Source organism: Falco rusticolus, chromosome 12, assembly GCF_015220075.1.
Source record: "Falco rusticolus isolate bFalRus1 chromosome 12, bFalRus1.pri, whole genome shotgun sequence".
NCBI classification, from domain to species: domain Eukaryota; kingdom Metazoa; phylum Chordata; class Aves; order Falconiformes; family Falconidae; genus Falco; species Falco rusticolus.
The window spans coordinates 7,020,335-7,092,423 of record NC_051198.1 but is presented as its reverse complement, the minus strand read 5'-3'; the positions used below and the strand labels follow the sequence as shown (position 1 = coordinate 7,092,423).

The following is a 72,089-nucleotide window of genomic DNA, read 5'->3' as shown; positions in this document are numbered from 1 at the left end:
CACACACAACATACACAAGATGGTGCCGAGAGAGAAAACCTATTTCTCACTAAGAGTAAATTCAGCAGGCTATGCTGTCCAAAGCACCAACCTTCAGTGATACAGAAGTAGGACATCTCTAAAAATAAGACTTCTTGTAAGGAAGATTAAAAAAAAAAAAAAAAGAACCAGAATCACATTTTCCATAAAGGCTTACTAAAGAAAAAAAATCCTCTGGGACTTAAAACAGAACCTTATAACGAGCCCCTTCTTACTTAAAGTCATGGCACTTTCCAAAGAAAGCTGTGGAAATAAAAGGAGTGTCACTATAGAAGAAGTAATTTTTTTAGTTCATTTATATAATTAGAGGTTTAAGCCATGAGGATCAGCCATGTTCTGGCTTGAAAGGCCAAACGTAAAATGCTCTTGAGTATTCAGATTTTAAGAATAAGGCCCAAAAAAGTTTCAAAATTAGAGGGTATTTTGACCTTAGTTTAAAGTCTTTTTCAAGTAAGTCTAAGTGAATTAAACATAATTTTTCATGACTGATTAGAGTGTACATTTAACCATCAGTTGCATCTCACATTCTGCTACCTACCAGCTGGAACATTGATGAGACTTTTTATAATTTTGTTATGGCTACCTTGTGGAACAATTTAATCATATAAAATCTTATAATACAGATGCACAAGTAAAACAATACCAGCTGCTGGCTTCTGGTTTTATCATGCTGCTTTACCCCTTTCCTTCTCCCCATGCCGTAGAGCACCCCCCCCTTCACAAGGACTGCCTTTGAAGGATGCTATCTGCAGGAACAAGCTGATTTTTTCATGCCTAACATCCAAGATGCGGAGTCCCTGAAGGAGCAGTAAAGACGCAGGGCTTCACAGGCCCAGATCTTACTGAGGGAACCTCCTGAGCAAAGAGATTATCTGATAATGCAGACACTTCTTTTTTTTTTCCCCCCACCCAAAAGAGAAGTTAACACTGAGAGGACAATGCCCACCTATTTAACTGCTTGAAATGATTCTCAAAGAAGAATTCTGCAAGGCTCTGGCACAGGGCTGCCCTATCTAGACAAAGAACAGGACAAGTCTTGTATAAATCAAGGATTTTGATTTTCAGGATAAAATTGCTTAAATGTCATCTTTGTCGTTGGCTTTACAGCAAAACAATGGAAGATGAAAAAGCGTTGCAAACAAGTAAGGTGACAGCTCATCAACATGCAGCACTTCCTACTATGCAGCACACTTAGAAGTGCATCACATTTGAATGGTACCATTTATCTTTATAACATTTTCTTGCTAAACTGTATTTCATTTCTTTCTTTGTCTGACCTCCAACTCCTCTGCCAGAGGTGGTACAGAAAATATGCAGTAGCAATGGGAAGGAGAGCAGAGGCAGAGAAGTATCAATTTATACCACAGACTTTGTGACTAATCGCTGAGTAGCATCTCTTCAGAATTAACATAATCTCTGAAAGGTTCCCATATGTTTGAGGCTGACTGTGTGCATTTATGCTAATCAGCTTCAAATTATAATCAAGATATTAGAACACAACTTGGCTAAGCAAACACCAGAGAAGATCAGCAAATATGCATCAGTGAGAAGAAAACAGAGCTTTGGAGGGGGGAATCTGATTCCTATCAGCTTCTGGCTGGTAAGCCCACAGCCCAGGGAGGCAAAGAGTCCTTGCAGAGGGACCACTGAGGGCGCTAGGCTGATGGGACCTCTCCCTCATGTCTGAGGAGTGTAGTAGCCAGGCTGCGTCTCTCCTGTTTCTTTCCAACAACTGCAAAAAATTACCTGCAACGCAGAATGGCTGTTATCTAGATAAAGTCCCCTTGCCACGACTGGTGAAAGGATTTTTTTTTTTTCTTCTTGCAAGCCCCCAGAATGAACCATACAAGTAGCCTCACACAGCAGCAACGTGCTGAGTGATTCAACTTTTCTGCACAGGAACAACAGGTCAGGGTGCTTCAGTCCTAACAGGCTGGCATCAATTTGTCTTCTCCTCCTCTATGCCTGAAGACTTCTCTTTCACAGGACTCCTCCAGCAACCCCGCTAAGTGCAGCCCATCCTGCCAAGGACATGCAACAACATAAATTGAGTGCACACTCTGCACGCTGTCTGGTCTCTGTTTGCAGCAGCACGTGTTTCTCACACGCACATATGCATACTTTACATGACGCAAACAGAGTTGGTAATTTAAACCTCATATTTTCTTCTTGCTCTCCACTTGGTCCCTTTCTTTGGTACATCCCAGAGGTCTCCACAGAGGAAAGAGCAGGTGTGGAAGTAGCTAACAAGATATTCAGTAAGACCAGATTTTGATAGACATGACAAGCCAAACCACCCCCAAACTTCTGTTTCTCAATGTCCAGCTTTAAGGATCACTTTATTTACAGCTAGAAAAATTACCTGCAGCAGTATTGTTGGGGAACTAAAGCCTACAGTAACATTTAACTTCCATTTCAGCTACTCTACATTGAATATTCCCTTTGGAAATTCAGAGTGCAGCTATGTTGTCTGTTACAGGTGTTACATAAAGAAAATCAGAATGAGGTATTTGGGCACTGACCTGCTTCATTCTATTTTTTGGCATTCTCTCCTTCCCACCCCCAACACATATTTGTGAAGCATGAAATACATTCACCCTTCCTGACTCGGTTCTATTCTTTTTCAATCCTGACAGAACACCTGAGGTTAGCAAGTGAACTGTGCTAGGCTGGGTCATGTTTTCAAATGAAGAAAAAAACCTGCAAGCCTGAGGTAGATTGATAAAATTTTGGTTTCATAGCTGACAATCATTTTTCATCATTGTTTCAAGCATGAAAGATTTAGCAATGGTTGCGTAAAACTTCAGTGGCACAAACCTTTGATGTTCTGTCAAGCAGCTTTGCTTTTCTCAGTCATACACACTGCAGCCACAAATTACTCCCTGGCAATCCTAGGTGAGGATTATGAAGATTATTAGAAAAACCTGAGGTTTAAAAAGTTATTAAAAGTACCTTTGCATTTCAGCAACACGCGAACAAGCAATTGTGTTCTTCACAAAAAGCCTGACTTATTTTAATGTGCTGCTGATTTTTCTCTCTCAACTGATCTCTTTGGCTGGGCATTTTCACCTCAAGTTCCAAGTAATCAAACTGTCATGAGCATTGCCTACTAAGAGAAAGCACTGAAACAAAACAATAAAAGAGCATTAGCAATCTGCTTGTGAGCTGCAAGCACACGCACAGAAGCTGAGCAGAGCACATGTTATTCTGAAAGGCCAGTTGTGCTACTTAGAGTGTGAACTCCGCAGGAAAAAGCTACACAGCAATATAGAATTAGAATACAGAATTCTGTTTTATTTTCAACTTCCACCTTCAGGAATGATGGATGTACCATCTATTTCACTATTAATAGAACAAAGCAAAGCTATACACTCTGAATTCAGGACAATTTTTTGCTCTGGCTTGAGCTCCATGGAGCTGTCCAGAGGTTTCTTGGTTTTAAATTCAATTAAATTAAATTAAACAAGTAAAATGCAACTGGCCCATCACCACCAAAGCTGGTGCTTAAAAATCCACATCTTGTCCAGTAAAGTCTTTCACCTAAATAATGTGTACTCTTACCTTTTTTTTTGTTTAGGTTTTTTTTTTTTACTTGCAGTTTTACTTTATCAACAGCATCTGAGGATCACTGTGTTCTGTATTTTGCTGTGATACTGCACCTGTGGAATGGAGGTACTGTAGACACTTGGCACATGCATTCTCCTAACTACTATTGCAGATTTGGGGATGCAGGTCCCTCAGATTTTTGCTTCATGACCACAAGTGTTTTTTACCATCCAAAGAGGCTTTAGCTGTAAGATAGGGAAAATAGCACTTTTCTAAACAATTAATCTGCCCAAGGTAAAGTATCTGTGTAAAGGTTACACAAGGAGGGAAGGTTAAAGAATATCAGCATCTTCCTCAGAGCCTTGGAAGTTAGTACTAATAATCATTATTAAGATCTTTAAATTTGAGAATGATGCTTAGGTTCTATTGCACACATTTTACAAGAAACTGCCCTTTTTGAAGAAGCTTTACTGCAATCGAGGAGGAGCACAGCAGTTTAATGAAGGGATAGGAGGGAAGTAAGAGTAACAGCAGTAATAAGTCAAAGAAATAGGCTTTGTTGCCTGTACAAGATTTGCACGAAGTCATGTCCAGGCAGATAGGTATTCAGATCCCCAAATGCTGGGTTTATCCAGTGATGGTAGGACTGGGTAATTCAATCCAAATACCTCAAACTTCATTGCTCTCAAGATTTAAAGTGACCTCTTCAGAGACTAGACAGTGAGGAAAGATCAAATCAAACAAACATTATCTCACACCTTAAGAAGTCGATGAGACTATACATGCATCAATTATGTGATTACTTCTTGGTGTGCTAGTACTCTTGCTTCTTTCTCAGTATTTAATTATCAAATACCCAAATGAACTCCTTAGGATAAAGCTATAACTCAAAAATTATTCACTGAAAAGAGCTGTTGCATAACATGTGACACACACACAAATCCATTTGTAGATAATCCCCAATCAGCAAAATTCATTGACTAAATTATGTCTTTAATTATTCACTCATCTCTCACCACACAACTTTCCCCCTCTCCCCCTTGACAAATTTCTAAAATGATCAAAATGCTGATTACAGCCCAACAGTTTATACAGCCTCTCGCCTTTATGTCTCCCTTTGAGTTTCTTCCCTCCAGTCCTTTAGTAAGCAAACCCTTCTGGTTCAGTAATTTGGCGAACCAGTAAAATTTTTACTTGCAATTATATAACTGCTGCAAGGCACTCCAGTCAGCAGGAATGCCATCCAGGAGATTCACAGCCATAAAAATGCATAAACAGCCATCGTTCCCTACCATAGGACTTTTATTGGGTATGCAGTCCATAGTTCTGAATGCTTTGATTTATTGGAGTGAGAAGCAATGTGAAAACACTGCCAGGCTTCCAGAGCCACTGAGATATTAGGCTGCTCCATTCACATACATCATGCTCACAAAAAGCAGAGGAATCTGGTAGGCTATAAATTAGAAGATCCTGGAGGTATGGGGTGGAGGAGGAATCATGAGGGTAAACTTAGCTTGTGATTAGCTTTAAATCCTGAGAAACATTAAACAAATTCTGGGAGTTTCATGACTTACACCTTCCCTTTACTACTGTTCCTTTATTTATTTCCAGCAGAAGTGCAGACCCACACTGGCTTGCAGCCGCTTGTGCCAGCAGTATCTGCCTGTTCTGTTGAGCTCTTTCTGTCACAGGTCTTATTTGGAAATAACTTATTAAAGTCTTAGACGTGATGCATTTTTAATTCTGCTGTGAAGGCCTTAGAGAAGATGCTGCTTTGGCTAACAAGGCTTTCCACCCAGCTATGGCCCTGTACTGCTCTCCTTTCTTCCCTTCACAGCCACTGTAATCCCTCACTTTTTGAGGGATCCCTTTTGCACAAGAGATAGGAGCTCTTTTTTCCCACCCAGTCTGCACAGTGCCTGGCTTATACTATTAATGTAACAGCTCTCTAACTATTAAAGGGCAAACTGCAGCTACAAAATTAATTCTGCACAGATTTCTAAACCTGAATTAGCCTTCAGTTGCTCGTGACAATTTGTGTTAGATCCCATGCATGTTTCAAGGTTTTGTAGACCATTTTCAGAGCTAACCAGCCCTATAAATTACATCACAACTGATACCCTATTTCTGGAGTATAAGATTCTGTATGATATGTATCCTCCTCAACCCTAATCCTGTTTGCAGGTGATCTCCCACTGCATTGATTCATTGCAATCAGCCTGAAAAAACAGCCAGCCCTCATTTTTGCTCACATCCTGCACACAAGCATGGAACAACTGAAATTCCCTGCTTTCTGGTCCCCATCCTTGTAAGCTTCACAGCCAGGTGTGAAATTTCCTTTTAGCTTACCAGTAACTGAATGGACCAGAACAGCTGGTCCCCTTGCAGTAGCACTGAAAGCTAATGGTACCAGAGATGCCAAACCAAAGTCAGAGTTTAGAGCCAGGATGCTCTACTATACCAGCTGCTTACACAAGCTTGTACAGCAAGGCAGGCTTTAAGAAAAAAAGATCAAAATCCCTACCAGTAAAGCATCATTTTACCTCATTTGCTTCTGATTTGTTTTAAGGTTTCTCCAGCAAACATTATAGACTATTTAATCCTGGGTTTTTTTCAGCTACAGAATATTCTTACAGCATTTCTTTTCTGACTGTAATTTTTTACAGAAATATCACCATTCTTTCAGCTCCTCAGACAAAAGGGACCTTTTAAAGAGTACATTGGACTAGACCTCCATACTGCAAAGTTGTTCTTTTAAGGTACTTCTTGGGGCTCGCTCCTGGGTTGATGAGGGAAGGGAAGGCAGGTGAGCCTGCATTTTTGGAAGGGGCAATTGACTGCAGCCTTTAACTAGTCATTTTGCAGCTAACCCTCTGTAAGGCAGCTCTCTTCCACATGGTAAACAGGCTTATTTATTTTTCTCACATCTCATGCGTAATGCTTTCAATGTAGCCTAAGTAGACGAGCAACCAGCTTCTGTCCTTGGATACCAGCCCAGTTCTCCTTGACTTCACCAGCATGTGTGGACTATCTGAAGAAAGAATCCAGCTCAGTATGGTATTTACACTACAAGCTAGTCATCAAAACAGCCACCAGCTCCTGTTTCATGAGCAAAGATATAAATTCCAGGTCATTACATAAACTGACTTTATGGTGCTTTTGCAGAGGCCATTAACTCAGCTACAGCCTTCTGCTCACCCTTCAGAGGAGGAACAGGGATGATATCTTCTGAAACAGCAACACCCTACTCTCCTTTCCTGTAGAGGTGCTGGTACAAACCAGGAGAAACATTGCACATCTCACTTACTGCGTGGTCCCCAGTGGGAACTTGACCTAAATTCTGTGGCACACCAGGAAAACCAATTTGAGATCTTGCAGCTAATCCAAAAAACATGAAAAGGTTGGAGAGTGCCTCCTTGTGAGTAAGACTGTGCTACGTAGCAGAGTCATTTCCAGGACTGTCTCAGATGTCCTGTGCCTCATTTCTCCATCTGTAAAATAGGGCTAAGAGTTCTCCCTCACACACAGGTGATAATGTGATGAAAGATGCTCAAAGATCAAGTATAGTCTATAAAACTTTGTCAAGTTTAATTTGGTATAAACTGGCAGCAACTTTAAAGTTTCAAAGGCAATTCAATTCAGTTTTTTAGTGCTGTTTCGAAACGTTAACGTCTACTCTGCTACTGCAGTTTGTTTTGCAAATCCACAGCTGTCAAACAGAAGTCATTAGAGGAAGGGGGAAGAAGCTGGTTTTGTAAAAAATTATTAGGAGCAAATTAATCCATGTTGGCTATGAATTTTGCATCAGTAGATTTCAGTGCAAATCCAATTGTAGTAAACAGTGTATATTCCCTCTAGCTCTAGCTGTTGTTTTGAGCTGTCTTCAGATGCACTGACCTCCCTGAATTGCTTTATAGGCCATCCACATTGCAGAGATTTTCTTTGCAGTTGATACCCCAAGGCTGGTATCTTCAGGCTAGAAGCTGACAGGGTGTAGAGCTTATGCATACCACCTCAGTGGAGCTGTGCTGATTGACAGCTGAGGGTCTGATTTATAATTAAAGAGTAGAAAAATTGGCTTCTGAAAAAAAGTTCCAGGATGAAGGTGGAGTCTCCTATGAGCTCGATGGCTCTGGGTTTCAGAAAACAGCTTTTAAAATTTTCTGTGCAGGGAAATAGCCTGTGCCTGTGAGAGGTACCTGCTTCCATCACCTAACCAGTCACAACTCATTGCCTACACAGCTGTACCAACAAACTGATCTCAGGGTGATCCTACACATGAAATCAGTAAAATATTCCAAGCTGAAATTAATTCTAGGTCATTTACCTAATCCAGTTAAAGAACAGCTCCAGAAACAATTTCATGAGTGCAGCCAAGGGAGCAGGAGTGTGTGAACATCCCTAAAACTATAGAGACTGCCTTTTAGGAAAATAGACACTTTTGGTGGCTTTCCCAGCAACCAGCCCTCACTGAAATCATCCTCACCTGCTACCACCAAAAAGCAATCGATAACAACCCTTAGCCTAGTAGTCATCTGTTCAAAAGGAGAAAAAAAAAAAAAAAAAAGAGGCATAATAGAGGTCCTCCTCATGACACTCAGTCTTCAGGGCTTCATGTCCATTGCTAATAGCCAATAAAACATTTATTCCTAAAAGTCATTGTGCCATTTCCACTGTCCCTCATACTGCTGGTTGGTGGAATGCTGAAGACCTCTTCTTGCCAGAGCTTTAAACAGTGCACAGGCATTGCATTGTTTAAATGCAATTACTCCAACTTAGTAACTCTCAGTTACTAAGTTACTTAGTAAATCACTCCAACTTAGATTTGATGCTTTTCCTCAAGATTAAATGGGCTACTCGCAGACAGACTACTCACTAACTTCAAAGCTCCCTGTCTTAGCGAGCAAGAAACAAATTGCTTCCCCAGTGACTCCTCTCAAGGGAGTAACGCAGGACGAACCTGTGGTATTTGCATTAATTCATCTTTAAACATAAAGCAGAATAGATTCTGTTTCTTTAATATATTTTCACATTATTTAAATGGAATTGTTTTAAAAGCCAGTAACGTGCTTGCTTTGGGGATATTTTGCATTTATATTTACCTTTTGGTTGGCAGTTCATCTTATGGGAAGATCTGTTGGAACTAAAGCAGTTAAGGCTTACAAAGATTTTAGAAAGGATTTACATCTGAGGCCACTTTCATCCTGATTTTCAGTAATGTAACTTTTCTCAGTTTAGTGACATTTAAGGATATTGGAAATCTTTCAGTGACAGAGCGCACCAGCGATCTCAGCTGCCTGAGGAAAGGGAAAGCAGGGCTTTACTGCGCTTGTCCTGATAACTGCTGCCTATAAAGTGGTTTTATCAGCAGATATCAAAGCACTTCGCAGAGGTGATCAATTTCATCCTCCCATTTTTGCAGTGGGGGAAAGAAATATGCAGGAGTGAACAGTATTGTTTGAAGGCCAGCAGAAGAAGGGTTAATATTTTTTCTTGTTTGCTCACAACAAAAACTATAGATTACCAGATGCTGCTTGCTCTGTCCTCTCCAGTTACATCAAAGTACTTTGAGACCATTATTAGGGCATTCCTGCGCTACCTAGTCTTGTTTTAGGATTCACTGTCCAGTTACCTTCACTTCCCTCTGCTGCTGCGGGAACTCTGCAGCAGGGCAGGTATAAAAAGGGACCACATATAACTCAGTGCTCAGTCAGCATCTTTTACTTCAATCTGACAGTAAAGGTGGACTTTAGTAAAACGCTGTCAATGGAAGGACCTGAAGCACGATTCAATTCTGATTGGAAGAGCGCATGTATGACCGAATCTGTAAGGTTGTGTAAGTTCAGACATCCATCAAAGTGAAGAAAAACCTTTCTGGGGCTCAGCCGCCAGCTTTTCTTCAGCCCAAAGAGCTTCCAGGCTCTAGGCACTCTCTAACAGGATTGCTGTCCTGAGAAAACGGAGCTGTTGTGCTTTCATTGCTGACCTAATCCACAGCAGCAACACTGACACACAGTGCCAGCAATGACACCCCATTGCCTGAACAGCTGCATCACTCCTAGCCTTTGTTTTATCTTCTGATTAGCTGCAAGAAATTAGCTGTCACACAGAAATCAGACTGACTCACATTGCATTGTCTGGGAACAGTATCTGTGCAAAGATACTCTTAAGGCAAACAGGAGGTTCGGTATTTTTTTTAATAACAGTTCACAGCTGAATATTATGAAGTGCTGGGGGGAAACATCAACACCTTGATCATTAGGTAAATGCTTTTGAGCTCTTTACTGGCTTTAAGATTTACTGTTTAGCCACTCTAATTCCTATCATGTGCAAATGTTTCCTATATTAACAGGAGAAGAGTGATTTGTGGCCAGTGAATGGGAAACAGAACATCAATTTAACGGGGCCATTTGGGGTTAGCACAAAATGACAGAACAGCAGGAAGCAGTTAAAAGCTTCCCCCTCAGCAATCAAAGCTCTGCAATTTTGAGTCTTTTCCTCCAATCAAGTAGTGTATTGATGAGAAACCAGTTCTGATAATGACCTTTGAAAGACCTCATTCTGGCCTTCGGGGGTAATGCATTTCTCTAACTATGGTGTCCTAACAGGAGCTCAGCAAAAGCACATCATCTACACAATCACTTGAGCAGCATGACAAATGGCAGAAACCAAGGATAGGAGGCTTCTTTGCCCTTAACTTGGCTGACTTTTTTTTTTTTGAAAGGTCCTGATCTCACTCTGACTATGCTGGTTTTGCTCTTTCTATACACATCGTCCTCTCTCCTTACCTGCCTGTCTGAGCTCATTGAAATTACGGATAGACTATCCTTACTAATTCATCAGTCCTACTGTAACCCAACGTGCTAGTTCTTTCCTGTGTTGCATATTTTTAAATTTCATTCTATAAGCCTGACTCCCAGATCAAGTCACACTCACATTTTGTTCCAAGCTTTAGTTCAATTAATTTCACTTTTTTTGGCAGTGCTGAAAAGAAACTCTCCCTCTGAATGCCAGCTTTCCTAGGTGGGAAACAGTAGGTGTTTGCTCTCAGCCCTGCTAACATTGGGAGTCATATTTCATTACATCAAAATACACCTTCAAACAGCGACAAGCCTGCCAGTGCAGACTGCATTACAGCAAAATGCTAGGAAGGAATCAGAACACCACAGTATCTTTCAGCTGATTTTAGTGACCATTCCACAACTCGCCTTTAAAGCTGTAGTTTTCAGATTTAAGCCTCTGCCTTTTCCCAGTACCCCAGAGCTAGTGATACCCATGATCACAGTGACTGCCTTGTTGGGGAGTTCTGCTTGTAAAATGGGAACAAAAGTGGCTGCCATAAGCTGGTAGAACCTTTTAAGTATCTCATGTTGCACTTCAGTAATTTTTATAACTCCTAATACCAGCTCAGAAATGCTGTGAAATGCTGACCCAGTGTGAACTCACTCTGTCAGTTCATATTTGTTTGAAATATTAGCAGGCTTTATGCCAGATCTGGGATCATCCACCCCCATCCCCCCACAGCTGGCAGAAAAGGGACACAGAAATCACAGAACTTGCCAAGGCCATCCTGCGTGCCCCAGCTAATTCACCAGAAAGGCATCAGGTTGAGCCCATGCCCAATTCACATCACATCAGTATATCTGAGAAGAGAACATAGCACCCTGCTACTGCCAACCTTGGAAACAACAGTGGGGGTGCAGGGAAAGCTTCTACTCCCAACTCTGTCTCGGGACTCCTGCTCCTTGCCATCTTATTACGAGCCAACAAAGACTGTGTGCAGATGGGTAAAGGAGATTGCTTGATATGGCAGTTACAGGTTATATTTGAAAATCATTTTCCTAAGCCAGTTTAGCCACCCTGCTCATGCCCTGGCAGAGGGGAGGAAAACCAGCTTATGTAGCATATATTGTAAAGAAATTACTATATGAAGTATGGAGGACAAAGGCAAAAACATGTATGGGCTTTATTCTAAGGTAGTAAAACAACCTAACCCTTTGGAGTTTCTAGGAAAGTCTTAAGCGTAAGCAACTTTTAAAAATCATTTAAATAGTTGTCTTGACTGTATTCTTACCTTATGCTGGTTGATTTGGCTCCAACGATGCCTGAAGAGTTCTCCTGAAGCCAGTTTACTGTCTATTGTCTGTGCCTTATGAGAGTTGGTATTTCTGATTATATGCTTTTCCTCTGTATCCTACATCTCTGACCTTCATTTCTTTCCCTCAGCATCGCTTCTCCCTAAGCACTAATGGTGTCTGATGCCAGTACTACTACTAGCATGCCCTCATCAATAAGAAAAAGCACAAACATGTCACACCTTAGTTTAAGAGTGCAACTAAAAGACAACTGCCTCAACAGCTGGATGTGTCTTTATATTTTGTTACCCCCATGTTCTGGAAGTTCTGCAGGATTTAGTATTTCTAAGCTAAATACTGTTCCTTGGTTATTTAGTTCATAAGAAGTCCTACTAGAGAAACAAGCCAGACAATGCCAAGCTCCAGCTCTCTATGATTTTATTACATCACAACTTCCTAAGAAAAGGCATTAGAGAAGAAAGCAGATGTTTCCATGTATGCTTTTAAGGTAGGTGTGAGTCCTGTCCCCCACCACCTCTCCTGAGCCCACTGGGACTGTCGACTTTGTAAATACAGAAGCATGAATTAGCCTTTGCAGAATCACAATTCTCACACCCTACAATAAAGCAAACCAATGCTCATCTTCCCTTTTAAACAAAACCAGCAATTGCCTGGAGAAAGTGGTGCTAGGAAACACTGAAAAACATGCACTCACATGCACACACAGAGAAGATTTACCCTGCCCTCTCCTGCCATGCTACGTCAGTGTTCAGCTCGCCGGGATGTCCCACTATCACTCAGCCACTCCTTTCCACCAGGCCCTCCCAGCCCCCTCAGTCTCAGCACACAGGGCATCGATGGGCTTCAATCACATGGAAGCCTGTGGCACAGAGCAGGAATAGGCAGCTCAGGGCAAAGGAGAGCTGGAGACTCTTCCAGAATAATACACTGCAAAATGGGATTCACAGCTGTGAAAAATCACAATCATGTGCCATTCAGTGGCTCAGCTATAACATTCTGTCACTGAGACCATTATGATACAGGATCCCAGTTCTTTGGCTCATGAAATCAGCTTCTTTACAACAGCCTTGCATCCAGAAGCTTCCACTGCTGCCTTCATGCAGTGGTCCCTCATTGCATTTTATGCCTTCCAATTCCACATGGCTGCTGAATTATTAGACATGATGTTCAGCATCTGATTGCTGTCAGCATAAGGCTGCACAAGGTGTTTCCCCCTCAGGGAAATGGAAACTTTTCCTCTGTACTTAACCACAGCATCACCACTGAAGGCATCTTCCCATGTAAGCCCTTGTCTGTTGTTAGGCTAAAACCAGCCACAGCTATTCTTGAAATGCTGATGCTCCCCAAGTAGCACTTAATGCGACTGTAAAGCTTTAAAATTAGGTCTAGAAAATTGCATCTGCTAGGATCTGTTCAAATGTAAACCCCATTGGACCAGGATGGAGGATCCCTGAAGGCCAACTATATTATCTTTGTGTATAGAAAACAATTAGAAAGCTAACTTTAAAATGCTGCAATTAGAGGCTTAATATAAATACATTTCTGATGCTATCAACAAGCTTGCAGATTTCAAGAAGCTCTTTCAAAAGGGCCTTCAAGCAGAATAGCTGGTTTTGTTTTTCCTTCATGCTGAACATACTATGGGCAATTTACACACACTTTCTAATCTTAAAAATACTTTATCCATACTATGCATCTTATTTGCTATGAATTCCATACAGACTGTAAAAATCTACATAAAGCCTTATACAGATTTACTGCTCTGCCTTTAGATTCATGGCTGAAGATAAAGCATACTAGTAGAAAACCTCGGGGGCAGGCACATAAAATCTGATGAGCAGGAGTTTTGTAAGATTTAATAGAAAGGTTTCTACCTATATTTTAGATAATCAGATTACAGTAGGATTTCAAAATTAATTTCCCTTTCTTGGGCAGTTTTATGTTTTGTTTTGGAAATAATCACACAAATTGAACACTGCAAATGAAAATCTTTGGTTTATTAAGGTCACTAGGGCAACTCCTACAGATTTCAATCGGGCTAGGGCCTCACTTTATGGGGAATTCTTGGGAAGAAAATAAAATCAGACTTCTGCAAATGGAGCAGCATGCCAAAAAGCTTTTTTAAATTTTATTTTGATTATGGTCATACTGCCATGTGAGAAAGCAGCTCCTTTCATTGCCTTCAGGAAATCATCAGGTATTCCTGCTCCCACTGATTGCTTGCAAGCATGGTAGAATAGGCTGGCTTAAAAGCCGCTGCTTTTTCACAGTGGCCAAATACTGCTGGTGAGCTGAAGATCCCATCTCACTCTTGTTCCAGGATCTCAGCTTCCACTGAGTACGGAGCTTAGGAGGTCCAAAAAGACCCTCCTGTTTACAGCAGTACCAGTCAGCTTCCTCAAGGAGATACAGGGTTGTCCTGGACTGTAGGATAAATAGGCTTGCCTACTACAGGCTAAGAAATCTTGGGTTCCTGCTCCTGAGAGTCGAGCACTCAGAAGTGTTTTAGATGGGACCCTGCTTTCATGACAGGCAGTGGCTGTCAGCTCTGGAGGAATTTCCAACTAAGTGGGAACCGAGTCCTCCATCAAGCAGAGTTTTACCTGTGAGATGAACAACTGAATTCAGCTCTTGGCGTCTTCTTCCTCCCAAACCTAGAAACATCCTATCACGTTTTTCTTTCCACTTCAAACTCCTTTTTTTATCTGGTGTGAACACACACATGCTTCTCTGCCATCACTGAACACAGTGCAAGGGACTGACACAGCTCTACTTATGTTGTTATCAACCATTTCCAAAGCAAGTGTCCTGGTACTTCTGACAGACTTCAGCCAGAAACAGAGATGAACATCCCTTCCTGCACCAAATCACACTGACACCTACTGCACATTTAAGAGCTGGTATCACTAGTACAGAGCAAGGCATAGGGCAGTTCCTGTATGAAGCCAGTTCCAAACTAATGAGAAGCACTGGACATGGAAAAGAATTTGGATTAAAAAAGTAGCAGTGTGGTACCAAGTATTGCAGTAAGAATTCTAGAAAAACAACTTACCAAAAGTGACAAGTTTGATGCCTGTAAACATGCTTTAATCAGTATTTTGGATGAAGTCTTAAGGCACTGTCTTTACTGGGGAACACTTCCTCAATTTTCCATGTCTTTGTATCACAGTGTGGAGTATTTATTAGCTAGTAATATCTGAAAGGTCTCGGAGATAGGCATGACAGAAGTGGGGCTTCAGCTTCACTGACCACAGAAGTATTTAAAATGACGTTTCAAATCTACTGGAAGAAAACTGTTGAGTAAGAAAATAGTCAGAATTCTGGATAATATTACATATTTAACTTTTCAGCAGAGAACAACCTCTTGGCACTAACCATGTCCTTTATTCTGATAGATCAGAGACTGAAAACCATGGCCTTTCCTGTGTCAACTGTCTTTCAGAATTAACACGAGGCCCTCCTCCTTCATCTCCACATGCTTAATAATATTAATAGAACATTAAAATATTAATACTAGTAGACAAGGTCTTTCATAAAGCACATAAATGAATTCATTCACTCTAGCTCATTAGCTTAATCGTCAACCTTTTTACAATGTAACTGATTAACATTTTCATTGTTCTTGTTTTATCCTTAGACTTTTACTTCTTCATGGATCAAAAGATCTCTGAATACATAAGCTCAACAACTATCTGTGCACATCTGTACCACAATAGACGTCACTGAAAGAGATAACTAAGCAAAGGCTCATGCTTCAAAGATACTGCAGGAAACAACCATTTAAGAACCATTTTTATTTGTATGTTTAATGTGATTATACACATTCATGAGTCCAACAAGATCTGCACTGTGACATTAAAGATACAGTACAATAACATTCAACATGAGGTACTTCATATTTATATATATCTGTCCTTTATAAATAATGCTGTAAGCCTGCTAAGGTCAAACACTGCTCCAGCACAAATGGGTGCTGGGACCTGAAGTTAGCTGTTTGTCACAACAAATTAAAAAAAAAAAATCCCAAACCAGTTCAGTGCAATATGTATGTAGAAATTAAAATGTTTACTTAAATACTATTTTAGATATGCAGAAAGTATATTACATTATACTCTCTTATCACATATTCTCCCCACCAGGAAAATCAAAATACAAGTAGCAAGGATGGCCGGGTACAGTTTAAGACAGAATCTATGAACGGATCTCTATTGACATTATGCTTACATTCCAGGTTGATATGGCTGATGCTTGCAAAACTTCAATCAATGTATTCCAGCTTGGATGCTACTGCTAAACCAACCAAGTCGACATTTAGACACCTATTTAAGTGCCCTGATGTCCTAAGGTGACTGATCCTTGCCACCTTCTCACACACCAATACCAGTTAGCATCAAGCTGTGCTGAGACTGAAGTCGCACTGTCAGCATCAAAATGTGTTTTGGGGTGCTTACGTTTGTTCATCCATACTGAAAAACTTTACATGCACCAGCTTGTAAAGCGTGGAATGGACTCAGAGGAATTAGGTTGCTTTCATCCTACCTCGTCAAGAAGATTTCATAAAAGTAGCAAATAAAAACAATAATTAAGTAACAGCTCATTTTCTACATATTACAACTACACAGTATTATGATCTCCTAACTTCCTTTCTAGCCACTGAATGTAGTAGATACCTCATCATTATTTGCAGATAAATAAAAATAAAAAAATAAAGTGAGAACCCAAGTCTAGTTATACCAATGCAGTAATGATCTGTCCCACCAGCTGACACACCTGATTTTTTTCCAAACAACTCAGAATGCAGCTTGCTACTGCAAGCAACTTGTCAATCTGATCATCACTCAAGAGTAATTACATCTACATCAACTGCTTGCTGTAAGAAAACTTAATCAGCTGATTAGCATCTTTCTCTGCTTTCAAATGTATTTAAATAAATAGAACTGCTGCTCAGCTGTCTAAAAGTAGATGACCATTACCTCATCACCATCTTAGATTCCTTTTTGCAGTCTCTTCAGCAACTCTTCCTCCAGTCCATACAATTTATACTCTTGTCTATTTTAGGCTGGAGATCTAAATATAATTAACTGCAGGTTCTTTAAATCACTCTTTGGGAGTTTTCCATGGAGCATTCTGCTTAGATTTCACTAACAGTTGGATTATGTATATCTGTTAGAAAAAAATCAAAACATATTTCTACATATTTTGAGGGTATTTACATTTCAGACAGAACACTGCTTACACACACACACGTATGTATGTATGTATACAGAATGTTAAACACTAAGATGGGTGAAAAGCATTGATCTTGCAGGGGCAGTCTTTTACCCGGCTCTCCTTTTATTACCTAGAGAGATCTGGGTTTTGGCCATATACTGTTTGATGTCTACACTCCAGTTTTACTTACTTCAGATGGTACTTTGGACACTGTAAAGATGTATTGGCACTTTACAATGGCCAGATGCCAAGATTCCAACCGTCAAGAAACACTTAGAGTAATAGTATTAAACTGGTAAGAAATCATATGGCAAAAACATTTTTATTACAAAACTGACAAGTGAATTCAGGGTTGTGCTACATTAATGTGCTGATATACCGTAACATTAATCTTCAGTCTGCCTAAAGAATCATTTGGTCCTCTCATTTCCGTAAAACATATGCAACAAACAGAACCCACTTCACAGGTGGAATAAGAATAAGATGCTTTACAATAGGTAGTGTGTCTCTGAGAAGCAACTGTCCCAATGCAATAGTGAAGGATTTTCTTATGTTCAAATAGTACCTGTATTTCTTTCTTATACTGGTTTCCTTCCCTGATAAAAGGAGTTATGATCCCTAACGGTTTTCCAAAAATGATACTGACATATAACAGGAAGTTTGGGAAAAAAAATTAGACAAGGAAAAGGTCTGTACCACAAAATCCTCTGAGTGATGTGTAATCATAAGCAGTTCAAGAGATCCAACATTAATACATTAGAGAAGACTTCCTCCTCCTCATTATCATCTGATGATATACACCAAGTGTAATATGACCACAGTTGGGAATCTTGTGCCTTTGTCTAAACTTCCACTGATAATGTATGGTAATAAAAGAAGAAATCTCGTATTACAGGAAAAAGCCCAAGTCAGGATTGGTACGTTCCTTTGCTCCTCTATAATCTGCCTCTACCATGTTTAGGAGGAAGAAAAAAAAAAAACCCACCCAAAACAAACGAAAAAATATCCTGCATTGGATGACAGGTACTAATTCCCACTTATTTAGCAAGGGTTCAAAGAAAAGCCATTTAAATAGCAAATGAACTTCAATGTAGCAAAAACTAGGTCACGGGAGTAGAGTTTCAAGAGCTGTGTATACAAATGGAACACGTGCAAGTACTTTCTTGCCTTCATGGTGGGATTCCTAGGAAATAGACCTCTGAGGGTAACCTGCCACGCCCATATCCCCTCCTCACTGTGAACATGTCCACGCACTGGGGACATGGTCAGCACGCTGTATAGCTTCCTGAAAGCTGCTTCCTTCTCTCCATCTTCCCCTGTAGCTATCCCCAACAGCTGGCCACAGGAGAATCTCACAGGATGAAGGCTTAAACCCATGCTTTTTCTGCTTACATCTGAAACACTTCTTTCAGCCCCCATTATCAAAAGCAGCTCAGTTTACTGTAATCTCTTAAGTCTGAAGAACACACAGAAGACACAGCTATAAAATAAGGCTCTTCGTTTTCTACCCCTACCTCCCCAAATAACTACAAGCAGAAAGCAAGAAATGGAGAAAATGAAGACAGCATCAGACAAGAAGAGGGGACATCCTCTGGTGATTCACAGGTGCATCAAAGAAAGGGTCAGCACCACCAGCAAACAGGCACCCCTTTAACAAAGCCTGTAAAACTTGCTTGTTCCTAAGAGCTTCCAGTTTAAACATTACACTTAAACTTTATCACCAACGATGCTACAAGTACAGCAAGCCAGTAACTTGCCCACAGCATTTAGTTACATATTACCTGTACTGGTCACATATCTGTAGATAAAAAGCTAAGCGGCAGTAGGCCTGAGCCAGACAGGTTCTTCATAGCAAAATGCTTCATCTCCACACACTTCTATTCAAGCATAAAATATGAGTTCAGGAATTTGCCCTCCCTGTACCCCAGTGCCATTTGTACTGTCCGAAGAGCACTGAAACTGAACAGTCACCTTCCCACACTGAACTTCTGTCATTCCTTCTTGTCCAAAATAGCTGAGTTCGTTACCATCCAGAATCACACTAGCTGTGTAGAAGGTGTCGGGCTCAATCTGCACCGGATATTCAAACCACACAGGAAAAGTGTTACTAGAACCATCTGAGAAATATTTACTCAAGTTCTGGCCTAAGATAACTCCTTGTCGTTTGAGTTCAATCTTGGCACTGTACTCTGCTGATCCACAGCTGGAGCCGTACAGCCCAAAGCCAGCAATAAACACTCTCTTATCTACAGCAAACTGGATGCTGTCACAGCGGCCCCTGTAGCGCCACTGGTTGCTGCGGTAAGCACAGGACTGGAAACGGTGGCATCGCTGAGGAACGAGCCCTTTCCGGGGCTTGCTTACAAACTGTAACTCTGGCTTTTTGGCAGCCGTATACCAGAGGAAGATATCATTGGTTTCGTTCAGAGTCAGAATCCCAGACTGAGCAGCACCATTTGCGAAGTCGTCGAGTGCCATGGTAGGGATGCGTATCAAGTACAGAGCCTTCCCGAGGACTTTGCGCTTGTTCTCTATGGTAGCTGTTAGCTCTTGTCGCTGACATTCCACTTCGGCCCAGTTCAGAGCTGCTTCGAAAACAACAATTTCTTTGGCATTCAGAGTCTCCCTTCGGAGAATGCTTTCAAGTGTCTGAAAATCAATGTCACAGAATCCCTCAGACTTCAAAGCTAGCTCAGCTTGGGCATCAATCACTTCCCAACAGCGCTGGGTCAGGTCAGGTTCCTCAAATAAGCAGCTCTGGGAAAGCAGCACACAGGCATTCTTTGCGCTTAGGCTTGTCTCTAGAAAGTTGACGCAGGCGCGGGCAAGATGAGGGACGATATACTTCTTGGCAGCATAAAGAGTGGCCAGTACGGTATCTGCAGCCAAATCAATTTCATCGCAATATATGTATCTGAAATAAAACACATGCATGTAACATTGCTGCTTAACGCAAAAACGTGATTTGTTAACTACATCTGAAAATTATAAACAAAGAATATTTAAATGGCTCTACATTAAAACTAAGCACTGCTTTTGGGGAACATTGATTAAATCCAGAATGAAAAGCATAAACTAAATTCATTACTCATGTAAGACCACGGAAGAGAACAGGCTTAAATCCAAGCAAAACTTTGCATTTGGGGTACACACTATGCAGAGAAAGGTTACATTTACAACTATGGCCCCTCCAGCTCTGCATTCCCTCCATACATGCTTTGGCTAATGAGAGGCTACCTGCCCCAGGCAGTAGCTCCTCAAGGGCTAACAGAACAGTCTGGAACATGTCTTACAAAGAGCACTTGGACTGGATACTCCGTGAAGGTGAATGGTGATTTGACACGTATATACAAATACAGGAATGAAAACAAGTTTATTGGGAATAACTTAGTCTAAGAGGACAAATTCTTTCAAAGTATATCAGGTGCTATCCATTTTCGTAACTACTGGGGTGTGGTTTTTTTGGGGGGTGTGACTTTTTTGGTGTGTCATCATCGCGTCCCGTCCCGTCCCCCCCGCTTTTTAACAGGCTGATGAAGCATATAGAAAAAGTTAAAAGCACAATTTAATTCTCAGGTTTCTTAATGCTTACAGCATTCTAGCTTCACTAGCACGGTGTTTTTTCTCAGTCTCATTGCATAAGGAGGAAAAAAGCTTTACTGCTATGCTGGTGCGGTGGAAGAGATGAAGGTGAAATTCTGTTTATGTGACAAAACTGCTGGGATTCACTGCTCAGAGAAATGAAGCATTGTACAGTTTGTTCTTTTTAATATCTCATGCTTCAGGGCCCCATTTGCAGCTGGTGAATGCAATGTGCTAAAACCATGCCAAATGCAATTTTACTCTTCATAGGGATAAGCAAGTCTTGATGGTTATGGTTGATAAAAGTATCTTCCTCCAGTAAAGATGAAGTTGTATGTGACCCTGTACTAATTAAAAAATTCTAGTTAGCAGGTTTCCCAACACAATGAATTTTTTGCAGAACAGATGTGCTTGTAAAGTGGAATTAGTACCTAGACTGGTCTGATTATAGTTCAAAATATGTTTATTTGTATTTTGCAGGTGTATGGTACTATCTTCCAAATCACACTTTAAAAAGATGTCCTGAGCAGATACTGCTCAAGCAATATAATAAAATCTAGGAGGTTACAGAGAAAAAGAACACTTACACAGACCCCAAACCTTTTTTTTTTTTTTTTTTTTACCTTTATTACTTTGTTTCAGCTGGTCTATTTATAACAACAAAAAGCAGATCTATGTATCACTGGTTACAGGCTTAGCTCCTTTACTGTCCAAAAAATTTTCAATGTATCAATTCATTCGTTTTTATGATTCTGTTCATTGCTCTCCAACTCTTTTCTCCCTTCGATTACTTCTATTTGCCTGCTAGTACAGCAGAGAATGATGACATCTGTTTTAAATTGAAATAGTACAAAAGTCGCTAGTTTAATATTCATGAAAGTGAAGAACTAATATCACTGATTTACAACAGACACAGCACAGATCGGCTGCCAGCAATATTCCACACTTCTCACTCTGCCAATGCACTTCAACTCTGGTCTGCAATTACTGATATTCCAGTTTCACCCTGTTCTTGAACAGAGAATTCTGCTAGACCAGAGGGTTTGATGTTTGGTAAAACATTCATCCTGGGATGAGACCAGAGTTCTGACTTGAACTGTTGAGATTAAGATAAGATACAATACATTAAAGATACCAATTCAGTGTGTCAGCTAGGCTATTAATTTAACCCTATTTTTAAAACTGTAGATAACAGCCAAAGCAATTTTACCGAGAGAGTAATTAGTATCTACCATTCAAGGTATTCTTTTCTGTGTTACACCTGGCAATACCTTGTCTGATGTTTGTTGCCAGAATGCCCATTACATAGCAAAAGATAAGAAATATTTAGCTGTAAGAATTCACTGTCCAGGGGAAAACCAAAAACAACCCTACCACCCTCTTCTAAAAACCAAACGCACCGCTCCCTCCCCCCCAAAAAAACCCCAAAAAACCCCAACCAAACAAAAAAACCAACCGCAAGAAACTACAAAACCAAACTCAATCTATTTTCTGACAAAGCTTTGATGCGTCCGTCCTGACTGCAGAAAGTAGTGTACGAAGGGATATGAAAAGGAGCTGCTTTGGGATAGGTAAAGTCTTTTCCTTCTGAAGCAACAGCATCATGAACCTTCTGCCATCCACTGCTCACCAGCTGCAAGCAACACTCATGGGGATGATTTCCTACTGGGAGAGGAGTGAAGGGGACCGTGGCTCCCCCCATGCTCCACCCAGTGCAGCACATGCACTGGATCCTGCGATAAGGGGAATGCTGCACTGCTGAGCAACATCCCTTTCCCTTCCCTGCACTGTCATGGCTGCAGTCCCGGTGTTCGCAGACACAGGAGCACTTTGCACGTTCAAGCCCATTGCACCAGTGGAAGTTAGCACTGGCAAGGTTAGCTCAAGATCCACACAAAAAAAGTTTGTGGTCTTTTGATTCTTTACATAAAAGCTGAGAAGGTGAAGAATCCCACGGTCCTGGCCATGCTCTCAAAGATAGTCTCCTAAATTGCCATGGGCTAAACAATATGCCAAGACCTAGATGCCAGTATTAATACTCTCTTTTCTAGGTTTGCTCTCAGAACACATTTCTTAATGATAAATTAAGAAAGCATTCAGTTTTTATATGGCAAAACATGTTTAGCCACAGTGAAATAGATTTGCTGTTCAAAAAGAAAGGGCAGCCAGGGGAATCCAAGTATCTTGTATTTATGCCTTGTAAAATTCTGCGTGAAAGTAAAGCACAAGTCTGAGCTCTGCAGAAAACACAAAACCATAAAGCCCCAAAGCAAGGATCCACAATGCCTACATAATGTCTTATCTTAACTTTACATTCCAGGTCTATAGAACATCTGTGTGACTACAGCTTCTCCTGGCAGTTACTGATATTTGCACAGAACATTTCTGATGTTCATGATAACCTATAAAAACTCTACATACAACTTTGAATGTTCATCTACAGTGCCACTGTAATGTAAAAGAAAGAAGGAATTCATTCTGTCGTCACAAGCTAGTCAAAACAATCTATGAAATACAATAAATTGCTAGCTAGTGATTACACCATTACATGTAAGAAAATCTGCAGCATATTAAAAGGTTCACTATCAGGTACTAATGTATATTATCAGAAAGCAACAGCAGTTACTAACGCTGAAGGGAAAAAACCCTCAAAGCCATAGCATTTCCATAATAGGGCATTTCTCTAATAATCAGAGCTTATGGATACATTCAAGGACAATTCAGCAGCAGAGCTGCTTCATTATGCTCCTTCAGGAAAAGCTAGCATTTCTTACACAGTTTGCAAGAAGAAAAGTAATGATCATGTAAACTGACTGTTTTTCCTCCGTTAGGATAAAAAAACCCTATCCATGTAATCAGCCTTTTTATCACTTTCCAAATGCATCCATATGATAGATGAGGAGAAATTTCATTTTCAGAGGCTGTATTCAATGACTTAGGGTTTTTTCTAACACAAGACCTGCATATTGCAAGTTTATAAAAGAGCTGGAACGATACCAATATACAAATGCAGCAATGCTGGGTTTGGGGGGTTTTGTGTGCGTGTTTTTAACTTTTCACTATGCTTGCAAAGAAGAACAGGGTTTTTTTGTTACAGCTGACAATTCTTTTTAGTAACTCCATTCCTTTGTGTAACTTGTAGTGACAAATCAGATCAATAGGCATTACAGTATACAATGTACCCAAAGATCCCCTGTCAAAGTCATTATTTATAACTGCCTACATTAGTCTAACATATGCGTGCCCAGGAAGTAGAGGGGGAGAGCAAAATGAGGTAAAAGTTTAAAATACTTGAAACACAAAAAGAGGAATATTTTAAGCAACTGCTTTCTTTCTGTTTATACAGAAGTTTAATACTTTAACTACGACATTACCAGTGTATGTATACATCAGAAAGGAAAACATATCCAGCAGATGAATGATGCTTACTTCAGCATTGCGAGAAAAGCAGCAGGCTCAACATCTGGTATACGGATTTCATCTTTGTCCTCAGCAAGCTCTCCGTAAAACATCGCGTGGAATACAGAGCTCCCAACAGCCAGGACATACTGTTGAGAAAGGGAAATCTTATTTCATGCTTCAAACTGAAAGCACTGCCAACAAAAACAATGTGGGAGAGTGGGCTTCACTGACAGACTCTATAGACACACTTCAGTAAGAAATGAAGTCAAAGTTAAGAACAGACTTACACATTTTCCCTGCATTTTACTCTCATGGGCATACATGCATTAGCTACTGGAAAATGTTCATATCCATCACAGAAGTTAACTATTTCTAGAAAATCTCAAGAGTAATATTAATCAACAGCACAAAGCAGTATTCCTAACTTTACGATTGCCTTAGCACAAGTGTACTGTTTAACTGAAAACACAAAGAAAAGCAAGGGACAGACTATTCCACTGCATGTAGCCTTTTAAAATACAGAATTATGCCTGTCCCAGAAGAGCCAAGTCTCCCATGCTACGTCCTGGTATAACCATGTTCGCTCTCTGGCTATCCCCACCCCAGCTGATAATGCAGCTGTTGCTTACTTTGTGTCCTGGCAGCCGCTGGGTCCCACCTGGTGGCCCGACCACAAAATGAACATCCGCCATCAAGTCATTGTTGAACATCACTGCATTTCTACAAACAGAGGTAATGTGTTAATTTACGGCGCCTAGGAACTCTCTGCTTGCCCCACACCCAAGAAATCTAATTTCTTAACAACTTAAAGTTGCATGTTAGTAAAGAGAAGCGTGTCACGCTTTGTTTTAAGCTACTTTACAAATCATCACACGAATATACCAGAGCATAAACTAAGGGTGTGTGCGTGTGCAATAAAAGAAACCCCAAACTTACGAGAAGTTTTCAAGAAGTAGAAATTAAAGTCGAGAGTATGTATCACTGAAAATCCTCACTAAGGTCCAAAAGCAAATCTTTACGAGCATGCTACAGCTTCCAGCAACAATTTTATTTACTCAAGACAAACAGCTGCACTGTCTGGAAAAAGATACTAAAATTTCCATTACCATAACACTTGTTCCACAGGGAAGGGGGGCGGGGAGGTGGGAGTTTAAGAAAAAAAGAGAGAACTGTGTTTCCTTCAATAAATAAATTAAAAACTAAACATATGCACTACAAACACTTTGCTACTTTTCATCACTCATTCAAACAGCAAAAATAAACTGCCCTGAACCTACCTCTCTCTGATGGTTGGATAAAGTCCTTGCCAATTAGGTGCCGGAATAGTGTTGTTGTTATTGAGATTTTGCTGGTGGTACTGCTGGACAGCAGTTGTATTAGTGTTGGCTGGTTTCTTTCGGGGAAAAATATCAGCAGCCATCTTCTTCTTCTTTTTGGTCTTCAAGGTAATGATTTCATAGCAAACTGGAGGCAATTTGCTGTTGCTACTGCTGCTGTTATTCCCCTTCTTAGAGCTCTTCTTGGACCTGTTCTTGACCGTCTCTGGAAGCATCAAGAAGAAGGTGAGACATTTCATGTTCTTTCCTTTCTCATCTACCATGAGTATACTTGTCTGTAAAGCTAGATAGCCTAACTCGCTAGGAACATTAAGAAATGCACGTGGAAGCTGTTAACAGAGCAGCAGAGCTCAGAGTTTGCTTCTTTTCCAGCAAGGCAAGGTGACCTTTCCAGTGCACCGAGTAAGAAACTGGCTTTAAGTTTGATCCAGTACTTGAATCGTTAAAAACATCCCCATCATTCCTGCCAGTTTTATTTCTTTCCCGATTTCCCGATAAGGAATTGCCAGAAAGCACTGCAGCCTGCGAAGAGGGTACGTGTGTGGCTGCAGCACCGGCTTTCTGAAGGGGGCTAGCAAGATGCGCTCGGTAGCCCTGCTCGCCTGCTCCGCAAGCTGAACTTGTGCGTTGAAGGGAAGGGAACTGAGTAGGTATTGCAGCCCTGCAGATGGAGTCAGCCGGCGTTCGGAGCCAATAGCTGAAGTCACCGATAACGATTGGACTCAGCCGCACAGTGACACCTATTGTAACGTACGCCGCTCTGACATTAAAGCGACAGCAGTCACACTCCTCATTCCATACGCAGAGCTAAGTAATAAAGTAATAAATGGCATGCACAGTTGCGTAAGCACACGACTGGCCAGAAGCATGTGTGTTTTAGCTCTCCTTGATGCTGCTTGAATTTTCACCGGGGAAGCAATAAAAAGTTGCAATCGAGTAGAAAGACGTATTTGAGCCTAAATATTTCCGTGGGAGCTATTTCCACACGCAGTCGGTATTCGCATGACTTCATCTGCCTCGAGTATTCCCACAAATCCCTACCGTAACAGTTGTTCAGCAAAAGCACACTGTAGATACCAGAAACAAATTAAAGCAATCAACTAGCAGCAGCAAAGACAGCGATGCAGTTAAACAATCCCTTTCAGCTCGGCTTCTACTCCAGTGTAACATGAATAGAGATGAGGTCACAGCTTTAGCTTTAACTCCTTGTGTTTCTAGATAATGTAATAGCCTTTGACAGGGGTTCCAAATCACTAAGCAGTGCTAATTAAGCCAGCTTACACCAGACATGGTAGCACCACATCAGAAGAAAACTTCTAGATGTGCAATCAGATTAAAGCAATCAGAGTGAATATACTTAATCAATATTTCAAAGCATTAAATGAAAAAGTCTGAATGATTTACAACAGTCTCAGGCAGAAATCACTCCTTGAGATGCAAACACACTGATTTTATTCACAAATACTTCCTGAAATAAACAGGATATAAACTATGCCAACCAAACCATTTAAATAGGAAAGATGACTAGTTTTCAGGCATTAGTTTACTTAGAACTTAAATTTAGATCAGATTTCCTTAACGGTAGGTCAAAAGTATTAAAAAACCCATGCAAGTATAGCCACTTAGAAACAAAAGCAGGGAAATAAAAAATGTAAGATATTAGGTATCAACATTACACACCTTCAAATAATGGGGATATAATTAAACACAATTTCATAATTATTTTCAAGTTTTAAAGAAAAACATCCCCTGCTTTCAAAGCAGATTTAGATCTTTTTAGTCTTAATTAGTTTTGCTGGACAAAAGTACAACAGTGAAATTAAAGTGATCAAGGAATGGTGGAGAAAAGGCTGACCTTGCTGAAATCCCTGACAGAAATCTGCCACTGACTTGAACCTGAAGCACAGAAATATTACTCAGGCTATTTATTGAAACAGCATCACAAGTGCTTGAATCACAGTTATGGCTTTGTAACACAATCTCAGAACGTCTTTAAACCTGAAACTGTGCAGGTAATTTAAAAAATTATCTGGTCTCCTTGGGAGACAGTCCATATTAAGCACCAACTAAACACCCTGGCAGTTGGCCATCTAGAGACTTTGCTGCAGTGGTTTGGGATGATACCATTTCCAGACACACGTCTGTCCTCTCTGAAGTCACTACTCACAGAAGGGGGAAAAAGAAGAAAATGTGTCCATGCCTCAATGCTACACTGCACGACCCAACATCTTAGTGCAAAATCTCCTTCACCAGTAATTTAAAAGATGGTATGTTACACCTACTGTGGCTGAAAGGCAGAGATACACTCCTAAATACAGTGAGAGGCAGGGTTATGTAATTTAAAAAAAAAAATCTAGCAAGCTCTTCTTTCTCTTCTCCACCCCCTTCCCCCATTTTTTTTTTTTTAGTTTTTATCTGCAGCAGATTGTTTTGGAAGGGAAGCTAACAACCTCAGCCATACTGAACTGCAGAGAGGTAAAAGAACGGGTAAAGGAGAAGAAACTCATCTCACAGATACAATGTTTGTTAACTGCTCACAGCTGAGAGTTTCTAACAGACACAGGAGGTATTCTCAGCACAAAATTTGAGTTTGTTGAGTTTTCATGTTTTTTTCCCCTCTTTATATAATTTTCCAGCCCTCCTAGTTACAAAAATAACCCTTTTGTCACTGCACAGGGCAGACATTTAAAAAGAAAGAAGTTTTAAAAAACCTCTTAAAGATAAAGAAAAACCATGCACCCTTCAGAAAATCTGGTTCTCAGCACTGCAGTTGGCAGAAGGTAAAAGATAACAAGGGTTTGGAGATTCATATGAGAGATTTGATTTTCATCCCATAAATCTATTTTATAGACTACCAAAACACATAAAAATCAAGGTCCTCGCACATTTTTTCAAACCGCTTGACCAGTACAAATCCAAAGATTACACACATGCACCCCAGATAAGGTCACTGGGAGGATACAGAAGAGAAAGAGAATGACAAACAGACTGGCTGGTCAACTCACTGTGGGAAAGACAGATTGTAAACATGAACCTGTAGAAGTCCACCATACCTCTGACTTGTGTAGAACACAATGCACGTATAGCATGATGTGCTTTCCTGCGAAAGGAAGGGAGGGAGAAGCTACAGCTGAAGCATGTTCTGCCTGAATCCAGCTCCAGCAGCCAGACAGACACACACACCCCAGTAGACAAGAAGTATCTACGTGACAGGCTAAAAGTCCACCCCAGTAAATAAAAAGCCTAATTGCCATATTGCTTGTTCTTAGGCCATCCACAAAATCTACTCTGCTGTAACTGGAAAATAGTGCCCATTCCAAAACAGACTCCAAAAGTTCCTACGAAAAACTACAAACCTATTACAGCTTTATAACACCTTCCATTGCTCAGAAACTGTCTCATTAGATGCATGTGAAATGGAAAAAAATCACCCAAAGAATTAGTGCTAGTTGCACTCACTCCATTTAGGCAACCACTTCCATTTATTATCCTATGGTTTTCTTCTCTTACCGTACACACACTGTTAATGAACTTACAAATCAATGAGTTAGCAGTCAGGAAAAGCAACCTATGAACTGCCCCCCCGCTGAAAGACTAGTGAAAACCCCAAGTTCAAATCAGTCTGTCTCAGGAAAAGGATCAAGGAAATCAACCTTCTCTCACCCAAAGATCAATCCATTTCTGAAAGCTTATTACGTGTTCCTCACCTTCTTTGGCAATTCTCATTTTTCTTCATTAATTATACATTAGCAGAACCAAACTTGATATATACAACTTAGAAAAGGGAAATACAGTTCTTCAAAGGCACATTAATCTTTATTTGATAAGCAAAGCAGTCAAACCAGAAATATTTTAACTTAAAGGGTATAGGAAATTCCACGCTCAAATCTGAACACTGGCCTAACAAAAATCTAAAATGCCAAAGATGAAGAATTAAGCAAAGGACTATATTCTGAGGCTAGATACCATACATCAAGTTACATGCCCCTTTTAAATTTCTAGGAGTAAGTTACAGGCCCTTGGAAATCAGCTCCTGGCTAAGTATTGTGAAAAAATGAAGCATCAATTTTGCTGTTGAAATCCAAATGTGTGCAATATACCTGCAATCAGTTTGATTTATCCCTTAAGACAGTAATATACCTTGACGCTATTATGAGGGTTGGAACAAGAGTTGTACCAACTCTTGGTACAACGTTTAATACTATGTTACTACTATAATTATGCCTTTGTAAAGGTAACTTCCAATTGGAAATGAAATGATTTCTCGGGGTTGATGAGCATACTCTTCCTCATATTACATCAGTCTCTCCTGCTGCAATAGCAAGTATAACCATGTTTTCCTATTTACTTTTTTTCTTCTTCTTCTAATAAGTTGTGGGTTTCTGTATCTCTTCTTTACAGGTCCATTCTTCATGCAGTAACATGAACTGGACAATTATATAAAAACCCAGCTTTCATCAAAATCTCCAGTGTTCTATTACAACCAGATACTGAATAAAGGCATGAATTCCAAGCAGGCAATGAGAAAATACATGTATTTTGTTTTGTAAAGTTGCGAAGCCTCTCACTTGACAGATATTATGCCTATGTATTATTAACATTCTTTGTTTAGATTCTGAAATTCCTCTTACATGGAAACAAATTTCATAACATGTATCATAATTAACCAAAATAAACACACAACGCTACTTGTTCAACAGCTCTACCTGTCCACTGCTAATTTCCATTGCATTTAAGTTGACTTTAGGCACTCATTTAAAAATTTAAAAAAAGTTCAAAGAACAAATAAACAAAACAAAACACTCAAGAACCCCAACCCACACACCTGAGGAGCCTAGTTCTGTTTACCTATCTATGAATTGTTTAGTCATTGGGAAGAATCCTTCCCAATGACCATTCCAACCCTTCTGGTTTGTAAAAACGCTCATTTGGAAAGGGGACTGACAGCTCTACTCTTGCTTTCCTCAAATAAAAAATGCATTACAGTTGACAAAATCTTCCAACCTCCTCTCTCCTAAGTTTCTGATTGGCAGCACTGAAAGTAATCAAGATTGCATCCACTTCTGTCTGTTGCATGGACAACTTGGGCCTGAAGTCTTACTAAGTAAGGTCTTCTACTGGGGGGGGAGCGGTGCGGGGAAGGGGACAACAAAAAGCAGGAAGAAGGATGGGCAAAATTGTAAAGACTCTCAGAGAAACCAGTATACAGGGTAAAAAAATAGAGAGCATTTATTTCCCAGAATAGCCAAGAGCTGGGTAAGAGCAGAACAGCATCAAAGTAGAACTGCATTTTGAACCAACACTAGAAGCTTTCAACCAAAGCCCAAAATAGCTGAACTGTATTTTGCTATAGGTCTTACACTACACTAGCAACTTAGTTGTTGGCAAATCCTCTTCTCAACTGCTTAAGTTTTTAAAGTATGAGGATTTAAACACTTCGCATAATAATATCCACTGAGATAGTTTTTGCTTTTTTTTTCCTAAATGCCCTTAACTCTTTAAAACAAAAGCAGAAAGCCCTGAACAGCCCAGTCAACAGGTAAATACAAACTTACACAAATTAGAAGCTTAAAGAATGATTATTCAGATACATTTTACTCTTTCATTATTTTATTATTTGCCAGCATATACGCTGCGTCTCTGCATGGCACTTCTTTTTGGTATCCCTACCAAAGCAGCCTTAATCTTTTTAATATGTCCTTTTTGTATCTGCAATCATTTTCATTTTGGGGTTTTTTTGGTTGGTTTTTGGTTTTTTTTACAGCAATATCTTTTTTGAGACAAAGTAATCAAAACAAAACATCATATTTAAGAATAACATTTAGCCTTATGTTTACTTGCGAATAAACATCCACTTTCCTTCTGTGTGGATTTCAATTGGCTCTCCACCACGCTATTCCTACACGAAGTGCAACGTCTCCCACTGTCAGTTTTTTCCTATTTCCTTCTTGCTTGGCTGCTTGAAGTCCGCATTTTAACCCCAAACACAATGTATCACAAAAAAACTTCTCTAGGCTGTTGGAGTTTTGTTTCTAAAGGTTCTGTTCCCAGCTGGGTCAAAACAAATACAGCTAGTGTATTAAAGTAAGAAAGAAAAAAAAAGTTTAGAATTCTTTGTTTTTCGTTATGATTTCAATACTATGCTTGCTGCATGAATGACAGTCCATATAAACCATAACTGCATTAAGAAAGGTTTATATTTACACAACCTACAGTGAACATATTTGATCCAGTTACAGTGAATTATCACCCAAACCTTCTGTTCTGAGCACATGGAAAGAAATAATGTGAAATGCTTCACTATAACACAAAATATATGATTTTACCAGCCTGCTGAGACATATTGCCCAATATCATAGTTCAGGAACTGCAGGTAGAAAATATCCCAGAGCAGAATTTGCAATTTATTCAATAAACATTAATTTGCTACTTGATAGTTCAAAGTAAAACCAAGAATTATAAATGAGCTGAGATGAGAAAACCTGCAACTGCAAAATGAGAATGCAATTCAAGGTTACAGGAGATAAAATTTTTTCTACAAATTTTAAACTGACAAATTATGCATTTCTTCCCCATCACTACTACCCTAGCTTGTTCATTTCACTTCATGTTGAGTCTTGCTCTTGACAGCCTGTGGGGTTAAAAAATAAGGTCTTGCTTTTTTTATTTATTTCTAAAGATGATATTGCAAAGCCGAAAGCATTCAACCCTTTTCCTAAGACAGAGGTCAACTTTGACTCTACTCCACCTCTTACCAAAACTGACTTACAAAGGAAAGATCAGATAGCTCAGGAAATTGGTAATGAGATACAGTGGTTTTCATCTCTAGGTCACTAATTCTAAATTGACCAAGGTCAACAGTAATCAAAAGTCATTAGCATTTAATGATCATTCAGTGCCCTGTGAGAAAGAAGCTAGTGATCTTAGTGCACTTCAGAAAAACCACCACTACAATTAGTACTCACATGCTGCCTATTTCAAGGGAGAGATCAGGATCGGATGACTACAGGCAGAACTTCCTATCTTACAGACAGATCTTGCCTATATAGACAAACCTTTATACAAATTTTAACTCAGCTCAGAAACTATTCCTTTTAAATTGAATAGCTAAATTAATATAGGGTCTATAAAGGGCAGATTGTAAGGTGACTGGGCCTGCTCCTTTACATCAGTGGTTCCCAAACGTCCTTGTCCCCCTACACACAATAGGTCTGCAAAAAGCCAATGCTAACGCAGATAAAAGACACTTCCTCAGCAAGCCATCACTTGTGAGAACTGATGGCACTATAAGAGTAACTACTCCATGAGTATCCACAAGGGGACTGCATTAGTTGATTATATTGGCATATAATTGTTCAAGGACTACATTTTTCATGTGCACATAACCTACATTCACCACGTCAAACCACAGCATTGAAGGACCCTGGGGACAAAAAAAGGGGCAAGGATATTGCTGTGACCCACAATATACTTGTTCTGGGGCCTGCAAACTCCTGGGACTGCCAAGCTACAGCACCTTCCAACAAGGCTGCGAAAAACAGAAGGGACTTTTGAAAAGCTTGGTTAGCTGTTTGTAATGTCAATGTCATTAGGGTCAGTCATGGGAAAACTACATCATGCCAATCCGTAGTTTTACACCTAGTGAAGTTTAGGGAACATGTGGCTTAAAAACCCAGAGCCCATCAGCAACTCAGCATATGTGTTTACAGCGGAAAAACATACATGGAACCAGTCAGTATTAAAAATGGGGAACAACTGGTACAGCTTCTTATTCCCACTGCATTTTAGCTGAAGAAGATTACTTCAGTTACTGAAAGAGAAACAGGTCAGTACATTGGCAAACCAAGCATTCGATAAGAAACGCTTTGTCAAACACGGTGGCTCACTTCTCAGAAGTGAGAATCAAAACCCATGAGTAACAACTCTTGCAGTGTTTTGACAACTGTTTAATAACCCCAGTTTTTAGATATGAGAGACTGATGAATGCTAACCTGAGCTGCATCCAAATAGTTCAAGGAACGGAACCAAACGTTATATGCATTAAACTGCACTGAATTAATCTGCCTTTGCCACACATCAGAAGCCGTGGATCTTGTTACTTGCCCTTAACTTTGTTTCCAGACTCTCACAGCACAGGCAGCCTCTGTTTGAAAGGCGGTTCCACAGGGGTATAAAGATGTCAAATTTTCATCTTATCAACTGTTTTAGAAAATCAGATCTACTTTCCTTTGCAGCAAATATTTCAGTGACACTTGCCTATCAGATATTACACTTTAGAATTTCGATCTGTTTCTCTTCCTCTTTACAAGTGAATGGCAGCTACTTTACAGTAATGACTTTTCAAGACTAACATACACATACTACTCAAATTCTGGTTTCAGAATATATTTTTAAGCATCAAGATGTATTTGTCTAGTGATGTTAGGATATCCTAAATGCCTGTTCTCCTTCACAATAACTGTTTCAGAGACCCCATGACATGTCAGAACTGCAGTAGAAAAGAAGAAATCAAGGAAGGAGCAAGTGAATAAACATCGGAGCATAATTAAGGGGCTGTGCAAGGTAAACATACATACGCATTAGCTTTCTGTATTACAAAGTTTTGTATAGTATGAAAACCCTCACTTCTTCTTGGTAGACAGAGTAGTATCACCTTGGTCTGACAGGAGAGCATCACCAAAACAAAAATCAAATTGCACTATGAAATCGAATGCACCTAGCTGCACTTTCTACATGTTTATGTGTATATTATTACCCTACCATCACATAGTATTCCTTTGAGCTACATTCCTTGACAGAAACTGAGCAAGCTGTCAAACAGGACAGAGATTTCTTTCATCTCTGAGTTGAACTGTATGCTTAGGACACCAAAGGCAGGCAAAACACTGCAACAAAGGGATAGTGTAAGCCACTGCACACATTTCCATTGTAAATAACACACAAGGTGACATGCTGTTACATAGCATGTGGCATATTATGTATTTCAAAGGGGTTGTGTTCTATCAACTATGGCAAGCCTACATACAAAATCTCACACCTATCAGGCACAAGCAAACACGCAACCTGACTGAAGAGTTGCTTTCTTTTCCAACTCTCAGAAAACCCTTGCAACCAAGCAAACTTTGAGCAAACACAGAGGCAGCAAAGCTGTATTTCCAGAGAACGTAGTTTTTTGAAGAAAATTACTCCTTTAAATTGCTTTGGATGGATGTGAAGAGGAGAACCTGCAGCTAGGGTGGATACAGAATGTAACCTGGTACACAAATACCCTGTTCACAGGAGGGTGTCATCAACAAGTCACTCAGCCCTGTACTAAAGTGGTACGTGACCCTCTAGTGAAATATTTATTCAGGATATCAGATAATCTCAGGATACAGGTAACAGGGCTGGACAAGGTGATGTCTCAAGATGCCTCCCAAATCTGTTTTCTGCAATTCTACACCCTACTTACCCAGGACAGCCAGCAGACATTCACAGTTCACCAGTGTTTTAAAATGCAAGCACTTTCAGACTCACTTGCTTCTTTTTAGCTTTCCGAGTTATCAACTCAGACAGGGCAGCAGGATCAGAAAACAGACAAACCAGGCTCAGAAAAGAGCAAGTTTGCAAATCTGAATTAAGTGACCTTTTACTTAAGCTTTCCCACCCCTCTCTGTTTTCTGACATACATACATACATATAACGTGGTTATGTAATTAAGGCACAGGACTGGAATCCAACTTCATGGCAGAAAACAGAATTGAAGACAACTTCCACCACACAAAGCTTTTAATCTTTTCTTTCCAAGATTCCCATCTCTTATTTCCTTCTTTTGCTTTATCTATCAGCTCTTTGAAACTGTTGCTTATCACTTATTTGTATAGTGCTTCACAAAATAGGGCTTCCACGCCAGCTGAGGTACCTAAACACTCGCCAACAAGGCCAGCAAGGTTCAAGTAGTTAGTAGAGAGTGCTATATAGGAGAACTCTTATCAAAGAAAACCAATGCATGGGGCTGAACTACATTCTGCTGCAAAACTAGCATCAATTGCGCAAGTTCACCCAACAGATGAAGACCTAAATTTCTTCTGACAACATAACACACAGCCTATCATTATCTGACCTCTGTTTTAATTGAGCTAGCACTGATACTTTCATCATAAGCATAACAACTGTTTGGTAACTGCAAAAAAAAAAAAAAATTTGCTCAGAAGCTCTAACAAGCAAGTGTCCAAATAATCAAAACTACTGTTGCAACTTCCATCTTTTTTTCTCAGCTTTAAAGGGTGGCCTAAAGAAATTGCATACTGATTCTGAAGGGTGCTTCCTTCAGGGCAGAGCTGAGGATCACTGGAGGGGAAACACAAGGAAAGTTATTGTGCAGTTAGCTGCACAGTGTACTTACCATGGGGGATTTAAAAACAAAACAAAAAAACCCCAAAACCCCATCAAACCCTGCACTCTACATTCAACTTTGTCAATCCTGCAGAATTTATTCAAATTAATAAGGCTCTAAGAGATTTTATTTGGAAAGTTAAATTACCCAATAAACCCAAAATACTACGCGTTGTGACACACTGCACATACTTTCTGTAGGAAACTGTGAGACCGGTACTTTCCCATCAATGAAAGTTATTTTGAGCCTAACTAGCAGAAAACTTAAAGTAGCTCTAACATAATATTGTATACCTATAACCCAACATCACCTCTCTCTAGAAAAAACATTCAAAAAGCCCAGGACACCAATTGAAGTCTGACAGATTAGACACTGAAAACAAAGACTAACAACAATGCAGAAAACCCGCACCAGCACTCCTCAGATGAGACACGGTCAGTCTGGTTTAATTAGGTATGTTAGTAACCATCATTTCAGGAACATATAAATACCGTAACTTCAATTCCAGCTTTTTTTCATTTTAAGTGAGAACAACCCGCTAGTCCCTCCTGGGTTTAAATGCGTGACCACTCAGGAAACAGTATAGGAAAATGGACTGATAAACCTGAAGGTTGCTACAGGTGGACTTCCTCGAAACAAACAGGGAAAAAGTAAACGGTAAAGGTGTGGGCCCTTAACTACTCAGCCTTCAGATACACGAGGAAGTTCGCCCAGGAACACGGGGAAGGGCAGTTGGTATTTACGTCAAACCGCGTACAATTATTAATTGTTCCTCTAGGAAGTTTATTGAATCGATAATTAAAGTACTTCTTTAAAAGAAGCACTGCTTTAAGCAGAAAAACAAAAACTCACACCAAAGCCCAACTTTCAGGTCTACCCAGGTCTGATTTTCGCCCAGCGCCAGCGCTGCCCCACGCAGCCCCGGCCCGGGGCTCAGCACAGCCGGGTCCGCGCCCGGTGCCCCCGCCCCGCCCGGCGCCTCCCGCCGCCCCGCTCCGGCACAAAAGGCAGCTGCACAGGCGCGGGGTGCACGGCCGCAACACGCCAAACGGCCGCGGGCACAACGGATGACTTGTAGCCGGCAAAGCCCGTTCCCCGAAGGGCTCTTTGTGCCGGGCGCCGGGGCGGCGGCAGCCAGGCCGGCCGCGGGGGGACCGCTCCCCCGCCTCGCTCTTCCCAAGTTTGGCGGCGGCAGCGCCCGGCGGTGCCGGCGCTCAGGTGCGGCCGCTCCGCCCCGTCCCTCGGGCAGGCGTCCCCGCAGGACGGCCAGGGACCAACGGCCGCCCGCCCGCGGCTCCCCCGCTGCCGCCGCCCCAGCCCGGCCCGCCCGCCGCCCCAACGCGCCCCTTCGCCCGGCGCCGCGGCAGCTCCCTCACCCGCCGCAGGACGGCCCCGGCCCCGCAACGCCTGGGGCCCAGCGGGGCCACCCGCCGCCGCCTCAGCGCCGCGCCCGCCCCGAGCGCCCGGTACCGGCCGCCGCGCGCCCGCGGCCCCGCCCGCGCCCCGCACTGACCTGAGGGCGCCCCCGCTCCCGGGGCGGCGCGGCCCCTCGCATCGGCACGCGCAGCCCCGCCTCGCACGACGCGCCCGCTCGCCCCGCGCGCACGCGCACGGCCCCGCGCTGCTTTCCCCGCGGGCGCGAGCGCGCAGCCCGGGCGGGCGGGGCGGCGGGCACGCGCGTGGGCTGATCCCGCCGCGCCGCGGCCTCGGCTCGGGCCCGCACCTGAGGGGCGGCGGGGCCCGCGCTGTCCCGGCCGCCGCGCGGCGTTGGCTGCCCCTCAGGAGCGGGGCCGCGCCGTGCGGGCGGGCAGCGCGGGCCCTCGCCCCGGGGAGGCCGGTCAGGGCCTGGCCCCGCGGCCCACGCAGGTGCCGGGGTGCAGCCGGCGCCCGCCCGCAGCAAAGGGTTCAGTTTTCACCACCAGAAGTGGGGCTTTGGCAGGGGACACACTACCAGCGCCTTTTTTTTAAATTAAAAATCGCATTAATGCCTGAAATAGAAGCACGTGCTTGGCGGGTAACATCCAACCTGCCTGAGGCGGCACCTCAGAAAAAGCGATTTCTGTGAAGGAAGAGCGCACTGTTCCCTATAGACAACAGCTTTTTTGACTTGCAGTTACAACGACTATCATTTTCCCACATAAAACATTGCTTTTGTTCATCTGCTCTCCCTCCACCTCTAAGCAAAGAAAGAAAATAAAAATAAACCCTACGGCAACATCTCTGGCCGTAGCGTCTGTGTCTTATCCCAGGGCGAGCAACAGGCAGCCTGAGGGATGAACCACACTTCCCTCTCACAATTTTTAGGGTTTTTTTTTCTCCAAATAAACCCAATCGTAAATAAGAAATTAATGCCACACATCCTTCCTTGCATGAGCTGTTCCTGTCCACTGCTCCTAAGGTTGCCAGGTTCAAAAAAAAAGCGCAAAATACTTTTTATTTTTGAGCTGCTAAAGAAATAATCGACAGGAATAGAGGTATTTCCAGGATCAGCGCCCAGTTTATCAGGAGCTTCATAAATAAGGGATTTCTCATAATGTACCCTGTGTATCTAACCACGTGGGAAATTAAAATGCATTGCTATCATTTATTTTTAAAAGCGTAGCAAAAGGCTTTATTTGAAGCTTTAGGGTGGGTTGTTTTTTTTATTTCCCCTGAAGAAACAATTATTTCTGGAATCACTGTGGTGTTACAGCTTCAGTCTCCCATGAACATTCATTTATCTATATTATATATATATGTTACTTTAGCAGATACCTTCACAATGTGAAATTAGGCATATCTGTGGATAATCAGTACTTTGCTTTTCCCATTTTAATGTTTTAACTATTAAAATAGATAAGAAACTAAATAGCAATAATAATGACTGTATACAAGCACGCACACTTTATATAGCTCCTACGGATTTTACCAGCAGAGTACATGCCTTAAATTATAGTGTTTAAATGATGATTTAATTGGGACTTGGGAAGCCAACAAGATATTCTTGTCTGAAGTAAACTTAAACACACTGTAGATAACCACTGTAATTTCCATCTGAAGGTAAAAAGCTCTTTTGCAGCTGGGCTAATTTGGGTGGGCAAGCAGTGAGGAGAATCCCTTTCCTCCAATTTAGAGGAGGTTATTTTGCAACCTGAATTTGAAATCCCACAGGGGGAAAACATTTTCTGGCCATAACCCCAGCACATCCAGGGGTTAGAAGATCAAGTCCTGCGATATTCTCCACATGTGCACTCCTGATTGAGAGGCAACAGGGGCTGCCCAAATTAGGGCCACCACTAAATAACATTTGCTTTGCTTTTTTTTTTTTTTTTTTTGGCTCCTTGCAGCTTTCCTGCATTTCCAGCTGAGCTTGTTCAGCTGTGCACAGGGGCTTGGCCCATGACTATCTAGGATCCCCCAAAGAGCTCCACACTCTGATTTAATACAATTATCAACACCAGATTAAACTGAAGCCATCACCACCACCACCACCCTGCAGCAGGCTTTGCATACCCAGCTGAAGCTGCTCCATTACAGCCAGTAGCACAGGAGGCTGTACACAGTACTGGAGCACCAGTCCCACCCCACCCTCAGCTCTCTTCACTCGTAGGGACCTACAAACATGGGATGACAGATTATACCTTGTGTGCATGGTCCAGCTCAAACACATGCTCACAGCACTGCTTCTTGGCACCAAAGCGCTGATGTTCAGAGCTACAGTCTCTCCTCTTGCTCCTGCAATTGCACACCCGGTATTTGTTACCTGCTTTGAAGCATACAGACATGCTGTTACCGGTCTGAGTTAAACAGACCTCCGTGTAGCTCGCTGTGTTTCTTGGGGATGTGTTTAGTCACATAGCACTGCCGTTTACTGACAAGTCTCAGCTCAACTCCAGAGCAAACAAGCCTCCAGATAAGCCAGACCTGGCCAGAGCTGCAGTTACAGCCGATATTTTTTTAGGAAAGATTTCTTCACTGAAAGGGTGGTCAAGCATTAGAAGCATTAGGCTGCCCAGGCAGGTGGTGGAGTCACTGTCCCTGGAGGTGTTTAAAAAAAACACATAGTTGTGGTGCTTAGGGATGCTGTTTAGTGGTGGGCTTGGAGTCCTGGGTTAACAGCTGGACTTCATGATCTCAAAGGTCTTTTCCCAACCTAAGTGATTCTATGATTCTCTACTGGGACACCAAAACCATCTTGCAACAGGCAACAAAAAGGGCAAAGCTTCTGCTGAGTGTTGATTGCTGTCACTCACCCTCCAGGGTGACTATATAGGTATAAAATGTGTAAAAAAGCTCATAAGGAAGAGGAGCCATAGCCCAACAGCAGCTTCAGAGAGGGCTTTGGGGTCTTGCCTGCTCCCAGCCCAGGTTTCTGGGCCAGCTCCAGCATTGCCTATTACAAACCAAGGGCTGTGCTACTGGGGATGGTAAAGCTGAACTGGCCACGTGTTGGGGAGAGCTGATCAGAGTATTTTAGTTGGTGTCTGCAAAGGCATTTAATTGGGATAGGTTCTGCTCTGTGGCGGTGGTAAAATAAAGCCAGATATGAGTCACATTCAGACTTATCTGTTCTCACATCACAGGCATATTTTCCAGGTATTGAGCAGCACTTTCCCAAAGACTTACTAACTTGAAAAGCCATTTAAATATTAATTTTCCAGTTCAACTTGCATGCTGGGTAGGTTCTTCCAAGTGCTCCAGGGTATAATTAGTTTCTCCAAAAGCATCTTCCCACCAGGCATTTTGCTAGTGCTGACCACATTTTCCCTTCCACATCTCCCCTCCTCCCCAACCTCTTAAAGCTTCGCTGAATTTCTATGCACTGCCTCCCGCAAAGGTTATCATCTTATGTTTAATAGGGGGGAAAAAGACAGTGCAAGAGATTTACTGCAAATGGAAGCCATTACTGGAGCAGTTGTCAAATGAAAGAACAATATAATAATGTCTAGCCATAAAGATATGAAGAGTTGCCTGTCAGAGACAAACACCTGACTTGTAAAATTAGCCTGGGCAGCTGCTGCAAGCTTTTGACAGGCAGGACAAGATCCTCACGACACATGGTTAAACACCCAGGTGTTTTGTGGCTATACAGGCTCAGAACTGGGCACCCAAGCTGGGACCAGCCAGAGGGAGATGCATCAGCATCCCAAGACCACAGGAGGTTTGTGTGAAGCAGAGCCAGGGGTCCAGCTCAGCACCATCCCAAGGGTCCTCAAGGGGTTACCACATCCCCTGGGTTTATTCAGGCACTGGATGTCTCCCAAAGCTAAACATGTCATCTGCCGCACAGCTGTAGCTCACTGAGGCAGCCAACCCCAACTTTTGGGTTAAGTATTATGTAACTAATACCAGATGGTGTTGAATTCTTTCTGCCCCTTGAGCCATAAGGTCAGGTCATACAGGCTATGAAACCACCACTAGAAGCTTGTTATTTCTAAGTCTAGTGTACTGGCACAAACATTTTTCCTCATCTCTCCCAGTTCTGCCCTCCTGCCAAGAACTGGGGCAGAAACCCCTTCAGGCTTAACCAAATGGCTGTTAACCTTTCCAAAATAAAAATGCATGGACAAGTGGATACCAGTGCCCATCACAAGGGAGGGAAACATATTAGCAGAAGAATCTTTGATTTGTGTCTGAGAACCAACATCTCCTATCAAGGACCATCCAGCTTCTCTCTCCATATACACCAGCACCTCTCCATCACACAGGTGCTGGACCTCAGCTCTCCCCTCCCCCCAGAAAAATCCCCAAATCACTTACTTTCAGCAGCACAGTCAGTTCTCACACCTCCTTTCCTCCAGATGCACACATCTGATAGATCAAGGCTACACCAACACCCAGCTCCTAATCTCCATTTCAAGAGCTTGCGCTCCTCCTGCAACCTTTTATAGCTGGATCACATCATCATTAGGCCCCAGGCGCAACAGTCCCAGGTGCCTTGTAACCCTTCCTTGCTTGCTTCAGGAGGGCCAGTGATACCAGTAGCAGCTCCAGGGGCTGCCTCTATGTTTTGTGAGTGCAGTGCTACTTGTTTTGGTGTCTGGATGTGAAAGTGTTGGCCACCATGATTTGTAAGCCAGTTTAAGATATGGAAAAAAGCATGGCAGGAGCCTTCCTAGCGCTGGCTGCTAACTGAGGTGGTCAGCCTAGACCAAATGCAGAGAAAATCCCATCACAAGCTTGCTAGCAATACATGCTTTTAAACAGCCTGAAGGTTGATTCCTGCTGTCTTTAGACATAGCTTAAGAAGGAGCTGAAGCCCCTGTGGTATCTGCAGGAGTATCTGCTCTTCTGAAACACTCCCGAATAAGGCATTTGATGCAATCCAAAGGATCCAAAACCCCAAAAAGCCGCTCTTCAGCATTGCCTTTTGGAGGCAGAGCTCAAGAGTTATCTCAGAGAGAACTTTAATGTCCCCAGATACTGAAAGGTATAGAGGAAAGCTGTCCTTAACTTGAAACTTTGGCGCTACTGTTCAAATTACAGAGAGACAGTATTGCCTGAATGCTGGGTGAACAAGCTTCTGCTTGCGTCAGTAAATATATAAACAAAAAAATGAGCCATGTTTTATTTTGCAGTCGAAAGGGAGGAACCACAGTTCGTGGTCATGTTTTTTTTTCTTCCTAACAGGGTTGTCCACCAGAAAAGGGAAAGGTGGAAAGCTGAGGCTTTCCTGTTAAAGATGGGCTGCAGCTGGCAGTGACGATGGCTGTGGCAGACCAGTGGTTTTTCTCCTGACCTTGGGAACACAAAGAATTAAAAAACCTCCTCCATCAGGGAGGTGTTGCCTGGGTTTTTGGCTCTGCATGCCCGTGTGCTGGCACCAGGCTGGACATGGGTGCAATGATGCAGCTGCGAGCAGAGTCCTGCCCAATACATGGGTGCCCCCATCCCAGTAAACTGTGTTGGTGGAATACCAGGAGGCTCTGCCCCATGCACTAGGGAGGCAAGCATTCCTCAGCCAGGACTCTTGGCTTTGCATAGGGCAAGGTATAGGATGAGCACTATACCTTCTGCATGCGTGTGCCTGCTGTATCTACCAGTGTGAAGTTAGGAAAAAAATACCAGCAAACATTAACAAGCCAATAGATGACTCTGAATAGTCTGTTCCATTGCTCAACTAGTCAAGCCTCCCCAAACCTGCAGTATTAAAGACTGCCCCAAAGTCCTCAGAGAGACTCGTATGAACTGGGACGGTCCCTGCAAGCAGCTGCTTGTGGGATGTGATGGAAGAGCGGCACGCACTCCCCCAGTTTCTGGCTAGGCCATCAGCCCCCAGCATGAGGAAGCGCTAACACCAGGCAACTTTGCACAGAGGCTTAACTCGCTTCTGAGCTCTGATGGTGAAATAAGGTGTTTTTAATAGAAAAATTAGAAAGGAAAATGGTTATTGAATTTTACTACAAAACCCCAAGGCAGAATAAGGAATAGGATGTAAAAATGTTTGAAGAATTTAAACCTGCAGTATGGAAGGGCAGAGTGTTAATAACAGCAGCCTTAATTACCCTAACTTACAGTGGGTGTACCCTGTAATAATTTTCAAGTATCGTTCAAGTGATCATAACAGGTTTGACCCACCGCTTCTTAAATAAACTGCTGTAATTATTAATATGCATGTATGATCAGGAGCTGCCGGAAACAACATCTCGAGTCTGTTATTGTGGAGCAAAAGACGTGGGTACAAATCTTGCCCTTGATAATTTTTTTGTGCATGGGTTATGGACCAAGCAGGAGGTAGACGGTGTGCAAAAAGATGCAAGCAGCATCTACACAGCACGCTGGGAGCATGTGGGCAGGGGGTGTGTATGAATCTTTGCATCCTTCAGAGTGACTGAAGAGATCAAACGCCCTGTTTCTGCTCCAGAGACATTAGCTTAGTCTTCCCCGTCCATCCCTTTTGTGCATGTGTTTTGATGACAGTGTATGAATGGGGTGGATAATCCAACCTCAGCTCCATGGGGAGAGCTGGTCACAGCGATACTCACCAGCTTTGCCTCCCACTGACTAAGTATGTATTTTTTAATCCTGTCCTTTCAGTGCCTAGAAGAAGGGGACAGGCTCTCTCTGCTCCTTGCCTCTACACAGCAGAGGGCATGGATTAGCCCTGAGTGAAGCATCTTGAGAGCCGTGACCATCTGGCTGTCATTAGTTTGATTTGATTTGATGGAAATGGACAAATGTAACAATTAGTATAGCAAAGCCTCCTAATTAAAAAAAGAAAAAAGAAAAAGAAAAAAGATGACGGTGATTGAGGATGGATGGGTTTTTAATTTTGTGCATGAATGAAATAACACGTTAATTAAAATCCAGGGTTTATTTATTTTTAGTCTCATTTTGTAGCAAGCTGCTTCAAGGTCCCTGAACCTGGCTGACAGATCACATCTTTGTACCACAGCCCTTGAAATCCTCCATGCTGGATTTCTTCTCTCCTCTCCTCCCCCCTCGTCTCCTCTCCTCCTCTTCTCCTTCTCCCTCTCCTCTCCTCGTCCCCTTCTCTCACCTCTGCTCCTGCATTTCCTCCCTGACAGCCCACAGCCCCTCACCGGAGGGTGGGTGGTTGCCTACAGTAGGAATAGCATGAGGACAGTAAGGTACAGGGAAGAGCCTGGCACCATGGGGTATTTCAGGACTGTTTTATTGAAGTGCCACCATTTCAACTGCAGGTGGAATGGAAGCAGGAGGCATTCAGCCCTCAACATCAACTGGCATTGGAGATGTCTAGGTTAGTGACTTAACTTTGAAGCTCAATAGGTATTCTAGAAGAAGTTTCAGATGGGAACTAAATATACTGCAGGATAGTGACTACAGTTCCCCAAATGCAGAAAGAATGCCAGCAACAAATCCATCCATGATTTATTCCCTGATGGCAGAGGATGCGTTGACCTGATTCGGGAAGCCACTGGATGGCAAATGCTTTGGATGTGATGGTCCCATCATAGCACCATCCAGTGCATGGCGGATGATGGTGCCACCAGCCTGCTGGGTCTCGGTGGGAAGAGGGGTAACCACCCCAGTGTGAGGTGGGCATAGCATTGCTGTTCTAATAGGTTTCTTTCTCTGAAATGCTTTTGTTCTAAATTAATACTGTGCGTGAGGAAAGCTGGCTGGCCAGCAGGTAACCTAGTAAACTGGTGAAGTGCACATCAGTCCCAGTCAAACCCTATGTGTTTGTAGGAGTCACGACTGGGAAGAATAGTCTTGTTCTGTGAATAAATAATTGCTCATAGGAAAGCTTCTCCCAGCAGGGTCACATTAGTACCCTGAGAAGTGACAGAGTCCAAAAATTCAGCATTTGTAAGAATACCAGTGTGACAAGCACAATGAGATTATGAGGCAAAACCCCCCGTTGTTTCAGTGTGCATTGGCTGGGATTTGTGCCTGCCCCTGTTCTGCCTGGCAAAATGCGTATTCATGGCTGAAACAGTGCAGGTTTGGGCAGTAGTTACCCAAAAGCCTAACTGGAGGTGTGCCCACATGCTGTATTTTAACCTTTTTTTCCCCCTCTTCAAATTATCTTTAGGAAATACCTGCATGAAACTTTTTTTTTTTCATTTTGTTTCAGCTTTTCATTTTGAAACTACATTTTTTCTGTTGATTTCATAATAAAAACTACAGAAAGAGTTTTAAAAGGCCACATAGCAAAGAGGATTAAAGAACCTGAAAATGAAACCAAACAGCTTAGGGATTTTTTTTTTCCCTCTGGTCCCCTTTGGTTCAGCCAGTGAACCAAAAAAACCCCATTATTCATAAAGCTGAAATGAGTTGTATAAGCATTCAAGAATTAAATGCAATTAAATATGTGTATGCAGCCTAACAGCAAGGTGATTTCTTTGCAAGTTGTCTGGCTGTGTATTAAGAGTTGCAGTTGGTGGGCTTGTCACCAAGTTACATTATTTCCCCTGAGATCAAAACAAATCAACATTTCCCCACTTGGTGTTTTTGAAGACGATGTTTCAGTAACAGCTGAACAGCAGGGTCTGGAAGTGAACTGGATTATAGACAGAAGGAATATTAAAGTGGAAGAAAAATTCAAAGACTACATGAACTCAAGGAGAGGAAATGGAAGAAATTATTTTATATTTTTAAAAATTATTTAGGTTTTAATGATACAGTGTGTGATTTCTCACGTAGGTCACAAATTTAACACAACTGTGCCAGTACCCCTGCAAATTACCAACCCTGAAGTAATTTGATAAAATCAGACTATAATGTGATCAAGGAGATAGGTAAAAAAACAGAAGAGCAGGCGTTTCAGCAGTAAGGGGACCAACATTTAAACATACCAGATTTTCTGTTCTGGAAGAAAAATCACAAGAAAAATATAACTGCAGGCTCTTAGGATGGGATATCTTGCAGTGTATACAGTACTCACATTTAGGAAATAACCAGGGCATTATATTGCTGGTTATTCTTTGATTATACACACTTCCATGCAAGGTCAACATTTTTTTTTTTTTTTTTTTTTTTGTGTACTATGTTCTGGGAGCTCTTTTGCTGTTTCTTTCCTCTGTCAGTCTGTGGCTTTCTCCTCCTGACAGCTGCCGGCTTCACTAAATGAAGGACGGATTTTTCTGCAGTGAAAGATGCTTTTTTCTTTAGGGGGGAAAAAGGGGGTGGTGGTGGGAGATATAATTGTACTCATCACCTGCAGGCAGATATATTGCAATTTTGTTTTTCAAGGATATGATGAAACATCTAGTTTGCTCATCCGGGTTTAGTGGAAGAAATTGAGCTGGTTTTCTGCAGGGGCATGAGAAACTGTATAAATAAGGATCCCCTCTGGCTGGACTGATACCCACAGGGGACAGGCCTCCCAACATCCCTCCTTGGTAAGGATGGTCTCCCATCACTTACCCTACCCGGTCCCTGTAAGCGATATGCCCCCAAGATTGTACGGGACTGGTAACTGCTGGAGACGATGGGGTAGGCTCTTCGCTGGTGCAAACAGTGGGGTCTCTCTTGGTTTTTAGGGTGATGACTGCTCACACCACACACACACTCAGCCCTGTTTGACCTCATGGGGAGCAGTACAGGTCTTAGGGTTAGGGGTAGGGTTAGGGGCAGGGTTAGATAGCTTGGGGATGCTGTACTGATAACGTAAGCCTGATTTATTTTTTAATAATAAAAGGTTGTATGCAGGAGTTTTTGCAACCCTTAATGCTCCTGCTTGCAAATCTCTTCGTCAGAATTAATGTGAGATGCAAATATCATTTAATTTGATCAAATAAGCAATAAAACCTGGCTGGCTCAGCTGGCACAAGCACCCTCCAGCCAGAGCAGCTGTACTGCTTTACACCTGTGGAGGTTTTGGCCCAAGTTTTGCTATAGCTGAGCTCCAGCCAGTAAAACCAACATTGATTTTCAATTCTCCAAGTAAAAAAGAGAATTGATTTTTTTTTTTTTCTGCAGGCAGGTGGAAGAATGTTACCACCAGCACAGCTTTTCTTAGCGTGAAACTGGGCTAATCAACCTGCAACAGCCTGCATGGTAAAGAATGTGCATTCATGGAAATGAGTATTTGTTTTGCTTTGTTTTTAATAAAATAATAATAATAAATATATGGTTCTTCAATAAATTATTATTTGTAATCAGAACTTTATAGTTGGAGAGAGACAAACCAGGAAAACATCCAACAAAGGGCAAGGAATGTCCTAAATAGGTATAAAAACACCGATAGCAGTTTGGAAACTCTCATCCCAAGTCAGGGGGCTCTTGGTTTTGGCCCCCCATCATCCCATGTGCATCTCTGCTTGCTGCCAGGTGACCTCCACGCGAGCACACCACAGATTTCAAGACACTGCTTCTTAATCTACGGAGACATACATTAGAAAAACTGATGGGGGGGAAGGGACAACCACATGGTTTTGGGTGACCCACATAAGTATGTCAAAAATTGCTAGAGAAAATGAGAAGGAAGAGAGCTGGGTTTCTTGTCAGTGCACTTTCAGGTGTTAAGTACTCATAGCTGTAGCTGTTTAAAAACAGCGGGTCACTACCAGCCTCCAACAAGCAGCATGTGGCTGTGCTGTAGGAACCATCCATTCCTCTTGAAAACAATGGTGGCTGTTTATAAGAAACAAATTAAGCATTTGCTATGGGTAAGTGTGCTGACAAAAGGAGCAAATCTGTGAGTAAAAAACCTGCACATTCAATGGAAATGTTTCCTTATACATAGAAATGCCACTGAAACAGGTGTTTTGCTTGCATTTTTTTTTGTTGAAAAAGGCTGTATTTCAGGCTAGTTTCCCCACTGTATCTGCATGCTACAGGCATGCCCCACCTGGGAACACATGGGAAAGGAGTTACCTGCCATTCCTTGTTTCTGTCAGAAGTACCTTAAATATTTTAATGCTTAAAGATAACCAAGATCCAGGACAATGGCAGGAAATACCAGATGAGGGCATCAGCATCTCTAGCCTTATGTTTTTGATATTATAAACCATTCTGTTTAATTAAAGACCCTCAAGCTCCCTGCATGATCCTATTTATAGATGGTGGGGGAAGGATAAGCTCCTCTAGCGATTTTGTGCATCTCTTTCACTTTCCTCAAGATTTCTCCACACGTATGCATCCTACCATGTGTTGAAGTTGCCTTTATTGATCTCTTCTGACAGTGGGGTCTTAGTAATTTATTGCAAAGGGTGTAATAAATAATAGTAATGAATGTCATCAACTAGCATCTGCTGCACAGGAACCATGCCTGCAGCCATCAGCTCCAGACTGAAACATAGACTCATAGAATGGTTTGGGTTGGAAGGGACTTTAAATATCATTTAGTTCGAACCTCCCTGCCATGGGCAGGGACACCTGCCACTAGACCAGGTTGCTTCAAGCCCCATCCAGCCTGGTTTTGAACGCTTCCAGGGATGGGGCAGCCACAGCTTCTCTGTGCGACCTGTTCCAGTGCCTCTTATAGATGTAATCAAAACATCTTTGATGATTCACTTCCCATCATTCCTCTACAGTATTCAGGATATAAATAGCTGTGGTTTAGGTACAAAAAACTTGCAAACCATCCTCCCGGTAGCCTTCTATCCTTCTATGTAACAGGACAACTCCAGCAGGGTTAATGGCTGCTGTTGCAGGGTATGAAGGGAATATCAATCATAGTTCGTTTGTCATCAGGTATCTGGGGTGGACACATGCTCTGCAGAGCAGGACTGACAGACTTGTCAGGATGTGTGGGGTTCAGTTACCAGGAGGGACCATTTCATCCATAAGTGAGACATTTAGGGCGAACACGGAGGATAACCACGTAATGACATGTGAAGTATTTCTTAGCTGGTCACCCAGGGACAAGCAGCATTAGAAATGGAGCTGGAGCATTCCTTGGCCAAATACTAATTAGAAGGAATGAAGAAAAATAAATGTGCAGTGAAAAGCCTTTCTAAAATGGTGATGTAGCCTGCCTAATCTTTATAAATGCACTGGCTAAAAACCCCTGATCTCCTCTAAGTGGGTAATAATGGAAAAGCACCAGAGGTTTCAAATGGAGGTCAGGTGAGTTCTAGTTAATGCAAACATTAACTCCATTCCAGCTGGGAGCCTTTCATGAAACATCTCCCATTAAATATGGCAGTCACAGGGCTCAGCAAAAGCTTTGCCATCCCAGTTGCTTCAAACGTGAGCCCATGCATGCAATGCGAAGCCTGGTTCCCTTTAGACAACCCTTAAAACATCTGCAGCAATTGCATAGTCCTGTTGGCCAAGTCCTTTGTTAAAAAACTTGCTGCTGTGGAAGTTCTGGGAAGGATAAAAGGTGGCACCAAGATTCTGCTGCTTTCCAGGCAATAGCTGCATATCTGGGACTGCTAGAAAAAAGCCCAAGGCTTCATGGAGGATCAAGACATATGCCAATAACTGCTGACTGGTAATAGCTATGAGAGCCAGCTATCCATTGTATCACCTAGTCCCAGGTATGCAAAACACAACTACAACACTAATTAAGTCATGCTCTTAAGTTGAAGACATCATACTGCAAAAGATCATGATCATTGTAGTGCTGGTATTCAGTGTCTCATCATTATTTTCATGTATTGCTCGTCCTCCATGGTTTTGGCAGATGGAGCCTTTGGAAGGAAAAAAACCCACACCTAGGACTTGAATCCTAGGTGTAATGGATATGCTATGCATGGCTTAAGCAGAACCCAGGTGCAGCAAGCCAGTTTATCCCAGTCCCCAGAAGCTGAGCTGACTGGAAACACTGGGGTCATACAGGGGATGCACGGCGGTCACAGGGATGCACACTGCTGGCCAGATTTCTAAATGTTTGTGCTGTGCCTTCAGCTTTTAATTGCTGATGATTTGAAGAAAACTGCTGGATAAGGTAGCTTAAAGATTCACCTTTTCTGGGAAAAAAACCCCCTAAAAATCACAAAATAATCCAGATAATAGCAGTGTTCAGGAAGAGTACAAGATGCAGCCTCATGACCTCTGAGATGGAGCATCTGAGAGAGAGAAAGCACTAAGCAACATGGGCTATGTTGATGGTGTGGGCTGTGCTTGTTTCATCCTAGCCTTTAACATGGACATCCCATTGTCACCTGCCATCCAGGTGTCTTCTCGCAGTGCTGACTCTCTCCCAAGACACTGGGAACAGCCATGGGCATCGAGTGAATGCTTGCAATGTGCCCAATGAGTGTTCATCAGCAGAAGATTAATGCAAAGGAGAAATCTGCAGAGAGATTAGCGAACCGATTCAGACACCAGACAAGGCGACTTCAGTCGCTCTGTAAGGAATACATTTGTACATAAGCTAACAACTCTGCTACAGTTTCATACGTCATTAGGCTAATGTTCTGTTTAAATAGAGTTATCAATCATTTTGTTATTAAACTCCTTTGTGCCTGGCAACAAATTGATGGGAAACGAAAGCATTAGTAGGTTGTCTGAGGATTATAAAATGGTACTTGTAAAGCTCCCACTGCTTCTGCGGAAGGCGAAAAAGCGCAGTGAAGCTAATTGATCGTGCCAAAACAAGCCTCCAAAAGTGCTGCAACTTAAACAGAAATAACAGAGTTGCCTTTTATTTGTTCTGACATGCTTCAGCCTTCCAAGCAAACATTTGGGTCACAATTTCAGCCTGTTTTCCACAAGTCCTGAAACTTTGTGGTTTAAAAAAAAAAAAAAAAAAAAAAAAAGAAAAAGAAAAAAATAAAAGGAAAGCTGCATCTCATGAAACCTGTAGTTCCAGCAGATTGTACCTTGAGGAAGATGTGAACTGACACTAGACTCCTTATTTCAGAATTAAAATGCTATACTCTTGCTGAGAAGTTATTAAATACCTAAGGAAAAAAGAAATCATAATTTGCTCTTGTAGGTCTTTATTCTAGTGATCAGTTGCTGAGAGGTACTGTAATAGTGCCCTGCTTAATTCTTTTTTGAAGTTTGTCACTTAAACTATGAGTAAAACTCTTCCATCTCACAATTACACTGTTAAGTTTCACTTCTATATTATGGTCATGGATTTTTCAGGGAAACCACATTTTGTGCATCACATCCTGCATGAAACACATTTTTACTTTTCCCAGGAAGCGGTTAAAAATCATGTTTATTAGCCCTGTCAACAGCAGCTGTTGAAATGCTATAGCTGTACTTGTTCTTCATTCCCACAGCTGTAGCTCCTCAAGGAGAACAATGAAAGGTCAAAGGCAGTGGCAGCCCATTTTCCTACACCAAGGTCTAAGTCTTTCTCCAAACTTCATCAACTTCAATACGAAAGCACAATCCCGAGTGGCACAGAGCAGGCGAAGAGACATCAGTTGTTCATTCTTTCTTCCAACAGAAGAAGAGGTGCCTTTGAGTCACACTGGTAAGAGCCAAATTCAGAAAGAGGGAAGAAGAGATGTCTCTTCACATGATGGGGAGAAGATCTGGAGCTTCCCTGCCCACGGACACTGAGATGCAGGTGCTCGCTTAGACTCAGGAGCAGCACTTGGAAATCCCATTAGGGTTAATGGAGAGGCAAAACACGTCAGGCTATGAACCTCTTAGGGGCTGGGGGAAGAGAGCTCCATTCCTGCCTACAGGCTCCAGTGTCAGGATGAACTGCAGGGTGGGGAGAAGCTCCTATGTTTTTATGCCAAGCAAATTTTGAACACCCACCTTCTGTTATTGATGCTTATTGGTCCAAAAGCCAGTTGCATCTTCTCCCTGCCTATCAAGGGGCTTTTCTACTTAAACAGCTTGAATTATAAATGTGAAACTGGGAAGAAAAAGGCTTTTGAAGCTTGATTGCCTCGCTCCAGGACCATGCCAGCAGGTGAGGAGCAACAGCAGACTCTTGTCTGCTTCCTAAGCCCCACCAAATGAATATCTTTTGCCCTCAGCTCTGATTCTGCTGCAAAGCCCGTGGCAGCAGCCACCTGGCAGTGCCTGCAGAGGGTTATGGCTGGTCACCTTGCTGTGACATACTTCAGACAGTGGCCTTGCAGAGCAAACAGACCTTTGCTTCACACCAAGAGAACAAAAGAGCAAACTGAAAGGCTCTGCAAAGTAATGCAGGGAATATAAGTCTTCTGACCATCTACTGTATGCTCTACAGACAAAATAGCTCCCTAAAACTTTAAATGTTATAAAAATGCCAAAAGCAGAAAAAAAGAAAAGACAACTATTGCACCATTATCCGTAACATTTTATGTCTCCAAATCCTATGTATATGAATTTTTCATTTTTTTCTTTAATAAGTACTGGCACATCAGAGTATCGTAAAAGTGAAAGAGAGCACAAGGGATAATACATTGTTGGGGAGAGGAATAAGCAATAGCAAGTAAGCCCACAATCTGGAAAGTGAGCTTGTTTTCAGGTATTTGAGGCTGGAAACAATTTTTCTTTTAGTTTCGTGTCTGAAGTCAACAGCCTTAATTCTTCCTTCGTTACAAATTAGACAAATAACCATAACTAAGTCAATTTAGTTGGAGACTAAATAATGAAAGAGAATAATCCCAAATTAAGGTTTCCATTCATAACATTACTTCAGAGCAGTTAAGGTGGCTTGGGTGCTTATTTTTGCATTTCTATGTCCTAACATCTTCGTGCTTCTCTTTAAAATGTTAGTAACTTAAATTTAGATTTGAACTTAAATTCCTGAGTGTGCATTTTCTTGGGGCTGGAGCATCCCCATGGTGTGCTTTACCCGTAAACTCAAACCTAATTCCCCCCTCTTGTTGTTTTCTAGAGCTGTAGCCAAATAGATGACATTAATAATACATGTTCAGGCTGCACGCTGTGTGCTGCCGTCGCATCCTCACTGAGAATCTGTTCCTTTTAATGCAAATAAGTCCAATAACAAATTGATATATTTTCCCATTTGTTTTGGTTTGGAGAGGAATACGGATTAGAGCTGCCTTTTCAGCACGTGAAGGAAGCAGATGCAGGAACATTCACGGGAGCACATGGGACGCTGGCTGGTTTAATCTGCCACAAAGTCACCGCTACTCATTTCCTCTGAAATATTTATCAGCTGCTGTGCTGGCAGCGCTGTCACTGTCTCCACACCAAGCTCAGTCCTGCCCCGAACTCCTCCTCGAGGAGGTGGCAGTGCCCTGCAAGCATCGACAGAGCAATTTCATAAAGTGGTGCCAGGGGCGAGCTGTGTCTGACACCGAAGCAGATGTGAAGTTATGGCCTTTTTTTCTTGTGGAATCTTAAATCTCAAATATAATTAGTTAAAAGCCTTTCTAATAACATCATCCTCCTGATGGGGTGCCTTTCTGGAAAGTCAAGGTAAAACTTTGGCTGGTAAGGGGCTGATGGTACAAGCCAGAGCAAAGCGAAGCGTGGGCAGATGCGACGGCGAAGCAGTGAAGCCCTCGCCCTTTCCCAGCTGCGCCCAAGCACCGCAGCCCGCACCGCTCCTGCTCTTCCACGCCCGGGCTTCTTCCATGCTTTCCCAGCCACAGAGCAACTCTGTGACGGGCATAAAGATTTACAGACCTGATTTTGAACCCACTTGATGTGTGACACAGGCATTAAATCCATCATTCTGGAAAGAAGAGCAGGGCTTTCGGCTCCGTGGCCGCCTTGTGTTGCTGCCTGTGCCAGCAATGCTTTCACAATTCAACACTGCTCAAAGTCTTAGCTTACAGTAGAAAGGCAGGCATACACCACGGCTCTGCGGGCTGCTTTTAGCCAGCCAGTTGAACTCCTGACACACTGGCACTATTATTTTTGTTAAAAACATGAAAGATGGTAATGTTAGAGCAGGGCCTGGGGCTAGTCTGCAAAGATCACTACAATCACTTGCAGGTGACTTATCTCTGTAATGTGGTGAGTCAAACTTCTGGTGTATGGGCTTTCTATTAAAGATAGATGAGAAAAAGGTCCTTCAGAGGACTGCCAGTAACTAGCTGTCCAAATGGGCAGCCGTCTAGTGAGCCAAGCTCCTCTCCATGGAAAAGCCTTTTTTCTGTCTAGACACTTCCTTTGTGCTCATTCCCTGCTCCCACGCCTGCACCTCAAGAGCATGGAGACTTCCAGGCAAAGGGATCTTAATAAGCAGGATACCTTTAGAAGCCTGTTCAGAGGACAGAAAGCTCCAGCAGCCCAGGCAAGCACCAGGGCATCAACCAGAGCAGGAGAAACTCCCCAGGGCACCTGCATCCGTTACCCCAAGCTGCAGAACATTTGGAGTAGGAGAAGAGAAAGGAGAAGCTGTTAGAGCTTTGCTACCCTTTATAGCATAATTTAGGGTTGGTTAGAGCAGAAAGGTAGGTAAAACACGCACGAGATCCTGCAGCTTTGCAGTACCAGAGCAAGCTCTAAAATATAATGATACAATGTAAAATGAAGGTGTTTTCCACAGAGCAAGCCTGTGAGCAAGAGCTCCCGAGTTTCTGGGGCGGGCTGAAACCATGGGAGATCTCAAGTTGAAAAAGGGTGTAGCAGTAGCACCCTGGAAATGCGGAGATATTGTTGGGGCTCCGACATGGGATGGACCCTTCTCAGTGCCTCGAGGGCAGCAGCCCTTTGGGGCATATGAACAAACAGAGATTTCTGATCCTCTGAAATTACGCCACTGCTTGCAAGCTTAACAGAACAGAATTAAGACAAATACCTAAACATCACAAAGATGATGAAATCTAGAGAAATCTGGTGCAATAGGAACCTTCCACCACCACCATTTCATGCGCTAAAGCCTCAGAATCAGCACAACTGCTTTAGCAGCGCCAAGGACAAATCAAAGAGAAAAAAGCAAAACAAAAGAATCTCTTCTAGTTTGTATCATAAAAAGTGTCTGAAACAGTAAGTCATGCTACCCAAATGCATATTAAAATATTTTTTAAAATACTGTGACCTCAAAAGAATTATAGAAAATAAAGGACAGTGAAATTCACTGCCTAATGAAGTCATTGCTACAGATACCTTACAGCACACAAACCCAATTGCCTCATGTTCATTGTGCTTAATTTGTAAGGCAATGCCTGTTTTCAACTATGAGTAGTCTAAAATTAACTCCATCCTTAGCCTTTGACACCAACTGCATTAGACTTTTTTCAACAGCAAGGTTAAGCATAAAGAGACACCCCAAAGAATCACATTTAAAATGCCTGCAAATCAGTCATAGTCAAGCATAACTTTATAAAAATATCTGATTGCTGAGCTGCTGCTTGCATAAATGAAAAGTTAAGAGACAGAATAAACAGCACAAGGCACATCTGTAGTGTTATGAGAAGAACTGACCTCTTTGGGGACTCGGGGCTTGTATCTTGTTGCAAATCGCATTCTGCGTGCTGACGCCCAGAGCCTTTAGAGCTGGAGGTAATGCTGGAGGAAATGCCAGTACCACGGCATTTCACACAGCAGACAACTGGGTCGAAGCATCTATGTGCTCTGCAAAATGCAATCAGATATGATAATTTGATGAGGTTACACCTTGCACTCACCCAGCACTGTTAGGAGCTCTTGCACAGAAGCTGCCTGCCCAAAGCAGCTGGGACTGGCCTGGCTTATCCAGTACTTATGAAAGCTGCAATTCTGGCAAGCCCCATGTAAATAAGGCATCATTCCTAGCTGATAATCTAAAAACCTGAAATGTACCACATATCAGAGAGCACCAGGCATGTTGCAGTGAGCCATCCTCGCTATGGATTAGGTCCAGGAATAACATATGAGGGTTCCCAGACTGTCTTCAGGGTGTCCTTGGAAATTCATCGCTGATGAAGGTTGGGCTTGACGGCAGGGAAGCAAACCAAGCTCCCATTGCCTGCTCTGCTGCGGAAACCTGCTGTATGGAGTCTGCAAACTCTAAAGAAAATCATTATTAAAGTAGAAATATATTACAACACCTCTAGGCAACTTGTGGAGGCCTCTCAAACAACACCGAAGTGAGTGGGAAAACCGAGATCCGTATTTTTATGACTCCTGTGAGACAGAAAAAAAATAATCAGTAACCATCCCTCTGCTCATCCTGCTGTCACCAGGGTCTTCCATACATCCAGTGCTGCCCTGGGAGCCCCCAGCAGCTCCAGCTGGTGATAGAAGCTGCCAGCAAGAATGAAGAAATTACTCATCCAACTGAACGTTTTAACAAAGGGAGATGGTGGTTTGGCTATGAAAAATGTAGCCCTGGGCTGGGAAGAGTTAAACACCTCAAGTCTGCACAACAGCACAGGATTTTCCAATTCTTTGCTGGTTGGTTTGTGGTTTGGTTGGTTTTTTCCCCTCCCCTTTGAATAGGTTGGTTTGTTTCCCTGGGAGGCTAGCAGTCACACACAATAGGCAGATTTTTCAATTAAGCCATTTTTTTCCACTTTTAGTCTTCAATGGAGCCCAGGTGCCAATTGTTTGCTGCTTAGTTTTTGCCTTCCCCTTCCTGCCTACAGTTTAACCGCTTGCTCTCTTTCCTGCTTTTGGGGGTGGTGTTTGATCAAATACACTCCTAATGCAGGTGGCAGATAAAGGATTACCAAATGGCTTGTTAATGCTCTGTATCAGGTATGAGTGACATTAAACAAGGCAGTATATGAACCTTCCATCTATGAATTTGCAACATAAAGTCAAATATTAACTAGTTATTTACCTTTCCTTTGAAGCCCTCTTTATGGCACATGTATTTATTTAGGGAAAACATTTTGCTTTTATTAAAAGAGAATAAAGATCACCAACAGGCAGCTTAGGCAATCCTCTCTTCTGATGTATTTAAGGCTAACAAAGACATTGCAATGGTTTTTCTTTTGAATCCCTCATCAACCCATCGGTTACTGGGGAGGCACCTCAGCAAGTTTTAATGCACCGCTGCCATCCCACACTCATTGAGAGTGACCTCGCCGGCTGCCCAAGCCTCCATAAACCATACATAAACATTTTACACACAGATCGGGGATTAAGTGAGGCCCAGGCTGGGGCTCAGCTCAGATGCGGTGTCACTGTTAGAGGTATTAAACCGTTCCATATATCAGATTGATTCTGGTTGTCATGTAGCCACTGTGTTGCTGTCAACATGCTCCGTTGCGGCTTACCCTGCCATTGTGATCAAGTGCTTGAGGTTCTGCCTCATGTATTAAATATCAAACTAGGTGAGCAGATAAAATCCTCTCTCTGCCATGTGCTTCACCCGTGTGTTGCTTTGCATCGTTATCAGAGAAGGGAAAAAAAGACATTGCTGATTTTAACACCCTTACGTCAGAGTTGCATCTTGGTGAAGAGCACCTGCATCACATCACCTGCAGCTATCAGCTGTCATGCCAGTGGGACAATTTCAGCAGGGGAAGACTGGGGAAAAAGAGGGAAAATGGGACATTTCATTAGAAAACAGCAAAGAACATGAGGATAAATCTAAAACTATACACCAAAGAGTTGAAAGAGCACATTTTTAATAAGAACAAGACATCCAGCCTGTGATGAGGAACTTGCTCTCTCTCCAGTTCCTCACAATACCAAAACCCATCAAAAAAACATCTGTGGCAACTGGATACTCCTTTCAGCCTTGCAGAGGGCCTTCTCCAGCACCATGCACCAGGCATTGCTCTGCCTGTACCACGCAGGGCTGAGCCACGTGTTGCCATCTGCATTTAAAAAAAATAATAATTTACACACAGGAGAAATAATTCACTATCAAAATTTAAAAAAGAATCCCCAAAGATATGGGAGAAGTGAGCATAAATGTCCAATAAAGCAAGACTGAGCTCTCCAGGAGAGAGATCATACTATGGAGCAGGAGTGGTATGATGAGAGGGAAGAAATATAGATGGACAAAGCTAATACTCTTTAGGGGGATTTACACACAATGTTTACATCCCAAACAGCATTTGTAAGTGAAGATTTAGTGATTTATCATATCCTGATTCACTCCTCACCTGCAAAAGTGTTAGGCAGAACCAGAGTGTGTCTCTGACCATGCTATTTGCTAGAAGCCATCACCTGCAAACCCAGAACAGCTTCACCCTTGGCAAACACTGGCCCCTTGGGGCTTTCTGAAGAGCTGAAGGTTCAGGAGGAGACCTCACAGGGGAACAGTTTCAAATATCAAAGGAGGGATTTAAAATTACATAAGGCCGTGAAAGCTGATAGGACCTGGAAGAAATTGAAGGAGCAGGTGTCTCAGCAGAGGATCTTTGGCCAGTGAAGCCAGATAAGCCTCCAAATCAGTTAACAGAGGGGACAGGAGTGAAGCCCAGCAGGAGATGCTGGTGACATGATCTCCTGCCCCAGCTGAGGGGGTCCCCAGAGAATCCAAAAAGACATGCCCCTGGGGCCAGCAGGCAGGATCTGACTGGGACCTCAGCACCTGTCTTGGGCCAAACCTGCCCTTAATTTTGCATGAACCACACAGAAAATTGGTGTATTTATGATTAGTGCTCTCTAGGTGGACTTGCTTGAAATCAGCACTGGGTTCCAAAACTGAAGCAGGAGGTGTGGGTAGACAGATCCTTCTTCAAGACTCAGCTCCAATACCAAGCTAAACCCCTGGCATTCGTATGCATTTGCAGGGATTATTAGATCAAGTAAAAGAATATTTCAGGCATTTCTTCAGTTCATCATTTAGGAACTTATTTGTAATAAGCTTCTTCCCCAGGAGATGTTTCAATTATACCTGTGCACACAAAGGAGAAAAAAATTAATACAGTGTTAAGATAGCTTAGCACAGAGAGCTGCGTGCACAGGATGAGCTGCTCCAGTTCTGCTGTGGTTGCTGCTCAGGGAGCGACAGCAGAGTAACAACCCAGAGACAGCTATTGCCGGGGGGGGGGGGAGGGGGGAACCCACCCTGGGAAAAAAGCTTTTAAATGGAAAACATAAAATTCCAAGAAAGCCACTGAAGTTATGGAGACACTCAAAACTAGGTATTAATAATATTTCAAGGGTGAAGTTGTGCTGTTTCCAACGACAACTACAATCTCCACCTTGCAAACTGGCCCAGTGGGGACAGGTGGTGTCCCGCTGCGACACAACTGTGTTGTAGGATGGGGTTCCTCACTCCCTGACTGAAGAGCTGCCAGTGCCATCAAGGGATACGCTCACACTGGGTCTTCCATGGGAGCTCCAAGTGACAGGAATTTTCTCCTTAAAAGAGCACTGTCAAGATAAATAATAAAATAACCCCCCCTACACACAACTCCGGTGCCATAAGAATAAGGTATATACAGGTGAGAATTGCCCTCTGGCTTTGTTTTCCATACAGCTTTCAGGCTGACTTTGGCTGACCTGCTTTGCCTTCAGGCTCCTGCCTGCTTCCAGGCATTACACAGCAGTAGTGATTAATTACAGCACATTGCAACTGAGATTTAAGTAGCTTCTGTTGAATTTTTGAGCTTTTATTTACTCAGCGTGATCAACTTGTATAATCCACATGCTTGGGAACTATCAGCAAAATGGTTCATAAAAATATTAAGGGCTCCACTTCCCAATGCTGTTGGTGGGACAGCTGTGGGAACTGAACTGGTACCAGGGTACAACTAACCCAGCGTAAATTTAGGTTGTTATGTTTTCAAGCAAAAAAGGGGGTGCACAATAGCTTTGGATCTTCAGTGGCCAAAGTATTTTTGAAATAGGCTAACATATGTAGTCTTTCTGAAGACTACATCCACATATGGATTGGGAATCAATTTAATGCACAGTGCTTTATGCAATTATACCTACAGATGCCTAAGTGAGAATTTAAATTAGCATTAACTTGATAGCTTTTGCTAAAGGCAGACAAATGTGAACAAGCACTGGGCAGATTTTCCTGTAAGGCTCTGCCGATCTCCATCGGTTCCCAAGGCGCTGCTCCAAATGTAAACCCTGGTGATCTTTTCAGCAATTAGGCCCACTCCAGCAAGAGCCTCTGTGCCCCAGTGGATACCAAATGAGACTTCATCTCCCCACAAATCACATCTCTGCAGTGCAAAGTATCACCGTTTCATCAACGGATGGAACGATGCTCAAATATAAGGACCCCATAGGTTCACGAGGATAATCCTTAACCAGAAATTCTTGTGAAACCATATATACTGGTCTAGGGACCTAGACATTATATGCAAGCCAATCAAAACCATTTTGGAATACATTATTGACAGAAACCTGTGGAAAGATTCACCCATAGCCTCCAGCAAACACGGTATTTTGCTTCTGAGAACTGTCAAACTCACTGCAGAGGCTTTTTGTGGTTTTGTGCAGTGTCTAACATTGAGAAAGTACCAATGACAGTGCAACTAAGGCAGCAATATCAGCAACCTGATCTACAATTATTTTAATGGAGAACTTGCATGCAAATTCACAGCCATCCAGATATATTTATTAGGAGATGCTCACCTTCATATCTAGCACCAACTTAATTCACCCAGGAAACTTTTGAGAAACTATGGGGCTTTGAGGGTGTTCCTCAAAGCTGACATGACAAGCTATATTTGCAATCATATATTTTCATATGCTTTCATAGTATGTGTATGATTATACTATTAGTATACAGGAGTTAGAAGAGCAAAGTGTGCTTCTCTGTGCCAGAAAGGTTCCAGAAGAGCCTGGATTACTCTCAAAATTGCAAGAGTCCAGATCCAAGGAGCACTGAACATGGTTCCAGCTATGCTGAGTGTGGAGGTGAGCCGTGGCTTTGTGTGTTTTCCTCTGACATGGCAAATCCTGATGTAACACATGGGCAATAGCAGGACAACCAGCATCCCATGGTGCTTCTGCATTGAGCCACAGCAACTCATCACTTGCCTGTAATGCTTCTTGGATGGGCAACATCTGAAAGCCAAGATGATTAAAGGACTGTATAGGATATCTCTTTTAAACACCAAGGTCTGCAGACATGGCTTGCTGCAGTTCAATGCTACCTATACCCCAAAAGCAACCTTTCTCTATGATCTCAATAAACCACTGAACTTTTCAGCTACTCAGTCAAAGGGAATTTCTGATTTCTCCAAGCCAAGCAGTGTTTTTGTCTGTGTTAGCTACAGAAGACCATGGAGCAGAGAGGTTTTTACCCTATTACTAATGAATGTTAGGAGGGCTGGCTTCGGGAAGAGTTTGCAGCAAATACACAGCATAAAACTGATTCAGAAGCAGCCAGATACCCTAATTTTATGAAAAACCAAACTCAAAACACAGAATCAGCTGTGGTAGGGAAGTCATCAGCTGGGGAGAGCACCATTTTTTTTGCTGCAGAAGCAACAGCAGACACTGATCCTTCCCTCCTGGAAGCAGGTGAGCAAACAGAGATATGCCAGGGCACTGCGCCCCAAGGGGCACCTCCCCAGAGCTGGTGGGGCAGGCAGATTGACAGAAGATCGGACATTGCCTGTAAAACTGCAGATTTCAGTTCCCCCCCTTTGCTGCAAGGAAGCATCTTCTGATGAGTTTATTACATCCACAGCTGCACACGTTGTCACCTGGGTAATTGCTGCTTGGAGTAGTTTCTCTCTTCAGTAGCTTTCAGAACTGACACTGAAAGGCTGATAGGTTTTTTAAAATACCTGGGAAACCTTTCTGGACCTCTCATCTGTCTGAGAAAGGGCACGTTTAGATGAACACACACCATTGCTTCCATAATCTGGAGGCTGAGTTTCCTTGTTGGCACAGATAGAGTGAGACACAGTTGCTTTGCATGAAAAACAGGGTGTAAGCAATTTTAAGAGGAGAGGCATTAAGACAAGCCTTACTGCTGTGTCCAGAGAGGGGTCAGAGGGGATTCCCTCCTTTCCTGGGATCTGCTGCAGGATTCTTTATGGCTGTAGGACGCTCTGCAGTTCAGGTGGGTCAGACTGTAGCTCCCAGACTCCTGCAGAGAAGTTCAAGCAGCAATAGTACAGCCCTGTGTCCTTCAGCAAGACTCTCATCTCAGGGCATGAAAGTTCACATCCCAAAAAGCGCAACAGTAAATTCTCAAGCTCACTGAAATGCTTCATGCCTCTTCATTTTCCCGTGAATGACATGACCTTGGAGCGCTGCTTTTGTAGTTTGGTTTTCTTTTTTGTTGGTTGAACAAAGGAACAGCTGTTGAGGGTTTTTTTTTTGTTGTCCTTTCTTGCAAGAATTTGTGTGCTGAGTATTTAGGACATGCTCTTTGAAAAAAAAAATACTGTTATTAAGGCATTTCGCAAGCAGACACCCAGTGTCTCAGCACCTCTCCATGCAGGTAGTCCCCATGCTCTGGGACTTGCTACACTGCCACCCACCACGGCAGCTTCTCCTGGGTGTCAGCACAGCAGAATTATAAACCCCAGTGCCGTTTGGGTTTGCAGCTACAGGGTGACTTTGATTCACATCATGCTGTGACCAGGCAGGTGGGATGGTGATGGCTGGGCAGCGTCAGGGAGACAGATGCTTGTTGCAGGAAGGTGCTGCAGTGGGCAGCTGGATAGGCATGCCTTGCCCAGGCCCTGAAAGGCTGCAGCTCAGAAATGACCCAGTTTCCTTAACAGTGACATTGTGTGACAGCACAAGCAATAGCTCACTTCAGTGCTCCCTCAGCTCATGCTAGTTTTTCTGAATATTTCATGTCTTTCATCACTAACTTCCAGATAGGAAAGCATTAGCAGCAAAATGGACTTTTACCTGTTGACCCTGATCTTGACTCAACCTCACCTTTTTCCTTTGCCCTTCCACCCACCTCACCCTCTCTAAGGTGACTTGCTTAAGAACATATTCCTATAGCAGGAGAAAGTGAGGATCCTGAAGATACAGAAAGCCTCATGCTACAGAACTTCAGCTAAGACAAATTAAAACTCTTCTCCACATCCGGGAGGGTTCATAACTGAAATTTCAATGCCACATGGTTTATCGCTAGCTAGAAGGAGGTATGTGCCCACAAAGCAACTCCTGGAAATTCCAGCTAGTTTCAAAAGCAGACAAGCTTGTTCCTTTGTAATGACAATTAATTACAAGAAGATACTTTTCTACAAGTTGTACTACCTCTGTGGCCAACAGGTCTCCAAGTAACAAGCCACCAACCTCAGCCTAACCTGTGCTACCTAAATATGAGGTCCCTGGTCTTGGCTAGATGTCCCAGACCTCTTCAGCTGCCAGCACAACTCACCCACAGCAGCTAGGCAAGAAGTTTGGTCTGAAAGGCTCTTGATACCAGACTATTGCTGTTTGCTCATGTTCCTGCTGTTCTCCAGGTCTGTAACTAAAAGCAACCACCATCCGACAAGCTGTAGTTGCAGCTACAAAACATGTTGACTCCGTTGGAGGAAAGCAATCAGCCAGAGCTTGCACATAAAGGACATCTATACCCTGAACTCGTATACAGCTTAGAAATCAGGACTCAAAAAAACCTGTGGTCAAAACACAAGTTCTGCCAATTATAGAAAAAAAATAATTATACTAATTTGTAACAATAAAGCAAAAAAAATTGATTTGACTTGATAAGATTCTTCGACACTTCCTTTAATTGTAGTGTTATTATAATTAATAGAGTGGAAAAAATATAAGGCAATACAATCATTTCCTTACTGGATGTGCTGTCAGGGCTGTAACAAAAACCAAACCAGGCACAATGGCCTGGAGCGACCCAGGGGCTGACAGCATCTCCCCAGGTGCTCAGCCTTCACAGGCACCCTGTGAACCCTTTGGCTCCAACAGCTACTTGTGTGTATTAAAACATCTCTCATGTATTTATGCAAGGTGAAACAGCAGCCAAAATGAAACAGATCAAGAAAATGCCATTGACGAGATAAATTCAGAGCATCAAACACACCCCATGGTCTGACTATCTTTTCTGAGAGTCCACAGCCTTGCTCTTGGCCCAGCTTGCATTTACTCACATTAAGGATTTTATGCTCAGGGTTTTTAATGCATATTCATTGTTAGCTGTTTTCTGCCAAACATGCCTGTTTCAGAACCATTCCAGGCTTTCCTATGTTACATGGCATCTGCAGCAGAAACGACAGAGGAGGCTGGGACCCACTCACACCACTCCACAGTCCCTTGCCTCAGCCGTTTTGCATCACTGTCCCCTACTGACAGGGCCTGAAACACACTTTGGACTTACCACAATTCTTGGGGTGTCTTATCTGGAGTGACGCAAAGCAGAAAGAAGCTGAGGATGACTAGAAAACAGCAAGCAAGTCCATGGACAATTTGCCAGCCTGAGTATGGTGCAAGATCCCTAAGGCACTCCAAAAGCACAAGCAACCTAACATAACCTGGACTGGGGTTAAAAACCTCACACCTTTCATTCAGGTATTTCCCTTCCGTTTTTTGGCACCATGTTTGCAGCTGTGGGAATTGTGTTGTGCTTAGCAGTGTAGTGGATAGCGAGGCAAACACCATCCCATCGGGGGACCCTCTGAGCTCTGCACCTCTACTTGTCCCCTCTAAAGTGGGGAAGGTGGTACCAGGCTCTCCTGCAACGTGCCGAGTGGTGCTGAGCAGCGTGGTGGGGAACCAGCCATCTGTGTGTGCCCAGGCTCCCAGGGGTTTTGCTGCGCTGAGCAGCTGCTTCTCAAGAACGGGGTAAAACTAATTTTGAAACGTAGGTTTCAAGATATTCAAACTGCTCTTCATTTCCTATACTCTTATTTCTCCAAAGTTTTTGTGGGTATTTTAGATAAATTAAAGCTGATCCTGATTTGAGTGACAGCTTAAGTCGCTTGGGAGATTTAATTTAAACAAAATCCACTTCCATTTTGTTTATCTCAGAAATGTCTGCAGCAGTTGGGGAGGATTTACACTCCAGTCAATAAAGGTTGGAATAAAGCCTCCTGCTATTCAAAGGGTGCCAGACCAGGCTGTAACTGAGCACAAGCCAGGGATGGGGCCCCCACAAGGGCTGCAAGAGGAAAATCCCCCCCAGTGAGCTGCAGGCCACATTCTTCTGTTTGCTGCATTCCCATGGTTAGCTCCCTCGGCTGTGATGCACATGACCAGAGCTGATACATGTGGGCATTAAAGGAAGAGGAAAGAAAAAATCAATTTGCAAGAGGTGATGTTGCTGATGCTCTCCCTGAGTCAGCACTGAAGAGTGCTGCTCCCCCACCACTGGAGTGCTGACCAGTTCATTAGTATGGTAACATCACAGCGCACCATTAGACTTCAAATTACCTCACCCTGCGATTATAAAAATGAGAGACTACTGATTTGGGTCTGCTCTCTTTGTCACCCTTCATTTCTATTTGATATACACCACTAAGAGCTGGGAAATGGCAGACTGGAATTTTGAGGCAGTGGATGAAGCTGCTCTTTGCTTCTGCATGCAGAGGGCTGCGCCGGGCACGGGGCTTGCCCAGACGACATGGGTTTCGCTCGACTATAATGCACAGCACCCCATTACAAGAAAACATTTTCACTGCCTTTGATCAAAGTGGAAAGCCAAGGACAGCTTGTGAGGTGAGGGGAGAAGCATTTCCCGGCTGGCTGTGGAAGCCCACAAGCCTGGCGGGACCTTTGCCTCCTAGATGCTGCCGTGCCTGCTGCAGGAGCTGGAGGCTGCAGCACAGCCCTGCCTCAGCCCCTGACAAAAAGAGGGCCTCATGTCTCGGTGTGGGGCACAGAAAAGCTCAAAATCCTTTGGAGAAAGAAAGAAAAAAAAATAAAAGAGGCAGAATGAGAGATATGCACAACAGGTGTTACCTGCGAGCAGAGTCAGAGCTCCCACTCTTCTCACAAGGTGAAAAAGATGTTTCTATATTTAACTCACTCACTGAGTGGAAAACATGCCCCTGACCCATCCTTATTTACACAGGACATCCTATCGAGGGAGTCCAAACACAGTGCTGAAAATAGGATGGATGATTAGAATGCTGACATCGCACCCCATTTATATCTCTAAAGGCCGAGGATAATTTTCCGCATTTCATAATTGCTCCATCTAACCCTTTCCGCCTTTTGAGGAGAGCATTTGCTCTTTCTACTTTGGCCTCAGCTTTATTTAGAAAGCTTTTTATTGATTCTGAACTTTCTGTTCATTCCAAATGAGCATCACTAAGGCAGAGAAATTGGTCAGCAGTGGTTTTTTCCCTGCTGTATTTTTTTTTTTTCCAGTTTTGACTAAGTTGTTTGTATGTACAGGATGAAAACATAAGACTTGCTGCCTCACACACAATGCCGGTACATCTGATCCAAACAAACACAAACACCAAGAAATGAGTCCTGGCAACCTCCTGCACGGTGCAATGTTATGCATCTTTAGAATAAGACCCCAGCTAGACTTGGCTTTGCTGGGTCCACAGGCAAACTCAGCTCCCCTGAACAGCAGCTTTTGGTAAGACACTGTTGTGGGTCTAAGATCATTGCTGATGAAGTCACCTGGTGCTATCCTGATGTAAGATATGATTGTCCACCTCTGTATTTCCAATTGCCCTCCCTTGGATAGCTACCCTGCACTTCTGGGTGACACCTTTGACCAAAGTCCATGTGGTTATTGTAAAACACCATGCCAGCTGGATTTACAGACACACAGTTACACTGACAAGGTCTTACCAGTTTTAAGCACCTTTTGCTCTTTCCAGCCAAGGTTTACCCTTGGGACCAAGCACACCCCACTGCAGCACCTCAGTCTGGGCTGTAAAGGGCAAAGGGGGTCTCTGTGACCTCCATTCCTGTAGTTGCATGCCCTAGAAGAGACCTTCCTAGGAGGTGACCAGGCCAGGATGGAGTGCCAACCTCAGCTATGAGCTTCCTTGTTTATGGTCATTTATGTCACAGCCTTGATGTTATTACATGGGGCTTCTTGTCCGTGAATAGTAACAGCACTCCTTGAACTGACTGTAGGCTGTGCCCGGGAGCAGCTTTGCTTTACAGGACAGGCTTTCTGCCTCCAGATGTTTATAACAACTCACACGTACATTTCTATAGCCACTCAAGTCACTGTTACTTGGTTCACACTTATTTTCATTGGGAGCATCTTGCTATCATGGGACCACTTTGGCCCTCGAGTTAGACTTTCCCATTAGGGTAGAAGACCGGCAGAGGAACAGCACCAGAGCTCCCACACGTCCCGAGCAGCTGGCATGGAACTTGAACCGAGTCACATTGGACTTACTGAATCCATTTGTATTTCCCCCTCCCAATGAGTCTATATTCAGCCAATCTCTATATATGCAGGTACACAAATTAGACTGGCAAACTTTACAGAAACTCTTTGTCCATACGGTTTACTTAATAACAAAAAGTTAAGGTACTGGTTGCAACTTAGATATAGCTTTGTTTTATCCAGCTCTTCAACAGGCAAGAGGGCAAGAGGTTTGCTTCCCTGCTTCAGACAAGCTTTTCACACACTCTCCTCCCCACAACCCAAACCTGAAGGATAAGATCTCAGTAAGGAACTATTTACAGAGGGATTTGGGAGTTTATGTGCAGTTGTTTTGTCACTAGTGAACAAACAAAGCACTGGGTCTGTTCCTGATCAGCAGGGTTTAGTTTAAGAGGCTGTTCTGGGAGGATAGAAAGCTCACGGCTGGCACGAGGCAGAAAGAGCTCTGCAGATCTTTACCGAAAGCAGATACTTTCCAAAGGCTTTAAGAGCTGAAGCTGCTTAAGCATGCATGTAGCCCTACATACCAATCTCTAACAAAGCCAAAAGCAGATGCCTCGGGAAAAATATATGACTAGAGCAAACATATAGCTATGCTTCTTCCACATACTCCTCCAGCCTCCAGCTCTTTGCTGTTTATAGAGTTCACGAGAGGACATTTCTCCATCTTGTGCTGGAAAAAGCCACGAGTGCAATTGCTGCCCACCCTCGCCATGTTGCCATACAGACAAAGGTAGGTTTTGTGTCTCCCCAGTGTGACTGAAGAAGCAAGACCTGGCCAGAGTGGAGGAACCACCGAGGGGGGGTCTATATGCATCAGGAATTGCAGGCTCCAGACAAGCTGGGCTGAACTGAAGTTATAATGGAAACTCTGATTATACACACCCCACCCCCCAACTGTGTAACTGGGGGTTAGTGGTACAGCTTTCTCTCACAGACCAATGCCCTTTGAAGACAACTGCCTGAAGAAGCTTTGTTTCGGTACTTGACAAGCTAGCATTTTGCACATACAGCCAGGATACTCCTTGTTGTTCAAAGCACACAAAATAGAAGTGGGTTTTGCATATTCATCATTCATTCATTCATCACCCTCCTCCATTTTCATCCTCGGCAGTCTGGGGTTTTGCAGATGTAGCCAGAAGATTCCCTTTCCTTTGTCACCTGTGAAAGAGCACCTTCACTCAGGAAGGATTTCGAGCTCTTACCTCCGCTTCCTTTAAATGCCCCAGCGAAGGACAGGGTCTCTCTGCCAGCAAGACCATGGCAGCAGTAATGAATTAAAGACCTCACAGTCATGTCAACACAAGCCCCAAGATGCACTGCAAAAACTGGACTGGCAAATTGCTACTACCTCTGCATTAAAAGAGTGCTTTTAGCTTTCATATTAGAACATCATAAAAGCTTTGCTTTATCATCTGAGTAATTAAAATACATGAAGCACAGAAACTAACGACAAACATCCAAATAAAACCTCTCAGCCAGTAACCTCAAGCTCAGGAGCAAGCAGTTTCTTACACAAACCTGCAAAGCCCAGTGCCCAGGAGCATCCCACGAGGCGCTGTTATCACCGGGAAGGTCACCTTCGCAGCCGGGGCTTTGCAACCCGAATATTGCACATCAGCAAGAGCTGCATTTGTTGGAAGGTAAAAAAGCAGTGCCACAACGGGAAGATAAAGTTATCTCATCTTCCTTTAGCAGGAAAGACCCCACAATTGTCACTCTATGGCAAAGAACACCCTCAAGATGTGCTGACAGTTTTGGCCATCTGTGTGAAACCATTCCAAGCATGAAATAAAGATATTTTTTACTTTAATAGCAAGTTTAAATGAGTACCATTTATCAGCTTTCTTCCAGTGTTGCACTGCTTTCAGTCATGACATTGCCCAAGGAATTACAACACAAAATATTTGCTTTGTTTAACCAGTCTTTACGTAATTATTTAATTTCTTCACAGAAACAAAACCTTACTGGGAATGCTGATAGTGCCTGAACTTAAGCATTTACAGGAGCAGTTCAACACTTGTAAAAAAAAATAATAATCAAGGTCTTCTGAACTCAGCTTTGTGTCAATAATGAAAACATTTTTATCTGTTAGCAACATGCTTTCTTCTTCCTTTCTGGTTAAAGCTGGGAAAGGATTTTTTTTTCCTCTTGCCCCTCTGCAGTAGCTTTATCTTCAAGTGGAGTAAATAAGCATCACTGGGTAATGGCAGCAAGGATTCATTGCACATGCTGGCCTCTTGTTTTGCATTTCAGCCTAGCATCCCATTCCCTCTGCAGTCCTAACATGCACATAGTTGCATTCTGCAAAAAGCACTGGGAGACCTTGAATTAACACACCATGAAAGTCAGGATTAGAAGGTGGTCATTAACAATAGCTGCATGCTCTGAAAGTTTCTCATTTGATGGAGTGGTAAGAGATTATTTACACTGTAACATTAAGAAACCTGGCATCCAAATGTCTCATCAGCTTAAGATGTGCCCTTTACTTCCTGTTACCTTGCTGAAACCTCATGTCAAACCTGCATGGACTCTGCTTGCATCAAAAATGAATCACTTCTAGCTGCTGGAAGCAGATTTTTCCTGACTAGATTTATGTGTCTGGGTAATGGGGTGTAATAGAAAGGTGGTTAGGATTCTCACGTCAGCTTAGATGAAAGGATTAGCACTTTAAAAGAGCAAATTAATCTTTGTGAGACCCCAAAACACCCCCTGACTCCTGCCATAGAAACCTGCTACATCTAAATTACTTCCTTTAACACACATAAAACTTAAGTGCCTTAATTTAGGTTCTAAATTGGAACTATGGAACTAAAGCCACGTGTCCATTTCTTTTAACAGGTATGACTCAGACATGGACCTGTAGATCATCTCCACAAAACCACAGACCTTGTGCTTAATTAGGCATTGAGAACATGAAGCCATGTACAAGACACACTTTGGTGCCTTTCAGAAATACTGAAGCAATTTTTGTGGCTGGGTATTGCCCAGATGAGACTGTGACAGAGCATCGCCTCCACCTGCCCTCTGTCCCCATCCACCAGGACACAGAGTACTGACTCACTTGACCCTGTGTCAAGCAATTTATTTCTTAAATGCATTAGTAATTTCATTAACTTCGATGCTTTGGGGATTTTTTTTTTTTTTAAACCCGGTCTAAAGCCAAGAAGGGCTTATAGAGAATATAATTACTCTCTACTCATACAGGAAGATGAATAGGCCAAAGGGGACCATTCTGATCCTCTTGTCTGATCTCTTGCCATCTCCCAACAAGGTCTGAGCAGTCTGCAGTAAATAAAGGCTAATCTTAAACCCCTAAGAACGTCTGACCCTAACAAGACAGGACCTTAACAAGAGGTCACCTCCTTTCTGGTATGGATGTCCCAGGGATGGGAGTCAATGCCAGACAAGCAGTCTCTACAATTTTTTAAAAAACTTTTTTTTTTTTTTTTAAATATTAGTAGGCTTGAAAGGTCATGTATCAAGTTCAGCTTCATAGTTGAAATTATTTTTTGATTTTTTACAAAAAGTCAATCCCAGCTACCATTGAATGGCTACAAGAAGGCAGGAACAACAGGGACAGAGGCCAGACTGTTGGAGCTGCAGCAGTTGTACCTGAAAGCAGATAGACTCAGCTATTAGGAGTATGTTCTGGTGAATACCTTTCTGTCCCAGCCACTCCAGTGTTTTTGTCCCTATCTTAGTTTTCCAGACTAAGTCAGTGCATGAAGACCAGTTTCTACATTGCTTTCCCCTTTCATCCTGCTACTGTTGGCAACATACCTTGCCTCTAATTTTAAAGCTACCTCTTCTTTTCAGTGTTGTCTCCTCAACTCCTATTCATGTCCCAGGCTAGGATTATTTTGGGGGTGTGTGTGTGTGTGTGTGATTATTTTTTTTGCTATGCAATGCCCCTCTCCATCCAACCCTTATTTGCTTGGTGGCATTGCTTCCCCTTGCAGGGAGCTGACTGCCACCGAGGGAGTTCAGAAACCACTAGACATTTCCCCTGCTGTCATTTCCCAGTGTCAAGCTCAAAAGTACATTGCAACAAATACCGAGATCTTTTGCTTCTCAGATTACAGCATGTTTGATCATATAATTTGATAGACAAAAAGTCATTCTTTAAAACACAAACCAGGCCAGAACTGCAGGCCAAAATGCTAAACCTTGGCGCTTTATGAACAAATGGCGAAAGGGTCTTGCAATTGGAAGGTTTTAATGTTTAGGACATGGATGGCTCAGAATTCCTGTAATAAAGCTGTAATTTTCTTCCTTTTGTCTAAAACGTATGCAGATTACCTTGTGTTGCAAAAGGAAATGAAGACAGAAAACCGTACTCCTCTTCAATGAGTTATTTGCTAAATCATATCAGGTGGCCAACCCTACACTCAGATATGTTGCTCCAGCCCTGACCCCAGAGTGTGCGTGCAGCAGGAATTGCAGATAATTCAATGATTCTTTGTGCTGGCTCAGCTCAAGGCTTCTCTTGAGCAAAGAGTTCAGCGCTATGAAATTTGCATTCCCATAAACCAGCCCTATGATATAAATAACGCCCATTTGCTTTTGGCTGGAACCAACACGTTCATTAATCTCAGCACCTCAGGATGGACTCGGTCTGGCTCACTGCAGAGGAAAGGTCACTGCTTTGTCAGCTTTGCTCCTCAGCCTCATCTCATTAAATTTCCATCTAGATGCCGCATACTTTGCTTGTTAAGAAGCAAGGATTTTTAGGATTAGTTTAATATTTGCCAGACCAAACAGCCTGACTGAGAGGCACAGGGCTCAGGAAATGGGACCTATGTGCATCCCCAGAGCAAAATGCTTCCAAACAGTTCAATTCAGTCAGGCATCTCGCAGGAGCCAGTGCAAGATGATCTTTCTTTAGGTCTGCTGAGTGGTGGCTGTTATTTTAGGGTTGGGCAAAGGAAGGAAGATGTGGTACTTGGATGTTTGACCTGGCTAGAGCAGACCTGCCTCATTAGGTACCATCCTGGGGGCTCCAATTCTGCTTCCCCATGACCCCTGAGCTAGCAAATCAGCTACAAACAGTGAGAAGAATCTGAAAAGACACCAGAAAGAAAACATTGGGAAAGATACACCCTCATTATCAGTCAAAGCACATG

At 42.6% G+C, this 72,089-nt stretch overlaps 1 protein-coding gene and 1 long non-coding RNA gene across 4 annotated transcripts; both read right to left on the bottom strand.

The window, feature by feature from the left end:
• Window positions 1-15,456: 15,456 nt before the first annotated feature.
• On the bottom strand, window positions 15,457-37,198 carry BTBD3 (BTB domain containing 3). 3 transcript variants are annotated; one of them, XM_037405788.1, is made up of 5 exons: window positions 37,102-37,198; window positions 25,154-25,418; window positions 24,506-24,596; window positions 23,904-24,022; window positions 18,774-19,806 (listed from the first exon to the last, which is right to left on the bottom strand). In XM_037405788.1, exons 2-5 carry the CDS (start codon window positions 25,294-25,296, stop codon window positions 18,774-18,776), a joined length of 1,386 nt encoding a protein of 461 aa, XP_037261685.1. In that variant the 5' UTR covers window positions 25,297-25,418; window positions 37,102-37,198. The 3 variants fall into 3 exon arrangements, with proteins under 3 accessions (XP_037261683.1, XP_037261685.1, XP_037261686.1); XM_037405789.1 differs by lacking the exon at window positions 37,102-37,198 and adding an exon at window positions 36,965-37,027; XM_037405786.1 differs by lacking the exon at window positions 37,102-37,198 and having other exon boundaries at window positions 15,457-19,806; window positions 25,154-26,899.
• A 9,819-nt stretch (window positions 37,199-47,017) lies between these two features.
• Window positions 47,018-58,590, bottom strand: LOC119156363. Its single transcript, XR_005107088.1, has 3 exons — window positions 57,863-58,590; window positions 55,248-57,278; window positions 47,018-50,241 (listed from the first exon to the last, which is right to left on the bottom strand). It is a non-coding gene; the product is annotated as an uncharacterized LOC119156363 (long non-coding RNA).
• Window positions 58,591-72,089: the final 13,499 nt, after the last annotated feature.

Bases quoted from the DNA above. Each gene is read 5' to 3' on its own strand.
- BTBD3 (XM_037405786.1), bottom strand. From the start codon at position 25,476: ATGGTAGATGAGAAAGGAAAGAACATGAAATGTCTCACCTTCTTCTTG. The intron at 24,597-25,153 runs GTAGGTTCAGGG...CTCTGTTTGTAG, and splicing joins TATCCAACCATCAGAGAGAG to AAATGCAGTGATGTTCAACA. The intron at 24,023-24,505 runs GTAAGCAACAGC...CTTTCTCAACAG, and splicing joins AGCGGCTGCCAGGACACAAA to TATGTCCTGGCTGTTGGGAG.